Source organism: Gymnogyps californianus, chromosome 5, assembly GCF_018139145.2.
Source record: "Gymnogyps californianus isolate 813 chromosome 5, ASM1813914v2, whole genome shotgun sequence".
NCBI classification, from domain to species: Eukaryota; Metazoa; Chordata; class Aves; order Accipitriformes; family Cathartidae; genus Gymnogyps; species Gymnogyps californianus.
This window is the reverse complement of record NC_059475.1, coordinates 43,369,448-43,441,536: the sequence shown is the minus strand read 5'-3', so window position 1 is coordinate 43,441,536 and position 72,089 is coordinate 43,369,448. Positions and strand designations below refer to the sequence as shown.

General features: G+C 39.9%; 1 long non-coding RNA gene across 1 annotated transcript; it reads right to left on the bottom strand.

Moving 5' to 3' along the window:
- Positions 1 to 20,467: 20,467 nt before the first annotated feature.
- LOC127017220 (uncharacterized) lies at positions 20,468 to 70,670 on the bottom strand. The gene is made up of 5 exons (XR_007766551.1): positions 70,553 to 70,670; positions 27,444 to 27,516; positions 24,656 to 24,753; positions 23,956 to 24,055; positions 20,468 to 20,640 (listed from the first exon to the last, which is right to left on the bottom strand). It is a non-coding gene; the product is annotated as an uncharacterized LOC127017220 (long non-coding RNA).
- Positions 70,671 to 72,089: the final 1,419 nt, after the last annotated feature.

Sequence of the window (72,089 nt, the reverse complement as noted above, 5' to 3'; positions counted from 1 at the left end):
AGGCAGTTTTGGCTAAGGCACGGGGTAGTATGGAAAGGACTGGCCGCATGACTCCAGCATGCCATTGTTAGATAAACACAAAGAAATGGCCAGCGTTTTGTGCCCACTGCTGTTTTCAAATTGCTAAAACACCTCCTGGCTATCCCCAAATACCTCACCATTTAAAAACAGCAGCTTCCCTCCTCCATCCCCTTCCCTAAAATGTATAAATTATTCTCAACAGTAGGAATCACAGACACATTTTTTAGTAATAGCAGCGAAAATTCCCTTCCCTCTTTCCTATAAAGAAAATACCAGAACTTCTAACATACAATTGGGAGCTTATAATAGGAGGCTATTAGCGCAACACTAAATTTGGGATATTTCAAAGAAGTACATTGTTATGTCTGTTGCTTGATTTGTGGCACATGTACAGTTGCAGTTCAAGTTTCCCTGGAGCTGGAAGAGAGGACTGCACAAAATGCTGTGATAAATTTTACAGCGGATACTAATATGCAGAAGGAATTGGTTTAAAAACAACAAGCCATTACTTTTAGTCAATACTTGACACATGTCCAGTTTTCTGAAATTAAAGTGAAAGGTGAGGTCGGTTATTCATTGCACAATCCAGTCATATTTATTTGCATCCGCGCATTTGAAAATCTGAGTTTACATTTTTAAAGCTAAATAAAGTTGCCTTGTGACACTCATATTGTATCTATTACATATTTCACTTCAAAACCTCATCTCTCCTAAAGCCTCTTCAGTGTGCTTGAAGTAGCACAGCAAAAGAAAAGGAATTTTCAATTTAACTAGAGCACTGACATTCTGTTACACAATTCGATCTTGTCTATTTACCTGCTCTTAAAAAACAGAAGACACTAAACAAAAAAAAAAAAAAAAAAAAAAAATGCTGAATGCACCCAGCCGGCAGTGCCATAGGTGTCTGAATGCATCTGTAGCTTCCCTCTCACTCATCAGTGTAATTGTTGTCATGTTATTCCAATTTTTGATTAGGCTGGTCCGCCAAGCTCCCAGCTTTTTCTGGCCAAACGTTCTTCTGCTGGTTGTCATGGTGACTGCATTGTTAGCGGGGAGAAAGGCTCTGTTGTCTGGCATTGTTCTGTTGTGCTTTAGGTAATGCACGAGGCATCACAAGTGAAGTGGATGGACCTTTTTTGCTCGGCATCATTGCCGAGTATTGAAAATCTCACATAAAAAAGGAGCAAATAGGCCCTGACCAAAGAAATAACCACGTTTTTTGTTGTTTTTTTTTTTTTTTAAAAGAAAGCGCGCATTATTATAAAGAGGTAAAACAGTGCTGGCGATTAACTGAATAATCTAAGGAAATGCTATAGAAATTTATTTATTACAAGAACAATTGCTGTGATTTGAATGTTCCTATACAATGCTAACCATTTGGCAATTTAGCTTGAATATACTTTTTAACTATTCATTGATTTCTCTCCAGCTTGCAATGTCATTTAACCCTGGATTCTATTTAGCTTAAAACACTACACTTTAGGAGGTGAACGCAATAATTTGGTTTTTAAGATTCAATCTATGAATGTCTGCCTTTTTAAGTAAGCTACCACAGTTACTTCATTACTTTTTATATCACTGTCAGAGTGTGTAATCACTGATTTTCCTTTTTTTTTCTCCCAAGAAATGAGCTTTTACTCCAATATTAATTAAACTATCTGAAAAAATGTTAAAACATCAGGCCCTATTCACAGGTTTGACTTTGACATTCAGACAATTTCTTTAAGAGACATCTCAGGAAAATTAGGGGAGAAGCCCTGAGAAAGTTCTTCAAAGAGCCTTAGCTTATTTAAATGGATTGCCAGACAAGATATTGGCTTTAAATTGTGACTAATTTACACCTTTGCAACAGCAATTTACACGTTAAAGATTGAAAGTAAACCCAATGTAAATCCCAACTGCCTTAAAACAATCAATAGTATATGATTTGAGAGTCTCTGATTTTCAACCTGTGTTCAAATTCATCTGCTGATCCCATTAGGGGAAACCAGCAGGGTACCAGCATTTCTCTCCTGCCATTCCAGGGGGAAAAAATACCTTTCAGCAGAACCTGTCACTGGATGTCACCAAAGTTCCATGGATTTGCAGGCAAAACAACACTAATTTATCAATAACACTCAAGAGTCTTAAAGAAAGCAAGCAAAAATGAGTATTGCAGGTAACCCAGCTTACCAGTAAAGCAGGTAGGGCCAGAACCTGCACTCAAACAGCTATGGATGCGCTCACCCTCTTTAGTGGAGCCGCTGAAGTTCACATGCTGCGGCTTTCAGCTGCCCAATATCCCACACGTGGAGAGAGGCGAGATTTCATCTGCTGGCACAGGTAGTTGAAAAACTGCACAGAGTGGCTTAAATTGGCTTGTAATATCTGTTGACATAAATTTCCTCCCTTCACATCTGTAAAATGAGAATGACATTTTCCCTTTTCCTCCTTATTTAGCGAGATTTTTTTGTCTGGACTGTTTATTGAGCCCAGCAGGGCTGGGACCATCCCGTACCCCACGTGCCTCCTGCACTGGGGACTGCTGGTGAAAGAACTAGGGGGACTAGCACCTAAAAGAAGTTTTTGCCACGCAGGTGCTCAGCTCCTCCATGTGTCAGATTGGGAATCTAAAAAGAAATAGTAGGAGACTCTGATTTCCTTGCAGGGGAACCAATACAAACACGTAATCCAAGGAGTAGCTCTTTGACTAATGCCAAAATAATTTAGGCGAAGATGGAAAAAATAAAAATTTGCCACGAATATGAAACTTTTCAATAACTGTCACGTGTAACAGAAAAATGGTTTGTCCTTGTAACAGAAAAATGTTTTGTCCTTTGGGGAAAAAAGATTGTCCTATCATGGAGTTCATGTGCTTTTAAAGCTTAAGAGCGGGGATTTCAAAATAACGAAATTACTTGGGCATCTGTGCCACAATGACTTCCCGAGGGTATTACATCCCCAAATCCCTTGTCATTTCTAGCTTTCTCAGAAATTTCTGATTTTCTCAGAAATTACTTTTAAAAACTAGAGAAATTGGTAGTCTTCATACAATTTGCCAAGCAACATTGAAGTACAGTGACTCTCTTACTTAGAGATCACCTTGGACTCCAGCTGGCCCCGCATTTCACAAGCGCTCGCAAGATCAGGGTCTGGCTGCAGCAGCAATCCTGCCTTTCTGCGCTCCTCTGCTGCGAGGTGCTCCGGACACGTGCCTGGCCCCTCCGGCAGAGAATGTGCACACAAACACCTCTGAGACTGGGTAGTAAATCAGGATTTATCATGCTCGCATACATGCACACAGATTATTTACTCACACGGCAGAGGCAGGTCGGCACACAGCCTCGCATCAGCTAATGACAGCCTCATCTACGGCAGAGGTATAATTCCTGCTAAATTCCTAATTCTCTTTTAATTCTATGAAATTACTATATAGCCCTGTTCATTTTACCCTTATTAAATTCAGGAGAGCTTTCCCATAAGGGATAGCTTCAGAAACATTAAAATAGGACAATTGCTGTTTTTTGGAGAGCTCTATTGCAAGTGTATTGCCTTCTCAGCTGGAAAGGATGATTACTGATGTCTGAAAAAGGTACTTACAGCTTAGTACACAGTAAACATGTATTCTGTTTTTCTTTTGCTCTGTCAAACAATATAATACATAGCAAAAATCTACAGAAATAGCAATCAAAACAGACACACTTTAAGAAGAATCCCAATGCTTCTTAATTTGTACTTCATTCCTCCCGTCAGCACTTCCACCCGCATTCATCACTGAATATTCATTCCTGCTTCTGCCTTTGGGTTGAGTGTGGCAGCAGCCCAGCAGAGTCACACAGGTATTTCGGTGAAGGAGGTGACAAGACATCCCTCCTCCATTCCTGCTGCAGCGCAGGAGGGTCCCCAGCCCCTCTCTGGTTTGGGAGAGCTAAGCTCCCCACCAGCCCCCTTTCCCCTGCCTGATGCGCTGAGAGCTCCCCCTCCTGTTACAGTCAACCTTAACCGCAGTCGACAGATTAATATTATTACCTCATTTTAATTAATTCCTCTCCTCAATTCAAAAAAGCACATCTGGTGCTTTTCAGAGCCAGACAAAGCTTCTTTCCTCCCATCCTCTCCTGAACATCAATTAATAACTTGGCAACAAAAAGAAAATAAGAGTTTGTTCTGCATACCTAACAGTCACAAATGACAGAAAGAGAGAAAAGGGACTTGCTCCAGAGAGGGATCAAGGAAAATAACAGAACTGCCAAATCTTCTGTGTTTCTGCTCCTCAGCAGAACTTGTTAGGTCAAGCCACAGTGACACAGCTACTGTGGGGATGTAGTTTCCGGACCAGGGTTGTCTCAAATCTCTTTAACCTGAAGTGCATGAAAAGTGATGTGGAACTCTTCATACCCATCCAAGTAGGCAGTGAAGAGTTGGCTCCCATGCAACTGCTCAAGCCCAAAAGGTGATTTCAGACCTTACTGCCAACATTTCAACTCTCAAACCCACAGTTCAACTTCTATATAAGAGTGACTGCCCTTCCAGAATTTCTAAAATCTCTCCTAATACAAACAGAAAACACACAGCATCCTGAGCCCATAGTCCTACATGGCTCCATGCCCTGAAAACATAACACAGTGACCAGTGGGGCTGAAGATGATGAGGATGAAGACCACTTGCCAGTTCTCCAGAGCAGATGGAGCTCTCTTTGACTAGAGAGATGAAAATAAAGTTCAAAGGAGACTTTATTATAAAAAAACCCGAGGATAGAATTTGGCATACAAAAGGACAAGAGTTTGTTACAACAATTTGTGCAACATTAAGAGATGCAGGACTAAACTCTGGCTCTCTAGGTATGTCCTCACTGGCCCAGGGTCTCCCATAAGGCCAGATCTGCAGGCCAAGGGGACAGCAAGCCCATAGGAATGGGCACAGTTGAGCCCAGGAGGTGCCCAGCCAGCTGGCAGGACGGGTTGGCCGGCACAGGCCATGCACTGAGCGGGGAGCCACTGGTGCTCTGCAGACAGGAGGTCTGGTGGCCATCAGAGCCTGCTCACCTCAAAGCCACCCCCTTGGATGCCCATTCAAACAAGGCTCGACATTCGCCATTGAATTCTGTGCGTGAGTGGTTCCCGTTTTCCGACCTGAACTCAAGAAAGTTACTGATGCCAGAAAAAAAACATGAAACTTTTCAGGATGATAAACATACATGATAAGTAAGGAGTAATGTCACTGAAGCCCACTGAGTCAAAAACAAATGTGAGCTAAAACTTAGAGGAATAATTTATTAGTTTTTGAAAAGGGAACTGGTGCCATATTGTTCTGTTGTTGTCGACAAGTAACTCCAGGACCTTAGTTCTTCAGTTCTCAGTGGAGAGATAGTCTTTGAAGTTACTGTCCAAACTGGCTTTCTTCTTTTAAACTCAACATTATTGCAAACTCAGTAATTCAGTTTCGTGACTTGCTTGGGAGCTTGGCTTTCCCTTAGAATTTCCCTCTGATGGTGCCTTTGTCCCAGCTTTGTAGCAGCTACTTTCTTCCTTTCTGTCTCCGTTTTATTTTATCTCCTTTTCTCCCCCCCCCCCCCCCCCCCCCCCCCCCAAGAAATTCAGAGTGTGGATCACTCTCATGTGATTTCAGTTACAATTACAAACTGAAGTTCTTCTTGGGAACCTGTTTTTTTAATGCCCAAATACCTTGTGGCTATTCTTGATGGTGCTAGGTACACGAACAGCTATATATTTTAAAAATCAAAACAGACATGAGAACGAGATGAAAAATGTATTTATGCACATTTTATGTCGAACACAAACATATATTTTACATCAGATGGGAAAATGTCTTCTCAGAGGATGGAATTTTACTAGACATGAGGTGAATTTCATTACAACTAAACCAGATCCAGAAACAAACGGGAAAAAATAGCTAGCTGCTGATAACCACAGATTAAAAGAATGCAAAAATTAATTCAGCTGTACCAAAACATGAGATTCAGCAAATTAGAAGTACGCCCACTCTTAAAACTTGCTTTAAAATTGCTGTTTTATTTTTATTATAGAACTGACTGTCACACAGAACAATATAGGGAAGGGAGCTGTGTTAGCTAATCTGCTGTAATCCTTTCAACTCTTTGAAAGAACAACAAGCGGTTGATAAGCAGGGTCAGGCTGGGTCAGGATTTCGATAGGAGACATCTAAGGAATGCCTAGGTGCTTCAGGAAGGGGATGTGGGTGATTTAGCAAGCTGGCTAAATCAGCAAGCTTGTTCTCCCCTCCACTTTGGTAACGAGCAAACGGAGCAGACCATGTGCTGCGGAAGGGGTAACCTTTTGGGGGAGATAGGTGTAATAACAGAAATCCCGTATGAGGCATTATTTTACCCTTTTATCAGGCAGTGGCTTTAACTAACACCAGCTCAGGTAAGTACATTTTGCCTTGGTGACTGATGGATAAACTTTCCCACATCCAGTCCTAAAATTTGCAGGGTGTTGTCAGGCGCTGTTAAGCCACACCATAAACCATGTTGTCAACCCATTGTCTCGAGTCACTTCTCTCCTACATGCTTTGGACACATTAAAAATATATTTCTGCAAAGTGCTTATAAATTGCAGGAATACCAGCTGCACCCATTATAGCTATCACCCATATCAATTCTAGTGTTGGTTTTAATAGCTGATTATATACATAATCACCAAAAAATGGATGATATGCAATATCAGTAAATATTTTTAATTCATCCACCATGTTCTCATCTGAACCAGAAAAATAAATGAGATGATAAAATGATTTTAGAAGTACGTACCTTGCACTTCTGAAATATAATACAGGCTGTGCTGGCAAAAACAACTGCCCTTCAAGAAAATGTTTCATTGAAAAGTCAGTATCTGTGGGTTACTGAAAGAAATGTAGCAGTTTCAATGAAAAGAGTAAAAGCCTCTCTCTCAGACCTCGTTTCATGCTTTTTTGTTTCCACTGAGCATATTTTAAGAACTAATCAGCCTTATAAAAGGTACCACTGTTAATCTACTGTTTGTCTTCGTCTTCACTGCAGCTGCTTAGTAGATAGAGAGCAAACAAAACCAGAATTAAGGTCATTCCATTTAAATCCTTCAGAGTGGAAGACAAGGACTAAATTATTGCTGAGAATTACATGAAGGAAAAGCCCAGGATAAGATAACTATTGTTTATTATTTGCCAGACCCGTAGTGGCACTGCATTTACATATTTGTGAAGGGATTACATTAACATTTTATGAGATTAATTGGTAGCATGGGGAGATTCTCTGATATACTGTCCACACAACTTAAAAGTATGCTCCTGCGCTTTCACAGACCGTATGGGGTACATATGGCTAGTGAGAAATAACCCAAACCTACCAGCTACCAATCAGTTGTCATGCATGAAATGTAATGACTTTTTTTCACACAAATAAAATATAAAGGACATTATTACATTTCGTCATACAGCACAGGTCTGAATCGCACAGGATCATAGTAAAGACCTTAATGGATGATTTTGCTTTCCTTCACGAGACACCTTAAACCTGTATTTTCACGTCTTTAAGGCAGAAGGAGCAATAGCACAAAAGATCTCTTTTATGCTAATAACAGGAAATCATTTCACAGTAGTCAAATATGAGTAGAAAATGAGTGGTCAAATGAGTAGAAAATCTTTTGGCCATCAAAAATCCACAAGCCTTTCCTTCAAATTAGGAAATATTCCCCGGGAGCTACTCTATAAATAATACATGGTGGGGTTTAGTGTAATCTTTAGTATGAGAACATGCTTTCTTTAGAGCCAACAGTAATACCACTTCAAGAAGGAAATGCTGTGTGAAGAGAGGATCTTGCAGCTCTCTCCCACTTTAAAATCAAGTACATTGGCTCCACAGCATCTCCAGCCCCCAGGAGCCTGATGGCTACAAGGTATGAGTCAGCTCCACCACTCCGACCTCTCAAGTGGCAGAGAGGTATGTCCCGGTTTAGTACCCCGTGCTGGCTCAGGCTTCCTGCACTCAGCCTCCGTGAGGCTCACTCGACACCGAAGCTGGTCAGAAATTAAATATTGGCACTAGGTATCTGCAAAGAAAACAAAAGGAAGGGGGGCATTTCAGGGGGTTGAAGAAGGACCCCCACCTACGCGTGATGCAGGTGCGGGACAAGATGCTCACGACGTTGTCATCCAAGCTGGGGAAAGCTGTGTGCTCTAGCGAGAGGGGTAACTGCTCACACCAACACAAAGTTTGTATCCTTCTTTTTTCAAGCAACGATTTTGATAGGAGATAAGTCTCAAACACCAAATCACTGCGGATTTACAGACAGCCCGGAAATAATCCTCCTTTCCCCCATCCCTTCCTCCCTCCTTCCTTTCCCCTTACTATACACATGAGATTTTTTTGCTTATCCTGTTTCGTTTGGTCTCCCAAACCTCCTTCACTCAGCCTGATTTCACCCATCCAAGCTGAGTTCAGAGCAAAGGGCATTTAATCGCAGCCATGTATTGCCTGCTGCGGCTGGGCTCTGAGAGGTGACAGCAGGCTGGTGGGGGGGACCCAGAGCAGAGACGTGACCCCGCAGGGGACCAGGATATAACCAAGCCATTAGGACTCACTGTGTTTGCAGGCCACGCGAGTGATCCCTTCAGCTTGCTAGGAACCACCAAAGCTTTGTGAGGGAGGTTTGCATTGGCCCCTCAGATAGCTTAGGAGCACACTGAGTCAATTGGACCATGCTCTTTCAGTCATATCCCTTCTTCTAACAATTCACCTGCATAAGTTTAGTTTTATATGGATCTCCTAGGCTGCAATATCAGTAAGCGATGAATTGCAACAGAAGATGGAAAGTAGGTGGGTCATATACCTTTCAAGTGTCAATAAATCACTGGCATCAGTGGAACTTCTAGCAATACCCACAAATAGAAGATTCAAGGTGGAGCAAGAATAAAACTATTTTTTTCTCCCTCTTTTAAGGAGTACAAAATGGAAAATACTGCTTTATGTTCTACTCTTCTCTGTAGAATATGCCTGCCTGCATTGGAAAACCTAACCTATATCTGCATTCCCCATACAAAATGCTCTTTGTTTATCCATTTAGGACATACACAGCTTTAGTGTCATACTGCTAAGGACTTTCACTAAGGAAATAATGGCTATATACAATCAACTATTGGGTATAATAATGCTGAAGATAACAGTTGTTACTAGCCACTGAAGAAACACATAAACATTCTAAAACTGTCAGAGGTGACATCTGCAAATAATGTCACTTGCATTCTGACATCTCTGAAACATATTTTGAAACACTTAAACAAAAATGCCACTAACATAATTCACCACAGAAATGTCACAAGGATGATAGGACTATACAAAAACCAGCTAGAAATACATAATAGCAAGAAAATATTTTTCTTTATGTGCATATACAAATGAAAAAAAAAAAGATTCTGAGCCACATGCTGAAAGAAGTCTGAATGTATCATCTTAATACAAAAAAACCCCAAAGTCCCAAACCCACACTATTTTTTAGAATATTGGAAACCTAACTTGAGCTCAGGATTTAACACCCTCTGTATCTGAAAACTCATGAACACACGTCTGTATTTTCTTGTATGTACATAAGGCCAGAAATCCTTTCCCCCTCATTCCCTGTTCTTTCCGAGAGATGCTGCTACTGTCTTGTTTATTGTTATAATCATCTGCAATCATGACATTCTTGTGCCATTTCAAGTACTAAAATAATAAGAAGACACAGAGCTCTGAGCTCTTCTTTTGCCTGTAGCTGACTTGACGGGCCAGAATAGAGTTGGGCTGGAGATCAACAAAAAGTCCTAACAGAGAGAGAGGCATAAATGGAGAAAGGCACTGTTGCTTCTAGCCCTAATTTGCTGGAAAGCATTAATCAAGAATCAAGTCATCAACAGATGTATGTCATCTAATGCACTATGTGCATTTCTGACAGCAAGACACGTGCTGGTGATGCTAGCAGCTGCCAGGTCCTGTAGGCTTGAACTTTAATTCTCAGATGATGGTGTACTAAGTCTATAGCATAAAACAGTAACAGCAAACTTGGAAAATAGGTGTAACACAACACAAAAGCTAGTTGCCCAGTTTGATGACATTTTCAAAAAAATACATTATATGGCAACAAATCATAAATGGCTTTATGTATCAATCGTAAAACACTCCTTAATGTTTTATCAAAGCTGAGTAAGTAGTTGGGATAAAAAAGAAAAGGAAGAAAAGGATCGTATTCAGGCTGTGATTATAGTTAAGGAACTAAAAAGTTATTTATTTGTAAATGTTAGTCTCTTGAAAGGAAGTTTCATAGAGGTTGAATTAAATAATTTATCTAACATAAAGAAGGCATTATACTTGCAATATGTAAATATTGACTAACTTAGCTAATGAGTGACTGTGTATAAACAGCCTCCTTTTTTATTTCAACTGGAGTGTAGAGCAGAGAGCTTTGTATATTTTACAGTCTCTTGTACCTGAGCCAACAATTGATAGTGCAGGAGATCAAAGCCTTGATACAGAGATGCCAAGCAATTTGTGTATAAATGTGCTCCTTAAAAAGCGATAAGAGCACAAAAGAAGTTTTAAGATACTTTCACCACGATTTAAATGGTAAATAGCTAATTACTCTGATGAGCTGTGTTAAAGTTGTACCCGATGCTAAAAGTGTACCAACAGGACAGAAGTTCAAAAAATGGTTTCTATTTTTTTTCCACAAGATTTCTAAATGAGAAGATATTTTACATTAAAAGCAGCCACGACTCTTTCTGTTCTCCACAGGAATATTTCATTTAACTCCTTAATTATTTCTTCACATTTTATGCAATGGGCTAGGATGTAATTTTGTCTGCATAATTTAACTGAGATATTTAAGGAGATGAGTAAGAAAAATGCCTTCAATGGCCATAAGATGCTCACTAGTAATGACTGCTCAATTAAAGTCATTATTAACACATTAAAGTCATTATTGACACATAGAGTGATAACACTCAGTCCAAGACTCAAGCCTCTTCATGGTTTCTATTATAGTTATACTGCCTAATTTACGAGCAGGCTGAGCATGCTATGCCTCTGTAAATTGTTGTGTAAAGAAAAGTCAGTTAAAAGTCTAAAAGCAGTAGGATATATTTTACAATCAGCTTGCTGGAACTGCAGAACTATAGGAAGTGTTGCACTACAATGCCTTCAATAATTTGAAAAACTCTATGGATTATGTTTTGATTCCTATATATTGCTTGAAGGGTTAAATTGTGGGCACAAGTATTTCCTACTCATATAACAAAGTACTTGGCTTGCTTCACTTTTTATTATGCAATAAAAGACAACAAGTCAGAAGTACAAATGTAACACTCACTATGGCTCTTAGAAAGGAACATTATAACCCTCTCTCTTGACTTGTTTTCTCACACTGTATCAACAAAATTGGCTAGAACAAAAGGGAAAGGTGAATAACATCTGAGCAACAGACACTTACTTACTGCTGTGTAGTACCAGGAGGCACATAGGCTGGAGAGGAACTGAGAGAGAAAGGCACCTCTCCATGCAGATGTATATTTTAAAAAACAGAAAAAGTAGCATCTTGCACTAATTCTGCTCAGTTACAAACGATGCAAGGCAACAGTCTACCAAACCCACAGCGGAGTTCAGGGGAGACGTGTCTGAATGAGTTCTGTGATGATTTTTAATATGGGGGTGCTTTTTAACAATACACTCCATATTGTGTAGCTAACTGTTGCATCATAAGATCAGCCTGGGTATAAGAGGCAGCCGGGGTATGACACTCGGCCTGTATGTGCAATGCTGTTAGCAAAAGCAAAGAGCACTGGCTGCACCAACGAAGGAGAGGACCAGGCAGGGGTGGGTGATTCCGAACTCTGTCTATGTGTGTGTGCATGCATGTGTGTGTGTGTGGGCGCGCACGTGTGTGTGTGTCTGTCTGCAGAGCAGTGTGAAGGGAGTGTTGTAGTGTCTGGAAATACACCCACTCCAGCTTTAATCCAACTAGCTCTGGCAATGAAAGCAGTGCAAGTATGCAATCCGGTAACCAGAGTACATCCCAGACCCCAGTGGTCTGAGCAGCAACCCCTGCAGAAGTCTGTGTTCGATCTCCTGCTGCCATCGCACCTTCAGCTCCAGCGCAGAAGTATCTTCTGCAGTGGCAGTTTCCCAAGAGTAGGCAGAAAGCTACAACACCGCACCCGCTGCTTCTCACTTGGCTCACACCTCTTCACTTTCTCTGTGCTTTGGGGGAAATCTGAACATAGACTTTTCTCCCCAGCCATGGCTTATTTTACCTAGATGTAATGACACAGGCCTAGAAAACTCATTTTAATATTTTTTCCCCATTTACTCTAGTTCAAAATGTTGCAGTAATAAATACCGAGTGGGTACAAATCCCTTTACTGCTATATCTATAAATAGCTGTGCTCATACTTATTGTACTGCAATACAATTCCAGGCCAGTGATAGATGAGAAATTCAATAAACATCATCACTCATAAAACTAACAGTAAGGCAGAACTGGGGTTTTGCTGCCAGTTAAATCTAGGTTTGACCCGGAAGGGTGATCCTGGTAAGGCACCCTGAGATTTCCAGGCAGAAAGCACTATAACAGAGCCAGGCACGGCCCCGTACTGTTGCTGCTACAGGGCTATTTTCCATCTCTCACCAAGGGAAGACAAAGCCCTAATGCAAAAGGGGGAATGGGATGGGGACCTCATACAACCGCACAGGTACCATGACAGGGGTGCGGGATGCTTTCCACAGCCAGGGGATGTATCCCCGCTGCGAGGACAGGTTTCACACAGCAGCCTGAGCTCAAAGCAGCATGCAGTCTCCGGCTCTGACACAACAAAAGCAAACCTGACACTGAGTGCAGATCCGAGGCAGTGGTTTTGTTCTTCCCTGCCACAGCCGCAGGGAGAGGCTTTACCCCTCCTCTGCCACCAGCTCCTATCCCCCGTTCTTCTGCCTCCGCACGGCTCTGGGAACATGAGTGGTGCCGGCGCTGCCACAGGAGCGATGCACACAATTCATGAGGGCACAACCCCACACACAAACACACTGAGTCTCTCCCGCTGCTGCAAGGTGAGGATTTTTTAGTTTACATGGCCTATCTCTTTGTTTCCTTTGGAAGCAGCCCATTTCTTGGGGAGAGTTGGAATATCCTTTGTTCCTCTTGAAGAGGAAAGGAGACCCAATGGGTTTAAAGTAATGACAGTTATAAAAAAAAAAAAAAAATCAATCTATAAGCGTCTCAGATTCAGGGTTTGTTCAGTCCTTGGCCTCCGCAGTGCCTGCACACTCAGATGCACTTAGAAAATCCCCCAATAAAATAAAAGTGAATAATAGATGCAGGTCTATCATTTCTTATTGGATTTTCTAGTCAAACTGAAAAGGAGTGGACACAAGACCTGGGACTTAAATAAAAGATTTGCATTCACCTGATTCAAGGGTAGATGCATGGCAATAAGGAAAGGATGGTAAATATGTCCTAGAGCAAAAGACTAAATATGTTATATTTATTTAGCTAACTACAGGAGGTAGATACTAAGGGGTAACTTCATCACAGTCTACAAGTGTCTGTGTAGGAATCAAAAATGTAATAAAGGCCTCTGCGGTCTGCCGAGAGAAGGTACAACAAGCTCCAGCTGCTGCAAGTTGGACCAAGGCAAATTCAAGCTTGAAATGAGGTATGGCACTTTCGTAATGATGCTAATTAGTCACTGAAACACTTTGCTGAGGATAGTGGTGGCTCTCTGGGAACTAAAAAAGCAGGTTTAACTGTGATTTCTTGGGAACATGCTCAGTTTCCAACTAGCTGTCATTCAGAGGAGCCCTACAGCAGCTCTGTGCTATGCAGGCAGGATTTCATGTTGTAGGTCCTGCTACAACAACCTGGCCCATCCTTGTCACAGACCTTCTTTTCACTTGGCACATTATAGGAGGACACAAGGGCATGATGCAGCTGCACACACATTATAACCGCTTCACTCCATGTCTCCTAGATTCACGGACTATAACGCAGAAGGAACCATGTCTCCAGTTGAGAGTTCCTTCTACATGGGAAAGAAAACGTAAAAGAAGCTGCCTCTCTAAAAGCTTTTCTGTAGTACTGTGCCATGTGGCGAATACAGTCATGCAAACAATTTGCAAACAAGCATAAATGGTCACATACCGTGCTGAATACTGTCAACATGAATCTGATCATCTCCATACTACATGTTTTTGGAGGGCACTTGGAAAAATGCTGGAGCTTGGGTACTGAATTTTATAGTATTTGTAGAAAGCACCCAAACCCCAGTTTTCCTGGCATTATTTTCCCATTGTCAATATTTGATCACTTTCTTTTACCCCTTTCCATGAACTATTGCTACCTAGAAGAAGCAACAATTTTCATTCATCATTGCAATGTCCTCTGAGACCCCTGACATCAAGTACCTTTCCCATTTACATTAATGATGTGCAGGATCTTTCCTGGCTATTTATGGTCCAGGGCTGACATTTGTAACACACAGATTCATGCTTTATCAGATTTTAAACCAGCTCACGAAGTGCTATTACCTCCATAACCCAGTGAATGTCCCATGGAAATACGTGGAAATGCCAGGCACTACAAGAGTTCCCCACTTTCCTATATTTAGGGCTTGCCAATCTAGAGAAATAAAATGTCTTCTTGCAGCAGATCACCCAGAGCTGGATTTATCACCAACTATGATTTAGCAATCAAATAATGTATTTTTTTAACACAGAATGGCAAAACCACAATAAATTTGCAAAAACTAAACCAACTATACTTTCAGAAAATTCTCATAAGTTTATGATCTTTTTTCTTACCTGCTCTAGCAACTTAGAAGCTCCTGATACTGGCTAATTATTCTTCAAAGTTTGGCAGGCAAGCCTGGGAAATCTCTCAGAGTTGTATATTTCCTGTTTCTTACTGTTTAAGAAGATTGCCACAGCTATTTCAAGCGGGTTCCCAAGAAAATGCTCCTTCCATCCTCTGTCTTCCTGTTCATCAATATCTCATTTTCTGTGGTTGGTCCTGGGAAATCATATGGCCATGCAGAGGCTTAAGTCATTTTAAATCATTTCTCCACCCTCAAGGTACCTGACTTCACATTTCTTAGCTGCGTAGATCTCTATTAGTAGATTCCTAGCTTTGGAATGTAAAACCACTTTTTTAGCTTGTTCCACAGCCTGAAAGACAGAGTGGCCAAACTTAGAATTATAGAGCAGTTGTTAATCACATATATGTTCAACACTACAGACCGTAAAAAATATTTAAAACATCTGTAGATGATGAAGGCAAGTGCGGTACTTGGTTTGGGGTCTTTCCTTTTCCTTTCCTGTTCGTTGAAGGGATGTGAACAATGTGTCTGTACTGTGAGTGTGACCCACTCCCTGTGTCCCTCCTGTGCCCCCAGCTAACCACCCTGCAGCCACCCTCGCTTGCTCGTGGACCCCTCTGCAGCAAACCTCCCAGGTCCTTCCAAGAAGAAATCCAAGCAGTGCTCATGGCACAGGTAGCTCCGTGGTCTGCGCCCCCACAGACTAAGCCTGGGGGTGCTCCCAGTGGGAGGCAGAGGAGGGAGCGTGGGTGCAAGCATCTCTGCACCTGTGGCTGAAGGGCCAGGGGCTGCCCCTGTCATTGAACGGTCCTTCACATCCAAAGAAGAAAAGTCTGTAATACTTGAAAATCTGCTCTTTCACTGTTAAAAAGACAGAAATGATTTATTGCTTGGCAGACAATTACAGTTTACGCATATTGAATGCCAGAAGGTGTTTCTGCTAGGATTTCACCGTTATCTGACATTTTCCAATGTCTGTAGATTTGATGATGTGGTCGAGTTACATTAACTGTGAAGTTATTGACCTGTTCATTACACAGGTAGTAATTTACATCCCCTGCTAATTCACAGGGGCCAAGCTTTCTCCCACTTTCAATTTCTCAATAATATGGAATCAAGCCACAGCTAACTTTGCCCTCTGATCCTGATCCCACATCTTACTAGTTCTAGAAAGAGTTATTCCTGAAACTATCATGCATTTATTTTGGAGGCTAATATCCCATTTTTCTTTAACAATTTTTCTGTTGAAAAGCCTATTCATACTTTTGGACACTGCACATTCAAACAATAGGATATAGGTGCATCTGTACTAGATATTGGGTGATAATGTTATTTTTTTCTGAGCACCTGAACAGCTGATCTGTTTCTGCATGTATATCTATACGTGTCACTGCATGAGAGACAAAGTGGGTAACTACAAAATTACCATAATCATGTCATAATATATACCTTAAGGATCTTGTGCACATCACCACTATCAAGGGGAATCTCCCATTCCTTTCAGTGGAGTTGGATAAGACTTAAAGTAGCCTTTGGTTTTTTGGGTAGCAAATTGATGTTTTTTTAAATTACTCGTTCACATACAGATATTCTTACATCCTAACTCAAAAAAACCCAACGCAAGCCGTAGCATCTCATTTAGTAATAATAATAATGATTTCTAATATAGTGATATGTAATGCCTAGATTTGGGTAGATTCCATTGGAGTGGACATGCTTACTTCTTTTGTTATAGCCGCCTGCTATTTCTTGCCAGAGTGCCCTAATAATTTTTTATGTATCCTTCACAGTCTTAATAATTTTACTTTAAATATTGTATTGGATTTGCATGGCAAGGTTTTGGTAGCGGGGGGGGCTACAGGGGTGGCTTCTGTGAGAAGCTGCTAGAAGCTTCCCCTATGCCTGATAAAGTTAATGCCAGCGGGTTCCGAGACGGACCCACCACTAGCCAAGGCCGAGCCAATCTGCAACAGTGGTAGCACCTCTGGGATAACATATTTAAGAAAGGGAAAAGAAGTTATAGGGGAGTAGCAGTTGCAGCGAGAGAGAGGAGTCAGAATATGTGAGAGAAACAACTCTGCAGACACCAAGGTCAGCGAAGAAGGAGGGGGAGGAGGTGCTCCAGGCACCGGAGCAGAGATTCCCCTGCAGCCCGTGGTGAAGACCATGGTGAGGCAGGCTGTCCCCCTGCAGCCCATGGAGGTCCACGGTGGAGCAGATAGCCACCTGCAGCCCATGGAGGACCCCACGCCAGAGCAGGTGGATGCCCGAAGGAGGCTGTGACCCCGTGGGAAGCCCACGCTGGAGCAGGCTCCTGGCAGGACCTGTGGACCCATGGAGAGAGGAGCCTACACTGCAGCAGGTTTGCTGGCAGGACTTGTGACCCCACGGGGGACCCACGCTGGAGCAGTCTGTGCCTGAAGGACTGCACCCCGTGGCAGGGACCCATGCTGGAGCAGTTGGTGAAGAACTGCAGCCCGTAGGAAGGACTCATGTTGGAGAAGTTTGTGGAGGACTGTCTCCTGTGGGAGGGACCCCACGCTGGAGCAGGGGAAGAGTGTGAGGAGTCCTCCCCCTGAGGAGGAAGGAGCGGCAGAAACAACGTGTGGTGAACTGACCGAAACCCCCATTCCCCATTCCCCTGCGCCGCTCGGGGCAGGGGGGGGAGGAGGTAGAAAGTTTTGGGAGTAAAGTTAAGCCCGGGAAGAAGGGAGGGGTGAGGGGAAGGTGTTTTAAGATTTGGTTTTATTTCTCATTATCCTGCTCTGATTTGACTAGTAATAAATTAAACTAATTTTTCCGCAAGTCGAGTCTGTTTTGCCCGTGATGGTAATTGGTGGGTGATCTCCCTGTCCTTATCTCAACCCACGAGCCTTTCGTTTTATTTTCTCTCCCCTGTCCAGTTGAGGAGGGGGAGTGATAGAGTGACTTTGGTGGGCACCTGGCATCCAGCCAGGGTCAACCCACCACAAATATCTATGTATGTTGTTCCCACAGAAATGATGAAATGTCATATTAGGCCACTTTAGATCCCACACTATTCTGTAAAACCAGATCCACAACTCCTAATTCTTTAGTTAATTTAATATTTACACATTACTGCAAGAAATCTCCCCAAATGCTAAAGCAATAGTAAGAGCAAAACTCTATTCAGTGGCAGACAAATAGATCAGATGTTGAGGTCAGGTATTGTAAGCACACTATTGTAAGCACTTTCCAACTAGGGAGACAGAAACTGCCCAGGTGACACGAAGGGCGAGTGGAAATGAAATCAATAGTCAGCTCCTCTACCCTGACATAACCAACCAGTTGGCTGTAAATCACCAGCTAACTAGACCCTCCAAAGAGTTACTTTAAAAAAGAGCTTGAAGATTTTTTTTTTCATACCATTACTCTCGCTACCTGTAAATTAGGTATTTGAAGTCTACATGTTCTTCCAGCATATTCAAGCATTAGTTATCCTTTCAATTATACTTCAGTCAAAGGAGAGAAGTAAAATCTGTCTTTCATCATCCAACCTGAGACTGCAGATATCAAGAGTCAGAAGAAAAAAAAATAGACAGTTCATACTATAACACCTTCAGTTACCGCATCTACTAAGAATTATTACTCCAGCACCAAATAGGGGATAAGAAAATGAGATTAAAAAGCACCCTTTAAAATTTAAGAACACTAAATTAACCCTGAAGATTTGCAAAAGGTGAATTTCCATATTATTATGGCACTCTACGAGTTGCCTGTAGTCCTAGCAATCGGAATACTTACATAATTGCCTGGGAAATAAATGTCTCTTTTCTAATTTTCCTGCAAAATTAAAGGAAGAAATAATCAAAGATCATTAGAAAATTCAGACTAAACACTGATATTAATTTTAAAATTTCTAACCACAGTGAAAGATGCTCTGCTTTTATTGTGTAAAGCGTAGAAGCAACATACAATGGTTTGACATTTTTAAATAAATATTTTCAAAGAAAAATGCTAAAAATATCTCTTTTCTGTATTTACATGTCCAATTCAACCCTAGATAACCACTAAAACATAAATTCCGATTGCAATCCAGTTACAATGCACACCAAGCACAAAAGCCTTCTAATGATCTTTGATTAGTTCTTTATTAAATTCATCAAGGGAGCAAAGAAAATTTAATAATCTTCACCATTTGTCATCTTTCTGATTACAGTTTTGATTAGAACTTTCAGCTTTTATTTTCTTCTTTTCTAGTCGTTGCTATTACTGTGATAGTGCTTCTTTCCTCTAGTTTAAGAAGAACGAGATAGGGCAAATGAAACAAATTTGTAATTCTGGATATGTATTTAGCTAGGTGTGCTCATGCCCTGAAAAAGGCTAGCTGAGAATATGAGATCTTAAAAATGCAAAATAGCCCTTAATGGAACATCTCTACATTCATACCATAAAAATTTTCAGAGTCCCAGGTAAATAATATCTTGCTTAACTAATCAGATACCTTAAAAATACCCTACACACAGATTTCTGTAGAAGAAAAAAAAATACCAACATTTGAAGAGGAATTTTCAGTTTTTAGAAACATTCGTAAATTTATTCTACTATTTTAGTATTCAGTGTTATGATTCACTTATTTAATACAAACAATTAAAAAGATGCTTTACTGTGCATTACTAATATCCTTATCATAAAAAACTGGAAAGAAACAAATTGAAATAGTCTAAATAGATGAAACAATTTTCACAATACCATACACTGTGTCAGTCAAAAATGTGTGCATTTCAGTCTCTGTTACAAATGTCTAATTTTTTATATTCCCAATGCAAATCCTGCCCTGTCACCATGCCGCATGAGGCAGGCCCTGATTCACTGGGAAGAGCTAAGGGAGTTGTAGCTTTCTTATTTGCAAGGATTACCGCAAAAAACCTGCAGCAGCAAGTGCTGTTTTACCAGCATGCAAAGGACACATTAAATAGTCACTGGGTAAAATCCTGAAACAATCCTGAACCAAGGGATGAAATCGGGAAGCTCATCTTTAGCAGGTGGACATCCCAAGCACTGGACTGAAGAGCTGTCCTTTCTCTCCGTTCTTCCCTCCCTGGACCAGGGAACCTTTAGATCTTCCTACAGAACTGAATATCTCAGAAGAAATGGAAAGTTTGTGCTGTCCCCCACCCCTTGTATGGACTAATAACTCTACATGTCAGAAACCTGTGCTTGAATTCCTCTGCTGGCAGGGGACAGACCTGAGTCCAGGCTGTGGCTTGTGACGCCTGTGTGCAGGAGGCTTTTTCCGATAATTGTGAGAAACGAGGGAGGAAAAAGGACACCAGCCTTGTTCCAAGGTTATTGCACACAGAGCCTGTGTTGTTGTGTGGACTTTACAATAAAGCATGGCATAGAATCAGAATTTCACACCAGGGGATGTTGGAGTGGTAGTTTCTTGAATGCAAGGTAGACAAAAAAATCTTTGTTGGTACTGCAAAATCTTTATTACTACTGCAAAAGAGAAATTCAGCAACACCCCTCTTACCCAGACTAAGGCAAAGCTGAAATCATTACAGAGGAACATCTCAAGTGCCCGAGGTTTACACATGCACATCACGACCTCTCTCAGCCAGGACACCTTCTCCTGGCTCTTCATGGTCACCAGAAGTTTGTTGCTTCACAGCTACCCCTGTAGTACTACTGCTGACTTGTAGCTTAGGGAAAGTGTCTTCAATTATCTTGTACATTGCTTGGAGCAATGTGCTTCAGAGTTGCCTCAGGACCACAATCTTAAGGCTCACCACGACCAGAAATGGGGCACCAGTCACCTTGAAACCACTGTTAATACAAGCAAATACAATTATTTATTTATCAACTCAAAAATAGACAACACAAAGATTTGTAAAAGGGCAGGGGGTAGCAAGGAAGTTAGAAATGCACTTATTCCACTTTTCCCATCCCCATTACCCCACCAAAAAGATACTTCTCTCTCTCTAGTTGGCTGATAAGTGGTGTGGACTTACTTAACCACTCTGGTCCAAAGGCACATTCCCTATCATTACACTGCACATACGAGAAAAGGTCCTTCTCTGCAAGAGGGGCATCTTTTATAGCTACACCTTTGAATTGTGCTTGGGCGTTCTTCAAAATTCAGATCTCCCCTTTCCCCACTTGTTCCCCCCACATACTCAATGGGCAGTTGCAATACTGTCATCCCAACTGCTCTCCGATTGACTACTGTCCCTTCGGAAGGCAAGGTAAAAACGTCTTCTGTGCTTGGGGAAAATGTTAGAAAAACAATAAATAACCCACTAAGGGATGAAACTCTCATTCCTACCAGGAGAAGGGCTCTGCACAAGTACCTGAAGCCTTCGCGTGTATGGAGCCTCATATTCGAGGTAGACTGAACTTTCCTAGCCTGACCGGCCATTCACCTCTTTACCAACCTTTGTCTCGATACGTGGGCAGACACTTCACTCGTGAGCAGGGAGCATTGCTTAACTGGAATATCCACAGGAGGTTTTTCAAGGGTTCACAACTACTGTCAGCTAAAGGACCCCTCTTTTAGTGTGGGCAAAGGGACTCCACCCGAAAGCTAAAGGAAGAACATCTCCACTTCCCAACTCCCAGGGACATACTTGATTTATATAATTTTATCAGTTATGTACAATATACGGATTTCAATCTTTCTGATTGTTACTAATGTACCTTTTTCTCTCTGAGATGCTACTTATTAATTTTGTCTGGTTTTATCTCCTCTAAATTATTAAGCTAACAGCTTCTCAGTACAAAATAGCCTTGCCCTAAAAAGCAATTTGTATTTAAACGTGTGTGAAATCCTGGACTTATATTATAAAAAATATAGGCTCGTCTTTTTGTTTGGTTTTTTTCCCCTGGGTTTCAGGATGGTTTTTAATGCTATGTCATTATAAGAACAGCTCTACGAAAACAAAATGCTTATTGTGATGTTTATAATTTGCCTTATTGCAATTCCACTGAATGTTAAGCTCTGTATTTTTCAAATCTTTGCATTTCCGAGTACATAAATGAGCGCTTTCCCTAGCTAATTGGAGCCCTTTTTCTTCCTCACAGGCTGTCTACAATCTCTTAAACGGTCCGAACAATTATGTGATGTTGCAAATGCAAGACATTATATTGGAGCTTTCCCTTGTGCATAGTGATGTATTTGTCATGTGGCCCTAGAGGCAGCATTCATTTGTTTGTATCATGTTCAGCTTAATAGTAGTAGCAAGGGGAAAAATGAGGAGAAGGAATAGAAATAACGGAGACATTTAACATTGGTGTTTACAGTAAAGTCTGTATGTGTCTTCACTGCAGAAGATTCATGATGTGACGTTGTCACTAGGATAGTAAAGGCTGCATTTTTAAAATAAAACTTTTCAGTCAGCGTGAAAAAAATTATCTTCGGCACAGAGAACTTGCAGAGAGCCAGAAATGGTAAAATCTGCAGAGGAGCTGATAGCATCATTGAGAAGAAGTCAAAGTTTTACACCTCCTAACTGCTCTTTATTAGAAAATGATGTATTCAATATAAAATAGGTTTTCAAAATGATGATGGGATTAATCAACTTGTTAGCAGAGAAAGTATTGAAATAACTTCACGGTTGGCATAGCTAGTTGTCGGATCAGCTCTCCCTTTCATAGGCACTTGTTATAACAGGCAGGGGGCTAACCCTCTCAGACATGGAGCTAATCAGTCCTTGAAAGTCACTTCATCCAGTGGAGTGGAATAATGTACTCTAGCGTCGTTTGTCCACCTCTACCAATTGGAACGATGTTATTTAGATTGTCCATTTTTGCCTCATCAGCTTCCATTTCAAAGAATTATAATTTTTTCGATGGTATCTTTTATCAGAATGTCAGGTTAAATGTATTGTCTCATACTATCTGCTTTATAGCTGGCATTATTAAGACCAGTCCGTGAATATATAGTAAGATAAAGGAAAAGCAGCTGCATAGTTGGAAAGGCTATTCTTTAAGCTTGATTAAGTTCTCACAAAAAAAAAGTCAGGAGAAGAAAGATCACAATTAATGACCAAGAACAATATTTCCAGCAAAGAGTTAACTTAATCAACCTGATGAACTGCAGGGTCCATCTACAATTGCCGTGCAGATGCTGGTAGCTTTCTGGGCACATGTGCCTGCCCACCCTCTGCAGATGTTCTTTGTCTCATTTTGCAATAATTGTTGCTGCCCTCCCCACCATGACTAGCCACTTTCCCCGCCTGCAAGAATTGGTTCTTTTCCTGAGTCTGGGCTGAGCCTAATTGAACATGAATAGATTCCCTGGCCCCAAACGAGATCACTGAACTTGGAGAAGACAAAAGCTGATGGACAAGGACAACATAATAAACTTGTCTTCACTACTGGCTTTTCCTTGCTGTCACTCAGTGATACAGCAAATAAAATTATCACAAGGAAAGGTGTTTTATAAAAGAGGTACCTCTTTCTCCTAGCCCTTGGATATTCCCTCTTTGGAAATTCCCCAAATTTCTATTTCTTTTATAACTTATAAAACCAATCTTATTGGCGCTTTGGGGCTTTGGTACTGGGTGTTACCGAGCCCTTTAAAGTAGCTTCACAATTTAAGCACCCCTCAGGCAAAAATACCAGTTTTCTAATAGTCTTTCAGACTTTTTACTAATGTATTGAATCTAGTGAACTGTGTATTAACAAGAACAAGTGGAAATTGTCTCCAGCAAATTGTTCTTCTAGCTGAACTTTCATGGATGTTTCATTACTCAATTAACCATGATTTAAATCAATCAGAAAATCCAGGAAATGAATAAAAGTAGGACTAGACTAAACAATGTTGACAATTTGATTATTCTATACACAGAATTCATCTATTCACTGAAATCCTCTTCGTGTGATAACTCCACTCTTCTGATTACAATTATTTCATTTATGTGGCGAATGTGTTTTACTCTTGTTCTAATACCGGCTGTTATTTTAAGCAAATTTTTTCTCCTGTCTGGCGGCGGCTGGTATCAACAAGAGAATAGACATCTTTTGAAATTTGTTCATCCAAATGCATTAATAAAACAAGCACCCAGATGTATTCCTCTTTGTAATGCAGTAACAGCATGCAAGTGGCTACTTTTAAACATTTTCTCCTAGCCATGGGCGCACCCTTTGTGTCCGTGCAGCTATGATGTGTCTGCTCAATGGCCACCGTAGGGCTTCCAGTGTCTCTAGCTGTCTCCCTGTCTCTTCCAGTGATTCCTGTTATCTACAAAAGATCATGAAAATAAATTTTATTTTGCATAAATTATTGTCATTGAAATATCAATAGCACAAAAAATGGTGCACGGGTTTAAGAGAGAACTTAACCTTCCTTGAGCTGGGAAGAGTGTGGGTCTTGCTGCCATGCAGAGGGAAATATTGATGCCAGCAGGATGTTTTCAAGGTGGCGGCTGTTTGCACTGCTTAGGCCATAGGGTAAAAAAATCCTTGCTCAATTAGCTTTATCTTTTGTCAGTATCACTGCTCTTGTTTGTAGTCACAGTGTATAATATACTAATTTCCTGACCAAACAGTTGAAGCAGAAAGCAAGTTAATCTGAAAGCAATGGCAATTCATTATGTACATTTTTCTCTTTTGACTAAAGAAGAGTATCTTCTTTATCTCAAAACGTTTGGTCTTGTATTAAAAAACAGGGAGGTTTACTTCAAGAAAATAAGTAAAATTTTAAAAAATCCCCCCCATGAACATTTCCTGTAAAAGCTGAAACTTTCCCCAGACTTTTTATAACTGAAACTAATTTGTTTAGTTTTATGACATTTAATTCATTTAGTTTCATGATATTCATCACCACGTACATAACACATACCCAACAGCAGCTACACCACAAGGTCTGATGGAGCTTCCTACAGGGCTTGGTCTTCTGCTCTCCCAGCCAGGTAAGCGTAAGAAGTCATTATGCTACAGCTAAGAGCAAATGGGGAGGAGGGAGGGAGAGAAAGAAAGGTAACTATCCCAGGTCACATTTGCTGCTTCCCTCCAGGAATGGTTCCTGCTACCATTGGTCTGAATAGAGAAATGAGTTGTATTTCTTTGTAACCTTCTCCATCTAGTTACAAATGGTGTTACCTGAAAGGCTAACTCAAGTCTTTCGCACTATAATGAGAGTAATAATGAATAATAGTGCTTATGTGTAGTAAATTAGGCCCTTGTCAATAAACATCCTTTTTACCCAGATGCTTACTTCCTTGAATTTCATAATAAATCAGAAATAATCTACATGGAACAGGATGCAAAATTACCTTAAGCAAAAGAGTAACTGCAGTGTTCAGCAGAAGTTATTGGGTAATTTAAACATACCTTAATAAATCAGAATTATGAAAATAGAGTAAATTAATTTAAATAGTATCTCAGTCTTCACACCACAAATCACAATGATGAAAAAGACAGCTGCAGATAATGAAATGTGTTGCTCTCAAATATGCCACATGATCACAGATTTATTTAGATACAGTTTATGTTCTTTGTTTACGCTTTTGTTATGATCTTGCCAGATTTTCTTTTTGCATCGTGACTCTTGACTGCTACTGTTCTTCGTTATTATATGTATTTCCCCCACAAGAGTAATCCTGCTAAAATCATTAGTACTTCTGCATATGAGTCTGTAAGCAACTGCTCACCGAATCACCTATTTTACACTTACATGAAAGAACAAATTGATGCTTAATTGTTTTATGGGAATAATTGGTGCTTCAAAGGAGAGCAGGGGACCCTTCTGCAACTCTCCTGTAAAACTTGTTTAAAAGCATTTTAAATTCAATATCTTGACAATTTCTGCCTGAATACGTCAGGTGAGATCTTACTCAATAAAAGTCAGTGGAAGTTGTTAACTGAAGTAAATCCCAACATTAGCTGAAAACAAAATTGAATGCATTACATATAACATATTAATAGTTGAAATCAATTTAACATTGCTTACAGAAAAGCATAGTTATCTTTTTCAAAATCCATATAGGCATCCTGAAACTTTGCTCTCGAAGGAGGAACACAGGCCAGGGCCCACTGACCACTATGCTTCAGTGCTCTTCCACAATGCTTTCAGTATCCCAGGTGAACAGACACTATTCCCTTGCCATCTTTGCTTAGGACTATCAAATCTCTCCAGCGTCCTCTCCTATGACTCCCCATCCTAAATTTAAGAGCACCGTATTTCAAATCCTAGTACAATTATGGGTAGCTACATGTCACCTTACAAGATATGTGCTCAGTGCTGAAGTTGGGGACATCTGGCTGTTAATATTTCTCTGCTGTCTAACATTACAGTGCAATTGGAGCAATGTTTCTGAAAGACCAGTTCAGTACATTAGCTCTCAAATATGAAAAAATACACTTTCATCATTGAAATTATTCACTTAAAACAGCACTTCAGCAAAACATTGTCCACGCTGACCTTGCAATTATATCACATCTAGTGTGTACTGATTTCCATACTGTATGCTTTTCCACCTGTAATTGAGGCTATTAAGCAGAATGCAGAGGCTGAGCTCCACTCTCTATATCTACCAGAGTACACAGAAGGTGTAAATTCAACAAAACACATGTTGGGGATGCTGCTGCTGAAGTTACACTACGAGGGCTCATTGCCGATCAGAGTAACGCTCCTCCTGCCTGGAAGGTGCAGCTCAGCATCTTTTGTTCAGTAGAGACACTGCCATTTCCAGTGTAAATCACAAACACTGCTTAGTAAAAATCATCCTGGGATAAACCAATCTGGAAAATAGAGAGACACTGTGATGACACAATTGTCATTTTTAGAATTAGATTAGAATTAGAATTGTAGATTAGATTAGAATTTTTTTTTCAATAATTTTAATACTGTTTGAATTACTCCTTAGAAGAGATGGTATTTCTCTGACTGAATGAGGAACTTATAAAAATGCTGAATGTTAAATAACTAAATCCCTTTCAGATTTAAATAATCATTTGCCCACAAACTTTTCAGGATTTGGGAATTAATGTGTTAGGTTTCTCTGGCTACTAAAAATACCAACAAATCAAAATCGCCACTTTCATTCATTAAAAAATATCTTAAAATTTTTTTTTTTTTACAATACTGTGTGTTTTGTACACTGTTTGTCTCTGGTTATTAATGTACTATGAGCTGAGAATGCTGATGATCTAATTTGCTTCTGAAAACGTGGAAAATGTCTAAATCGGAAATGTTCCTAGAGGCCCGGGGGAAGAGTAATAAAAGTAAAGCCATCTTGAGATCCTAATCTGGGATAGTATTTTACATTGTTCTTGCCATATAAAGTAATTATGGAATCAACTATTAGAAGATGCTGAATTAGAGTCTGGATGGCACCAAAAATCACTGTCATGAAGGACGGGATAGGACATTTGCATGTGAAAGGATTGTGAACAGTATCTAAAAAGAATTGTGAAATTACTACCATATTTATTATTATAATTTTGTATCATCACAGTCTCATTTCAGCATGACCTATAAGAATAGATTAAATTAACGTCATTTTCTCTTCTTGTTAACATCTTTATCACAAGAGCAAGCTGTCACAATTTTAGTGTCTAAAATAGTCTGCGAATTACAGAGGGCAGGAGCTGGACCATTTCCCCATTCTGTGCCTTGGTTGGCTCACCTCTCCCGGTTCGCTCTTCCTTCCCCACCACACGGGGTGACAATCAGCATAAAAGCTCTTTGTATCCTGCTCTCTGGTAAAAAAAGAAGACAGCCTTCACTGTTTTGAACCTCAAGGTGAGTTAAAAATGTAGAAAAACAGAGCCAGATGAAAAGAGAGCGGAGGAAGCGTAGGTTTGAATGGAGGCAAGGATTAGAAAGGATCATACAAGAAAATTAAAGCAAGTATATACACACTTGTTTTAATGTACATACATACAGATGGTTAGAATACACACTGTCAAAATAATTGCTTTTATACCTGCAACCACCCAGTCCCCCAAAATGATTTGATGATAAGAGAAAGATCTGTCTCTAGGACTTCATTGGCAGTTTTCAATAACAAGTATTTTGGACCTTAAAAAGACCAAGACTGTTACATGAAAATAATTAGGCCTTCAGAAATGTTGTCTTTTTATATAACTGGACTGTGAAGAAATAGAGGTTATGGTTGGTAAGTTTTGTCTTGTTTTTCCCTTCCATCTCCCTTTTTTCTTTTTCTTCATCAATTTCAAATAAAAGGACAGGAAAGAAAAGACCAAAACATCACCAAGGAATTTCCCAAGTGAAATTTTGAGACATTTTCTTACGTATTTTAAAAAAAAATGCACAAATCTTTCATTTAGATACCCGTTGAACAAAGGTTTCAGGACTTTGAAACTAGTCAATCCCTCCTTTCCCATACATTTTGTTTGCTTGGTTTAAAGGTACTATTCAATAAGTGAATATTCTGTGATATGTTGCTCTTCCTGATTCAACATTGTTAATTATTGTCTGAGCTGCTAAAGTCCATTTGTACCTATAGAAATGAGAAGTATGTCCCAGGTACAAGTTACACGAGATATCTTACATTTTTTAGGAAAGTAGGAAGTGGTTGAAGGAAGTGAAACGATAGGGTTTGGATATCAGGTGAAAGAATCCTGCAGCCTCGCCCTACTTAGTTATGAATAAATATTACATCCATTTAAAGGTCTCTCAGATCACATTGTTCACTGGGTATTTAAAAAAAAAACATTGATAAACACAGACAGTAGCTATGTACTGTTCTCTGAATAACATCAATTCACTTTTGTATCTTTTAGTAGAGAAAAAAAAAGAGATTTTTAGTTTGGAGGGTTTTTTAATAACTTAGACTCATAACTTGCCATGGTATTTACAACATCAGGCACAAGCACTTTCCTTCAGAGTGAAAGACCCATTTGTGATGCCTTCAGGCTCCTGGCATGAAGGTGCAATGTGACGTCTTTCCTCCATCCCTCAGTTACCCATGGAGCAAACAGGACCTCCAGTCATGGAGGGAAGCCCTGTTTTTTTCAGGCTAAATGTTAGCTAGCCAACATGAGGGACTGGATGTGTGGGTATTTCACTAAATACCTCAGCTTCAAATTCGCTCTACAAACCCTTGGGATTGTCTGTAATGGCTCTATGCCATATGATCTTGCAAAATGTACTGTTGCACCACTGAACGGATATCAGTACTGCTGCTGTTGTGTTATCATTATCTTATAGAGTGTGATATAAAAATCCAGAGCCATATAAACAGCATTTGGAACAATGATGGTTTCCCGATTAGAGCTGGCTATTCTTGACATTTAGAGAAAATACAGATAACGTCCCCTCTTTTCCCTCCACCCAGCTGAGCTCTGCTGCTCCAGGACATACTCCTTTGGGCTCAGCGAAAGGGCTACGTGCTCAGCTGAGTCCCAAACAAGCAAAGGGATGTAGCAGGTTTTCCAGAGAAAACCATAATTCCAGCAACAATTATAATTCCAGCACTGCCTGGAAAAGGCACAAAATGTATATATTCCATGGAAAATGTTGTCAAAGAAGAAAAAAACTGGTACCCCAGGAGTACTTTATTTGACCCCACAATACTTGTGCATGGACATAACTTTGTTGAAAGCCTTGGCCAAACTGGTGTCAGGATGCCTCTGTCAGTGAACACCTGTGCTGAAATGCTCGTGGACCCGGAGGATGCATGGAAGAAGTAGCAGCACGAGCTACGCCACGCTATTTAAATCTGCTCAACATGGAAGGCTTTTGGAAGACCCCATGTCTATCCCTTTAGTTCTACTCTGCTTGATAATCAGCAGTAAGGTGAAACCAATGGTTTAAACAAGCAGACAAATTGTTCTAATTGCTAATGAACAGATTTGGGGGGTTTGGTGTCTTCTTCACCTAAACGTGGTTTTCAGTGCTGGCAATCCAGAGGCTCTGCCTGTCTGACCATTCATCTGACCATTCCTTAACCTCTATCTGCCAAGCTATCTGGGTTAAAAAGAACACCGCAACCTAATACCAAGGCAGCAGCTGAACAACAAAGCTGACAGAACTGGGGGTACAGTGAAGAATTAGGTTTTGGCAACCTGCTGTTCCAGCTCAGCAGCAAATAAAGCAGTTTGCAGCATTATTTACATGCATAATTCACGAGAGTGCTTCTTAGAGAAAAGTAAAACCAAACCCTTGTGGAGTTCCAAAATAATCTCTACTTTCTCTTTGATATGTTGAATATGTTGACAGCTCATTAGTATTGGGGTTTTTTGGTCTAAGACTATCCAAGGGGTATAACTGCGTACCAGTTTCCAGAAGGATTAGGAGAATAAGGCATAATTTGATGTGGGTCATGTTGTTGTCAAATGATGGCTTTTCAACATGGTATATTTATATGCTACTAATTCCAGTTTCCATTGTATGTAAAGGATGATTACTTATTTAATGAAGAGACTTCACTGGAACAGAGTTTTGTCACAAGATAATGGTCTCATGCTGTTAACTAAATGGGAAAGCATTTACTGTAAAATATATACACTCTGATTTATGAGATTAGCTTGTACAAAGGGAAGATCCAGCAATGGGATGTGGGCAAACATAAGAAAATATATTACGAGAAAAAGAATATTTGCTTGTCTATAACAAAAAAAATGGTAACACACAAAAAAAGACTACTTTGTTGTATCTTTATCTTCACAATACATGTACATGTCAATAACTGGTTATATCAGTGCAAGTCATACGCATCTGTGGGAAAAAACCAAATCACTTAACGGTGATTGCTACAGAACTGCACGATTCAACCCTTCTGCCATTGGAGACTGGGTAAATAAAACAAAAGGGTATTTTCTATGAGTTTCTCTGCCTCTTGGCTTAGGTATCCTCCACCCCTAAGTACATGTTACGTGCTGCATTCAGCACGTGTTCAGGGAGTGCTCCTAACTCCTCTTTAAGTTCCTCTATTTCTATTACCAATATAAATTAACTTGCATATAGGAGCTTCCTAGTATTCCTGAATGTGGTGTTAATATACAGCTATAAACCCAAAGTGTTAATCAGGACTAGTGAGACAAAGGATCTCCCTAAAGGGAAATTGTCAGTTACATAATCAGAATACATTAAAATCTAGTAGATTGCATGTTTTTAATAAAAAAGAACAAAATGAAGGGCTGAATTTATAGCCAGCAGACAAAGCTCCCTTAAAAATAAGCCTATTAATGCTTCCTGCAAGGTCAGATCAAGGGTGATGAAATGAGAATTGACCAAACACGAGAGCAATTCCCAGCTAAATAAAAAGCCAGATATTCTTTTCTTCACTGACAACGGAAAATGAACATAGAGACAAGAAGGGTTGATCACTGATGCCAAAAATGTACTTTCCATTCTCCGAGCTTTCTAAAGTCTTTTCTTTTATCCATTTTCTATTTTTCATCATATTGCCATTCTCCCTTTTTTGTCAATGACCTTTCTTCAGTCCAACTCAGCTTCTGTCTAATGACCTGAAGAGGCCTTCTTCACAGGCTGGAAAGCTTTAGATTTAAGATCCCCCTCCTTCATTAGAGTGAAAAGTGAACAGCCTCTATGTGCTGGGTGTTAATGAATGTGAAGAAAGATTTTTTTTGTATGTGTTTTACACATTATGTTCTTGACTCCTTGAGGTGCTACAATAAATTGCTGCGCTTCATTTACAAGGAGTGATAACAGAAGCAAAATGAGGATCTGGCGGCAAATTACTTCTCAGTTCACCCTGGGTCAGGCTGCTGGGGCTAATGAGAAGAGGTGCTCTAATTTTAAACTCCTCCTCGACCAAGCTATTCTTGCATTAATGTTCACTGCTATAAATTGTAAAGTCAAATGAAGGAGCACTGTTGAAAATTAACCAGTATTTTTATCCTTTGAGTACCCAATAGAACATATTTTGGCTTCTAAGCCTGGTGGTTATCAAAGGCAGCACAGCTACACCAGCCACTCCTGCCTCACCGCGGCAGGATGCTCCCCGCACGCACACACCACTGTTTCTGCCTTTTCTTTACATGAGAGGAGGAAATGGTGCGGGTTTCCAACAAGATTATAATTTAACCCAAAGAAGAAGGTGTTTAAAGCCAGCCTTTTTGTGTCCCTTTAACAGGACACTGCACACAGACATTAAAAGTCATGCAGAATTACTCCATCCATTTAATGCTGCCGCATGTTTAATGAATTGTAATTGTGTATATGGAAAGACCCTGTAAATCACTGACCCATTTAGGTCTATGAGCACTTTGTTGCTCTAAGCCCAAAGCAGGATTTGAGTAGTTAATGAGAAACTAATGCAGCACCTGCTTCTCTCATGAAATATCTTCCTAAGCCTATATTTTGCCAATTTAACAAAATCAAATACAATACAAATAATGAAAAAAAAGAAAGAAAGAAAGAAAAAAAACCCAAACAAACAAATACAACCCCAAAACAAAACCACACCACAGGGTTCATACTAAGGGAGTTATGCATCTTTGAAGAACACAGTTCCAGATTCTCATCACTGGATTTTTTATCGATAGCTTGGCACTGACTGCAACGATGTTAATATATCTAAAACATGTATCAATGACATGGCATTCATTTGTTATGTGATGTGTCTGTCCTGGTACATTCTTCCATGAAATTGCTACATAACATACAAATTAACCACACTACCCTACTCTAATCATTGTAATCAGTTATGTTTTCATGTGTACATTACTAATATATAAGGTTGTTGTAGTTCTTGTGTGTGGTTTAATTGCTTGTTTTTGCATATCTTGTGTGATTGATGATGTTCTAGAAATCTTTTCCCCGAAAGGAGACTTTCTAAATTACTTTGTTTAGATGCTAATGATTGTATTTCATTAGTGGCCCTCTCATCCAGAATCATCTTTAAATGAATGAATATGCCATAATTAAAAATCTGAATTATGAATTACTTTGAAAGGAGACAACATTGTCCCGATTTCCCACTGCGACTCAGTGTTATTTCAATTATGTAAATATGTTTAATCATTCCCCTTTTGTTTTTCTAATTATTTAATATTAATGTTGCTTTACCCCTTTATTGCTACAAGAAGGGATATGGCATCTTAAATGAGAGTACTTAGACAAGTGATACACAGATGACTAGATTCAAGCAGACATTTACCAGAATGCATAACCCATTTCAAAAACAAACATGCTATTAACATTCATACTAATATAGCAACACTAGCAGTAATTGCACTTCATGCATGTTTTGTCTTTATAAACCTAATGTATTCACAATGTACAATCTCCAATCAATTTTCTTATCAAACTTAAAATCCATTTGTACAACTTCAAATTCTCTTGAAGTGCAGATTTTAAGTAATGAGATTTCTCTGCCCACAGGCTGCACTTTTTCAATAGTTTAAAAAACAGATATAAATTATAAAGCATCTGGACATGAGATCTTGTTTTCTCACTGATACAGCCAGTTCTGTTTTATAGGACCGGCAAGCAAATTCTTTCCTGTGAGTCTGAGCAACATGAAAAAATTAATGCTCCTGAAAATTCTTGCAGAATACAGCACTTTTGCTGAGATTCACAAAACCAAAGGACTGTGAAATCAATATCTGTAAAATTATCAACATCATAAATCCACATAAGGAGTTACACATGCTACATAACTCATAATGGGAATTAATTATAAAATATTTATACATCATGGAAATGTTGTGTGAGTTTCTAACTAAATGTAATTATAGTCCAAAACGTAATAATTTGGCAATTGCTTTGAAACATCCTGGAGCAGAATTCCTAGAACTACAGTATCTCACTCCTGAGTAAGAGCAGCAACACAAGTTCAAAACATTATTTTAAATATCTTTGTTTGTAAATAATCTGAAACACAACCATAGGAGAGAGAAAGAAATGTGAGTTTTATTCCCATACTCTTTAAAGACCACTGCAGCCCTGTGAAAAAGTGGGAACCTGTTAGTGGAAGCTAATGCATCTGTTTCAGTTCTTATCAGCAACAGCCATAAAATTTTTTTAATATAAAAACCCCTATATTTTTAATTATAGGTTTTACATTTTGCCAACCACCAGAGTCAAAAAGGATAATGAAATGTGCATGAGTATTATCAGTGAAAACATCCTGCCACTTCCAGTTTGAGTTTATTACTCTCTGCTTTGCAGTTTTTGCAGAGAGAATACTTCCAATTAACATTGCTGCTCTTTCAGCCTCTGAATAGCACTTGGATGATTAAATACAAATGAAAAAAAAAATGCTAATAGCATGTTCTTGTTTGGATTTTTTTTTAAATAAAACTTTTCATAGGCAAAAGGAGGGTGGTCATTTTCCATGGACTTCTCTGTATTGATGCAAGCACAGTGGTGGGCTTTATTCAGCACATCACTTTTGCTATCAGAACGAAGGTCCTGCCTGCAAGCAGATTTGTGCATTTTGTCAAACACACTCACAATTCTGGCCAGTTCAGCAAGTTCTGTTACAGCATGTATTTTTGTGTAGATTTATTTTTTGTCACTAACTTCTTTCACAGTCTTCTTTAGTGGCACTGACATATTCAATCAAAAAATGACACAAGGTAGCAGCTGCAATTTCCATTCTATTACAATTTTGTGTGTATGTGTGAGACACTTAATTTCTATAACTAATTTAGAAAAACTAATGGAAGCAACACCTTAGTATTTCTGCATATCAGTTCCAGTGAACTACCATTTCTACGGAGACCACATTTTTTGAGAGCAGATACTTTCCAAAACAACTTTGAACAAAAGTCAGAGGAGGAGAGAAGAGAGAAATGGATATCCAAACTTTTATGAGCTGGTATGTTAAAAATGAGAAAGCAAACAGCAAGGAAGCTTAGCGTGGCAGCCTCCATTTTATATGTTAAATCTTTCACAAGACAGTTTAATTACAAAAATTAGGAATGGTAATTGCTACATATAAATGTAAAGTGTCTCTCTTGGCCCAGCACAGGGGATAAAAACCCCCAACCAAATCCCAAACTATAATGCCACTCTCTGTTCTCAGGATTCTTAAGTATGCAAATAGTTTTTCCACTTAAGATCTCACAGACACAGATCTGGTCAAAGCAAATTACCCAAACAGTTTGCATTCATCAGAGAGGAAAAGATGATAAGGCAGATAAAACCAATGAATGTAGACATTTTGAACAAAAGCCTGCCATTTTACAGAGGAGATTATCTTGTACTCTAATTCTCTAGTTATATAGGTAGCAGAAACTTATTTTCATATTATAAGATAATGTGAGGTGAAATGGCAGATAAAACCTGGCTTCACTGAGGTGAATGACAAGATTTTCATTGACATGAATGGAGTCATTTTGTTCTAGAAGGTTTATGCCGTGTGTCATTTTTTCAGTGTTTTTTGCAAAAATACTAGCCTTTTTAACAGAGTTCTTCAACGTTCAGTATTATTTGTACAGCCTATGTTCAGCCTGGTCACATGGAATTAATCATCTCAAAAAAAAGATCAGCTAGAGTATCAGTTGTAATTAAATTTTCTCATATTCATTTTGTGAATAAAATATTCCCCTTTTTTTACATTTTAATTAAGATGGGCATAATGCATGGAATTGTCACATGGAATGTTGCTCTGTGAAATGTTAAATACGACTGATCCTCTAATAAAATACAAAGGTACATAAAATCTTACTCTTCGTGTAAATGCTTATAACCTTGTCACATAGATGTCCCCAAAAGCATCATCTGTGATTTTATTACAGCCTTTTCCTTATCAAATCTCTCATTGCACAACATTTAGGACCAGGCTTATGACAGAACCCAGACCCTGATACAAAACTCAGGCAAGCTTCAGGTGCCAAACTCCAAAACTGCAGTTAAAAATTATCCCTGGTCAGCAGCTGATACTGAGAGCACCTCGCCGATTTGGGGGCTCCCTGCATAACCAAAAACCTTGCTGAATGTCACGCTTCCTCTGTACATCTTGAACACCCCTACTCTGCACAGTGGGGTGTCGAGCACCCACCTCAGCCCTCTGAGTCCAAGGAGTAGGAACGATGGTGCCACGATGCTCTGGTTCAGGTGGTACGAACCACCACCTACCGCACAGTAGTAGGGGCCATTTTTAGTAGCTCCATGAGTGCCACCCTAAAATGAGAATGATGGCACAGTTGTCAGTTATCTGGGTGAGTCTAAGCAAACTTTCCACCATGTCTTGGGTGAGGACAAATATTCATATTATGAATAACAACACAAATTAATGAAATTATGAATAGAACTGGTTGTTACAAAAGTAAGGAAGATTAAACAGTAAGACTATGAAGTAACATGATTAACACAATACACAGAAGCAGGTAAATCAATTGCAATTAGTGTTCTGGTTATGCTTCAGCCTTCTGGGTTTATGCAGACACTATCACTGACCCATTTGAAGAAAACCCATTAAAATCCTTATCCTCCCTGTAGCGGACGTAAAGAATAACTGATCGTCATCCTCTTCATAACTGTCTGTGACATACTGAAAGAACTGTGTCTTGTTCACTTTTGTGTTTCCCTTCATTTAGCATAAACTGATCCAGACACATCATGTTTTCCCCAGTTTAGCAAATATGACTTCTTTATCATTCCTGTGGCCTCTCTCTCCAGTGACCTGCTTTTTTCTGGAAGTACCATGTCCAAAGCTGGACACAGTACTCAACACGAGTAACCACCTCTTACGTCCATGATCTGACGCTCCCATTAACACCTCTCAGAATGAAGTCTGTCTCTTTTTCTGCAAGGATTGCTCCAAATCATTTCCAGTTCTACTGCTGTTTACAATCTTTCCCAAATTATCACCTCTGGGATCTCCTCTGATGTAATGGAAAAAGCTAGTCTGACTCTTACTTGTAAATGGATTTTTCTCAGATCAAAGTCTTAGGTTAACCATTAGGAAAAAATGAGATATTTGTAATCTCTAGTTCATTTTAGAACAAACAAATCACTTCAGACCATAAGGAGTGACTGGCAGTGTCATTAGTAAAAAGTATCACCACTAGCAAAGCCCACTTTACAGCAAACAGCATAAAAACTGAACTTCATCACAAAGTTCTTTTCACCTCGATCTGAGATAGGAACTTAACACTAACAGGCACACAAGAGGTTTTAATAGAATCAGTTTTTAATTGCTTACAGCTTTTTTATCAGCTGCTGAGAATATTAAAACCATCAAAACAACAAAATCTTTAACCTGAACGACACAAAAGATCTAATTTAACTCCACCTGCCTCCCCAGAGCAAGTGCTTACACTACATTACTGAGATTGTTCTGGAGATGTCCTTGTAGTAGCTGGAAACACTTAAAGAAGCAGCATCAGAAACAGCTTCAGCTTTATTTTAAAGAAAGGAGCTGGAAGAATCACTTCATTAACCAAAGCCATCGGTCAGGGGAAATTAAAGGGTCCCAGGCCACAGCAGAAGGCAGGTGCTAGGGCAAGGAAGGGCACCCTGGCCCAGGCCTGGGGTAGTTCCTCTGGGCTCAGTGATCTGGGCACAGCGGTGCCCACCTGGGCACTGGGGAGCGGGGAAAATGAGACCTTACCTACGTCAGCTAAGCTCCTGCCGGTCTGGTGAAGAAGGCAGAGGCCGAGTGCCATGTACATACAGCCTTGCTATTGAGTTTAGAGGGATGAATGTCAGAATAATTATTATACATCTAAAATTGTTAGACTCACCATTTCAGACCATAAGAAATGCCTGCTAAGGTTGCCTGCCACTTTCAGGGACAGGAGAACTGGACTCGGACCACCAAAATGAATTCTGTTTTCCCAGTTCAATGGCTGAACTGAAAAATGGGGGGGGAAATAGTTCCATCTTGGTTCTTAAAAACGTACCTTTTCTAGCTTATTTTTAAAAACCACTTCCAGGTTCAGCATCTTGACTCTGAAATCAGTTTCAAAATGAGACATCAAATGATTTACTTTTGAAAATATTGAAAGAATTTCAACTTCTTTCCAACTTCTTTTTGTCCAAACTCATCACCAAATTTGACCTAATTTTATAGAAAGTTTTGGTTCCTATCCTAACGTTCCATTTTCAGCAAATGTAATGTTCATTGAAAAAAATTCTGTCTGGCTGCAATTCCCAGAAGAAAGGTGAGATGTGTTTGAGACAGACTTGGGCAGACAGGATTTTGTGGGAACGAGGATTGCTTAAAATTCTTCTGGATCTGAAGAAGAAACAAGTCTCAATACACATTACATATTTTTGACAAAGAGCAAAGAAGTTATAAAATAAGATATCCAAAGATGCAACATATGAAAAAGTAATTTTATTTCAATCTTTTGGACCATTCAATGCCTTTTAATGAATTTCTAGAAATGTGCCAATTTCAAAATACAAAAGCCATTTCAAAATGGTAAGTCACATTCTTTCTTGGAAAATACCGGAGTATTTCAGCTTCTCCCCCTCAGTTTTTTTGGGGTCCAAAATCTTCACCATATTTGATTTGATTTACTTATTTTTTTTAGCACTGTGGTTCTTCCTGCTCCACAAAAAATGCCTTCTTGAACAATTTTAATGATCTAGTAAATGCTAATACAAAAGATGACTGTATGCAGGATAGGGGAAAAGAGAGTTTCCCATAACTGTGATTTTCCTTATGCCATTGCAGTGTTATTTTAGTTTAAATGAACAGCAGCCTCATCTAAACAGACAGACTGGCTAGAGGTCAAAAATCCAGCACAGACAATTTTGCACAGTAGCAATTTACACCAAACTGGTACTGGTAAGAGCTGGCCACTTCCCTGCTTCCCTCACTGTTTGCCCATCAAGCTTCTGGCTGCTGCTTTCTCAGATGCCAAGAATCCTGCATTTATTTTGGCACAGTGGACCAGCTTCCAACAAAAGGAAAAGGAGAGCCCTACGTTTCTCAGTGGTTAGGTCACTGTCCTAGGAGATGGGAGCTGAGCATTTTCATCCTCAGCCTCAGGGGCATCTACATAATGCTCTGAACCATCAGCAGATTTTAAGACAACTCAGCTGTGAATTCATTTTTAGGTATTTCCATCAGGACTTGAAACTCTGTTGTTAATAGTACTATAGGCAACTGTTCCTGCCATCTGGAATGAGTGTCAGTGTCTATGTGTGAAGAAGAAAAGCCCTCCGCTTCCCTGGTATTCAGCTTTTGTTAATGCTGGATAACACTGATGGACTCCCTTTTCAACCTTCTACATCAGCTTTAAACTTACAGATGTCTCCTTCCAACATGGTTAAAAGAGAAGTCAAATGACAAAAAATGCCTGAGGAAAAGGGGGAGAAGGTAGGAAAGAGATGACTAATGGCACTGTTCTTACTGCCACTGTTGTTGTTGGAGCTTTAATGGTGCCTCAGAAGATGCTAAAGAAAAATTATCCTTCCTTCCCCGAAGGGTTTACAGACAAACCAGCAAAGAATATACAAGATGCATTGGAAAGACCAGAGGTGGGGATCATTAGGATTTAAGTACTTTGATTGCAACTTGAAATGTCCATCCTGAAGGAAGAGACAGATTTTGTCCAAACTCAGGACAACCCATATTGAATGATTTTTTTTTTTCCTCCAAAGTTGAAACTCTAAAAAATATCTGATTTGAAATGCCAAAATTTTTGAAATTTCTAATTGAAGGAAGACATTTCCACTGTCTTGCAAATCCATTACAAATGCCTAAAAAGCACTTCCTAGTGCATCAGCTCAACCTAAGTTGCTTTGAACACACTGTTCTCTGGGAAAGAGACTTTTTTCTCATGGGGCTCAGGGAGGGAGCAGGAAGAATGTGTTCACCTAAAGTCATGCAACTCACAGGGAGACAGACTGAGGAGAGATGTAGTCCTCCATCAAGCTGATGCAATAGAGAGCTAGTGGGGACTTGAACATTTACTCCTAAAGGCAATTCACTGCCACGGAAATTTAGGTTTATATTTTATCAAACCAACATGAAACAGAACATTCTACTAGAGTCAAACCAACCCTAGTTAAAACATTTAGTTAAATTAAAAACATCCACAAAGAAGGGATTTCTAATGAAAATCATTCACGTTGTAGAAACAGTGTTTTCCAGCAGTAGACCATTCCAATGGAAAAGCCATACCTACCTACATCTATTTCTTTTATTGTTTCCCCTTCTAGTCGTAATAAGCCAATGTTTGGGATTTGCTGAATTGTTTCTATTAGGTGGCGAAGCTTGTGATTTGAGTCAGATATTTCTTTGCTACAACTCTTTTCCTACACAAAGAACGTACATATCATTCTGCTTCCCTGAGCACAATAGGAACAGACAAGAAAGAGTGCATCTGGGCACACTTCCAAGCTTGCCTTTTCAAACACCAATCTGCTCAAAAGAAGCTCAGTCTTGGCTTCTTCTCAGGGCCAATGCTGCTCCGAGTGCTCCTGCCTCTCCTGCTGCAGCTCTTGCCTTTCTGCTTCCAGAGCAAACATCCGCAGCTGTGTTCCACCCACTGCCCCTGCTCTGTGTTACCAAACAATGGTAATCCCCCCTCCTCCAAAAAAAATCACCACCGTAGTCTTTCAAAGACAGTTTTTCTGCAATATTTCTAACTGTTTTCTGCTTTGGGTACAGATATCTCTTATTTCATTGTTTGCTTTCATAAAGGATCTTGACTGCATTTTCTGTTCAGTTAAAATTAAGAGAACCAGTGTGCCAAATAGCTTGGCTACGATTGCCAAAGATAAGCTTGCTGGAAACTATCCCCTTCAGTGCCACAGACCTGTTCATTGTCCAAGTGCAATACGGAATAGACATCTCTTGTAGAACACATCTCTGATTCATCCCCACTTAATTAACAGTGCATAGTTGTTTCTTAGCCCAAATATCCTCTTATCCATGGCGCTGTGCCTTCAATCATGTTTCGTCTTCTAATGATGCCTATACCAAAGTGAATAAGTCTAAAAAAAAAATATTTTTCAAATTACACAATTCAGGAAATTTTACCATTGCTTGCAGGAAATTATAACAAGAAAAGCCAGCCGGGCAAGGAAAGACATACAAATTAAGCAGCACAATAGCAGCTTTCTTTCAGAAAGCTTGAGGAAGAGAAAAGGTCGATCCACCACAATAACTGGTGATGTTGCCCAGTTACTATGAGTGGTTTTGGAAGTCAGATATTCCAGTGCAGGGAAGGTGAAAAGATGCCCTGGCAGAGTGAAAATAGGAACAGGAAAGATGTAGCCCCAGGAATGCCTAGCACCCCTCTGGGGTAGGATGGAGAAGCTAAAAGCCAGTCTTTCAAGCTAGCTGAGATGCTGAGGCAGCAAAAAAAGGAGTTCATTTAATAAACATTCTAAAATTGTGTTCTCTTGTCTTTTGTATTTGTTCCCATGATTGCAGATCCCATATTATTTACTCCTTATCTTAATAGAATGAAGTAAAATTACTTTTTTAACTTAAATGTTGTGATAAAGCACAGGGTGCCTCATTCACTTGGAGAGTGCATACATTTCCAAGAACGTGTGCAATGCTCCTGCAAGAACTGAATCCTAGGTTTGCAGAGAAAAAACTTTGTTGTCCAAGTTTGCCAAAGACCTGCTGGCAAGCGTCAGAAAAATGAGGGAGGGGCAATATTTTAGTGACTATGATGTTTCCAGATTCTTTGAGAAACTCTGCCTTGGATTGTAGCAGTATGGAGCTTTCTCTCAACAGCTTCTCACCTAAAAAAGGGACAAGGAACAGGAAAGAGATCTCCTTTCTCCCCCCTTCATCATGAATGTCACTCCTACACAGTGGTTAAAACTACAACCAATACGCAGGGTTTTTTATTCTGGAAATTGGTCTAGTCTGCAGAGAAGGAAAAAATGTGTGGGAGGTGCGGAGGCAGATTAATGGGTCTGCCAGGGGGAGGCACTGCCCCACTATTCTTCTGAGTAACAGGGACCAGTGAACCAAATTTAAAGAAAATCAACATTTCCAGCAAACCCCCAAACCACCATATGAAATAGGAAATGCAAACATCATATACCAGCTATCACAGAGCAAACAGTAGATGTGATCTCATTAATCCCTGATTTGATATTATGCAAATTAAGAAGCATATTTGTCTTTTCTGCGTTTCCATCTAGACTTTGCTAACAAATCCTGTGTTAGCTCCAAATGAGAGGCCCAACCAGGCCTCAGAATATTTTGACAAGGACAATGTTTTCTCGTGGGCAGTAGTGCTAAGAATGACACCTCCATCAGAAGAGGGCAGCTCGAAGGCCACAGCAATCTCATTGCAACCAGCGTTTTTCATAGGAGTCCTTGTTCCAGCCCTTCAGATAAGATGGCATGGCCACTCATCCTGTGCCAGGGTGTTGGCAACTACCTACAGACCACATACAGATTTGCTGCAGAGAGAGCGCAAAGAGCCCTGTAGCTGCCTGTGCATGCTCCGCTGCTCTGGTGGCTGGGCACCTAGGCAGTTTTCAGGTTCAAACTCAAATTGCAATAATTAAACCTGTTGCTTTTCTGCCTGAGACAATGTCTCTTCTGTGTTGTCTTGGCAATAACAGAATCTGGTTTGCTATCCAGCGGTCATGTAGACGTCAGGCCAAGGCATAGAGCGGTAACATTGCCATCACTGTTAAATCAATACAGTCAAACCTGCTTTTGTCTTGGCAATGTGCCATGTATATCTTTGCCATTTCATGAGACTTTGTCATTTACAGTACTGGCATTATTCTGCTCATCTTGTAAGTCTTTTTTTCTTTCAACTGCTGCAGAGGGATGTCACACACATGAATAATTTTCAAGTTTGACCACCAGCCTGAGATCTGGCACGTTTGTGCGCTCTTTTCACCAGTGTTAGCAACAGTATGGGCTAACTAAACTTTTGGGATAACGACATACTCAGCTTGTTATAATAAAGTTCATGCTATACAGAATCAGCTGGTTAAACTATACCAAAAGCAATTAAATAAATCTGTGCATTCCAGCATCTGCAAGATATTCTTTGTGGAAATCTACACTGTAGGTTACTTAAAGAGCTTTCATAAGGACAGTGACTGTCATGAGGGGCAGCCTTGTTATGGTCTAATGTGCAACGTCCTTCAACCAAAGAGAGCCTTTTTAAATGGTTGGGAAAATTTTATTAGCTGCAAGAGAGAATATTACATTCTAGTTAAAAGAGAGAGAGAAAGATTCAAAACTATAAAAAACTAAATATTGTTTCTTCCTTATGAAGAGGTATAGCACTACTGTGATAAGAATACATGGGAAAACTCCTACAAAGTATTTGGGTAAAACATTTGCATGAAATGCCGGCAATGTTATGTAAATACTGATGATGATTAAATGCCTAATTAATTATTATTATTATTTGTATTACATCCATATTTGAACACTCTAATTAAGAACACAGTTCCACTGAGTTCAGTGCTGTACAAATATGTCAGGGAAGAAGCTCCATTTCCCTGGTGAGTCTGCAATCCAAACAGCAAATGCAAAGTAGAAAGGGAAAGAAATTCGGAAAGTGACTTACCCAAGGGCACACAGTAAGTCACTGTCAGAACTGCGGGGGAAAAAAAAACCAAAACAAAAAACCCCAAAACCAGTCTTAGTGCTATCAGACCACACTGTCTCTATTCAAATCATGAAACATGTAAGCCTGTACGGCTCTGTTTACCCACAAACACTTCTTCCTTATCCTTCTCCTTTTGGATGTCCCTGTCACTACTTAGTTTATAAGTCAACTGAACCATCTGAACATAATCAGATATTCTGAAAGGCACAGATATTCTTTCCATATATCACAACATAAACTGGAAGTTTAGCCCTTCCCATGCTACATATATTTTATCTGGGATAATACAGTGTGTACACACACAAACCAAAATCAAACAAAACCCAAGAGGTCAAGTCAAGGACCCAAGAAGTCACTGAAAAATATCAAGCGATGAGATGGCCAAAGATACCTCAAGCAGAAGAGAGTACCCTTGCACTGATGTTTGGAGGAGGACAAAAAGGTGCTCTCGCAAAAGGAGGTTCCCAGATCCAAGGAGGCACTGATCCTGCCACAAAGTTGGGCTAGTGTTCAGAACAAAGAGCAAGACCAGCCAGCCTCAAAAACAGGCTGAGCAACAAACAGTAAGGAGAAAGAGGCACCTCACAACTTTGGTAATGGAGTAACACAATAATATAAGTTGAATTCTCCAAAATTTCTCTATGCTTCTATGTCATTTTTAACTGTGTTACCAGAGAGCTGCTCTCAGGTTGTGGAACCTTGCATTGGGTCAGTGGTACCTGCTGGTCCCAGCTGCAGCATCCCGCTGACCCAGGAGGACTTGCTGGTCCCACAGCTCCCAGGTAATCGGCACATAGCAGCAGCAGTGTGCAGCCAGAGCAGAGCACACCACAGCCATTTGGCAGCATTTCCACATGTTTCTCTCCTTTTTAATGGAAGAGGACAGACACTTTAGCTGCAAGGAATACAGAAATCCTTGATAGAGACTGGGAGGGGGGAAGATCCACTGGAATACTGGGATGAAAAAAAGCAACTTGTGTAACTGCACTTTCCCTAGAACACTTTTTCAATTTCAATGGAAGAGTAAAAGAAATTTTAGTTAAATACTTTTGGCCAAATACAGAAAATTCAGATTTGGGAATGTTGCCACTGTGACTCATGTTGCCACTCACCACTGGGGATGAGGCTTCCCAGGCTCAGTACAAGGTGGTTTCCCTTCCAGCTGAAACGTCCATCACTCCCAGCCTTGATAACGTGTGCCCTAGAAAAGTTAGCCAGATAGGGGAGTCCAGCTCAGAGAGAAAAGTAGAGAAACAAGCCACAATTTCCAGGTGTGAATTCCTGCATGCATAATTTTGGTAGTGAGCTAAGATTTTGGTTCAATGAAAACTACAATTCTCTAGTTATTCTGAAGTTTTGTTCAACTCCAGCCTCAACGATTTCAGTCACCAAAAAGGCACCACTTCAAATCCCTGGTTGGGTTTTGACATGTTCAGGTGTCCTGGTTTCAGCTAGGATAGAGTTAATTTTCTTCCTAGTAGCTGGTATAGTGTTATGTTTTGGATTTAGTATGAGAATAATGTTGATAACACACTGATGTTTTTAGTTGTTGCTAAGTAGTGTTTATACTAAGTCAAGGACTTTTCAGCTTCTCATGCCCAGCCAGCAAGAAGGCTGAAGGGGCACAAGAAGCTGGGAGGGGACACCGCCAGGACAGCTGACCCAAACTGGCCAAAGGAATATTCCATACCATATGACATCATGCCCAGTATATAAACTGGGGGGAGTTGGCCGGGAGGGTTGGATCACTGCTCGGGAACTAACTGGGCATCGGTCGGCAAGTGGTGAGCAATTACATCGTGCATCACTTGTTTTGTATATTCTAATTAATTTATTATTATTTTTGTCATTCTATTATTATTATTTTCTTCCTTTCTGTCCTATTAAACTGTCTTTATCTCAACCCACAAGTTTTACTTTTTTTTTCAATTCTTTCCCCCGTCCCACTGGGTAGGAGTGAGTGAGTGAGTGGCTGCGTGGTGCTTAGTTGCTGGTTGGGGTTAAACCACGACATCAGGTTTTCCAAGAAATCTCAACATTTGTAAGGAAAGCACATACTACGAAAAGGGGAAAAAAAAAATCATAATTTTATCATTGACTATGTTATTTGACATTGAAGAATTGTTTCAGTTAAAAATTTTCAACCAGCCTTGTAAAGAATATTTATTTCCACTCACTCTGTTATTCACACTGGTTTATATTCGTACCTGATTGCAGAATTCATGGATCAGCCTCTGCAACTGTATTTAGAGATACTTTAAATATAAAAAAGAACCCCCCAAGAAACAGCACCTCTTTCTTCCATTCCCTCCCTTCCTGCTGAAACACACCTGGCTCACCTCAGAAATCTTTTTACAGAAAGATCATGTAATAACTTGCAATCAATCCCAAGGCCAGTTTTATTGCACAGTTACAGCCAAGCTGTACTCAGGACCAGATCAAGGGATAAGAAAAAGGTAATTTTCTGTCACCCTTGTTATCCATCCACATCTCTCACACAGTAAAAAGCAAGGAGCTAATTCAGTTGTCAGGACAATTTAGAGAAGTTTTTCTGAATTACTTATCTGCAACGAGCCTCAGAAGACTGTCCCATCAACGGCAAGCAACTGAAGCAAAGCAGCGATCTGAGCTTACCTCTCCCCACTGCAGCATGCCAAACGCAGAAGGAAGCAGGGAAGAACAAGACCTGTGCAAGGTAATCACAGCTGGGACCAGAAATGTTATAAAATCCTGCAGAAAGTGTCAAAGGTGTGCCTGAAACATCAGAGAAGATCGAACTCCTGTTTTTCTCTGTAATGGGCTATCTGTTATGACTTCTGATCCTCAGATCACTACAATGGTATCTTGAGGATAAACAGCAGGACTTAGCTATTCCTGCAGGGAAACAGGTATCTGCAGGTCCAGATACTACTGAAATTTTCTATGCAACCAGAGATGCCCCCAAGCCCTCTCATGATGTTACTGTGAGTGTTGCCATGATTCCCAGCCTGTGCTGGGATCTCTTGAGTTTCCTCCTTGCTGTCCCTGGTAACGACACATTCTCCTGCTTATTTGTGACCCCAGCTAACAGTGGAAGCTTCCTACAAGATCCCAGAAAACATGAGAGGATGACACCAGAAAGATGAAGCAGCCACTAGCACTTGCAAAAGAGCTCTAAAGAGCCCAGCAGCGCTGCAGATCACAGCGCACCAGAGAGCTGTCAAAACTCAGCAATGTGGAGGTAGGGCTGATTGCCTCCACAGCCAGAAGGAGGGCTCAAAGCTGAAGAAAGCCACAATTCAAACACCTTGCAAACATTCTGGTGGTCCCACGGACTTTATGCCTATTAATGACACCAAAAGCAGGGAAGCTCTCCACTGAATCTATGGTGGTCTATTCAAGTCCTGAGATAAATACATTAGCTGTGGTCAACGTGACAATTTGGATAGAAGCAGCTGAGCAGTCAGCAGCCAAGATACAGATCCCTCCCTGACCGGCTTCATCGGATACGTACACAACTCTGCAAAGATAAATACATTAGCAGCTTTTCTGGTAAAGGACGAGTACGGATTCAGCAGCACCAACTGGCTAATGAGGAACTGAATTAACAAAGCTGACAAGAGTTCAGTTCCCCCACACTACCTGGATTATATTGACTGTGAAAAGAGAGGGGCACATATCCTATTCATGAAGGTGTGCATTAGACCCGCTTAGCCTTGCTACCCAATTTCCATCCCCTCAAACACCACCATCCCCCTGGAGATATTGTACCTGTAACAGATGGAATTGCTTCTAACATATGCATGATTTAAATAATTTAAATTCCAAGAAAATGTATTATCCAGTTCATCATCTAAATTTCAATGCTGTATAGTAACCAAACCTTAATTCATTAGAAATACTCCACAAAAGAGCCAAGTAGCAGAGACAGGCACTTTAGGTATGGTTTTAGGCTATCAGCCTCCTTTATCACAACCTGGGATTTTGCAAGCATTATTTCATCTTCATTGTGCCTGAAGCTTTCGTTCTCCATGATGGTTTGATCCTTTTTGCCAAGCCTCTTCAGCTGCAGAAAGCTTTGGTTTGCTTTCCAGTTCAGGTTCCTGTCTGCCAGTTCTAATCCTCATTTTCATTCTTGCCAGTTAGTCATCTGATCTCTTTGATCTTTTGTAGCAAGCCTTGAACTCTGTTTTTATTCAGATTAGAATCCAGTGTCAAGAAGTAATGTTTTCTTTTCCCTGTGGTTTTGCAGCCTTTATCTTGTTTAAGCTTGTTTTCTTCTTCCCAAGTTTTTCTATCGCTTCACCTGCATTTTTCTATGGTTTCAGGCCATGTTTCTGACCTACACACAGCATTTGTGACAACAGTTATCAGCCTCTGCTGGCACAATTGCACCTAATGAACACCTTCCATTTCTTCTCTCCTTTTCAGTTCCTAAATGTTGGTTAGGCAGTACAGAGGCAGCTGGTGTAAAGCACTGGGAGAGCAGTAAGTCACCCAGCTGTAACAGGCACTCCTTGGACTCTCACAGCCTGGTGTGCCGGTTTTGGCTGGGATAGAGGTAGATGTGTAGGATAATGGGTCTTTCCAGGGCTTATGTTCACTGGGGTGAGTGATGCACCCTGAGGGTCTCCGTTGTCACATGGGAAGTTCCTGAAAACCCTTCAAAACTTATGGTGGTGTGTGTGGGTGTCCAGGCTGGCTGCAGCATCTCAAAGCACCACCACGGGATAAATGATTACTCCATGTGCATGCCAGAGTAGATCCCACTGCAGATGACTGACAAACACAATTCATCCGGCTCACACAAAGGAGGATGGTGCTTGGCTTTCGCATAGATCATCTGGCTGAAGATGCTGGTAGACAGTAGGATCACTTCCTTGGTGCGCAATAATGGTTATGATCCTTGGTAGCCAGAATGGTCATCTGCGGTATCACTCCAGTGCGATCCAACAGAATTTTCCTCAAGGTTCCCTTCCACAAAGAGGGAGGAAGATTTTTCAGTTGAAATCAATGAAAACAATTAGTTGAGTGGGGTTGATGAGGCATGGGCTTATGAAGTGACACAACTGCCACAAACATCAGTGTTAACTGCTAATTCCCTGTAGAGGACACTTTTGGACAAGGTGTTAAATCCTCTATTTGGATGCACCACTATTCCTTAATTGGTTTATCAGTATGGACAGTGATGTTGGGATTAGTACCACGGTTCCCTTCGCATCCATCACCTAGCAGTGTATTCTATATCTCCATGCAAGGGGGGAAGGGAGGACATTGAGTCTTTAGCTTCAGAGCAATATAATGTTCTTAGTCCTCTTTTTGAAGAATCCCACAAAGATTTTTGGAACTATGTTTTTTTTCCATCAGAGGCTCCCTCATGGAGACTTCAATGTCATGAGCTTGGGCATTGGTCTGACATTACCAGCACAGCAGTTGTTAGAATTACATTTAAAAAATACTGAGATGACTAGCGCTAAGGATGTTAAGCCAAGAATACCCAAATTTTTTGCATTCTCAGACAGAAGACAAACATGCTGAAAACTTCTCTGGGGTGTGACTTTCTCCAAGGAGAACAGACCATGCCTATACATGAATCCCAAAGGTTCAGAATTTGGTGTAGAAGCCGTCATGGATGCAAAACACCAGATCCTATTGGACAGGGCTGCCAGATACAGCCTTTTTAAAAAATAACCATTTCAAATAAGGAAAGAAAAAAAGCTCTGCACACCTTTGTAAAAAGGTTTTACAGGTTTTAAAGTTCTCGAAAAGGATGAGCTGAGCAGTCATTGGGTCACATCTTAAAAGTGCTGGGGAAGAGCCATGAGTTTTGTGTTCTTTATAGCCTCACATGGAGGCATGAAAGTCAGGGATTATCTACATGTTCTCGAAAGACCCTGCTATTCAGAAGTCTGATTTCTCATACACGAAGCATACATGTGCCTCTGGATCGACACTGATAAGTACTCAAAGAAGACAATGCACTCCTCAAAACAGAAAATAGAGTCCAAAAACAATTCACACCAGACAACCTGAAATCCGTGCCATGAAGCCGTGAATATTCTGATTTAAAACATTGTTGACAAATTTTAAGGACTGTCGAGCTACAAAGTTCCCTTAAGCACAGCTAACAAAGAAGTTAAAGGTCAAGGGATCATTGTAGGATCCTTCAGAATGGACATTTTCTCCAGGAGGATGCATTACCTGTTTGTCCAATAAACCCCAGTATAACTTCTCCTCCAGACTCTCCTTGTTCCATAGATCTGGGAAAGGCTGGAGCATTGGTTCTGACTCCATAGCCTCTTTGCTCTGATGTTCTGACCAGCAATGTAAGTAAGCACCGATTCATCACAGCTTTCACAATACACCCAAGACACTGCAGATATAAACCCTGATTGGGAAGGAGATGGTGTGTGAAGTTTTCTTAGGAAATACCCTAAGGGGAAGTGGTCTTTTTTCTCTTGGTCTTATCCGTCAGGCATTAACTGCTTCCCTGGTTCCCTATGGCTGCAGAGTTTTCCTTTCCTAAGCCTCTTTCTCTTATGAATACATTTCATGCATTTCTTACCTGTACAGAGCTGCTGAGCCATTTGTTGCCATGGTTTCCTTAAATGTTTCCATGTCTGTCCTCTCCTGTTTTCCACAATATACAATTCAAAACTTTTGTCAGCCAGGATTTTAATTACTGACATAAGTCCACCTAAGTTAACCAGAGACCTTTAACACCACGATATTTGTATTTTATGTTTTGACTTAGCCATTTTCTAAGATTTAACAGAAAACAATTTCCTGTCTCCTAAAGCATTACTTCATTGCAACTCATAAACAGCGTGAACTGACAGACACATACAAAGAGTAAAGCTTACAAACGTAAAAGCCAGCTTCACCTAATTCTTAAAATTCAGTTTTTCGAACAGCTTGTCTAACTATGGTCTTCCAGGTCCCTATGCTATCTTCACCTCCTCTGAGATCTCCACACTGCTTAACCAAGAAGGTAAAGTGCTTTATCCAGATGACAATTTGTGTCTAAAAGCGTATGAAATTTAAAGACAGTCAAAGATGAGGCTAAATAGAAAAAAAGGGAAAAACTTCATGTTGCTTTTCTTCCATCTACTCACACTACATTCAAGTTTCAATGCTGATGGCTACAGGACCAGCAGGAATAGCCACATTTGCTTGAGTTTCTCTATCATTTCACTGCACAGATATTTATGTGTACATATAAGCCATTCTACTAGCCCCTTTTTTCACTCTAATAACCCAATAGTTATTCATTCTTAAAAAAAAAATAAAAAAAGCCCACATGCGGATTTATTTGGCTCATATTATAACCAGAAGTTACTTCTGATGAGTTAAAAAGGGAAAGAATATAAACCACTAGCAATTCAGCAGTAACATTCTGGGCAGGAAATCGCAATAACAGATAATAACATCTTCTTTAACAGTGGCTATGAGAAATATATATTTTTTTAATTAAACTTAATAAACCGACAAGTACCACATGAGAAATGTGACAGAGGGTGTGTGTGCAGAGGTGCCACCCTGGTGACTACATCGCATACCTCTGGCGTGGTTTGCCCCTCCTTTTCCTCCCTACATTTCTCATTTATGAACCACCAGGGCTCTTTGCTTAATTTAGACGCACGTCCTCATTTTCAGCCTCATCCCTCCCACTGTCAAATAGCTCCTCCTCCACATTGGTTAAGTACCCCCTAATTTTGTAAGGAAAAAAACGGGTGCAAAGCGCGGGGGGGCCGTATGAAAGCCGAGCTCTGCAAAGCCCGCCGCGCGGAGCCTCGCGCAGCCCGGACAGGCGGGGCCGGAGCAAAGTGCGGAGGCGCAGACTTTGGGCGATGCTAAAGCCGCGTAAGAGAAACGGCGGATGCTTACGCCGCCGCTAGCTCGGAGCGGCACGGCCGCCGCACCCGGCAGCGGCAGGGAAGCCCCGCTCCGCGCCGCCCCGTGCCCCGCTCCGCGCCCCCCGGCTCCGCGCCCCCGGGCCCCGCCCGGCGCGGTGGTGTCGCTTGTGCAAGGGCGCCATCTGCCGGGCGCCGCGGGCGGCGCCGCCGCCGCCGGCGCTTCCCGCCCTTCCCCGCCGGGCGCCCCGGGAGCCGGGGAGCCCCGCGGCCCCGGCTCCGCTGGGAGCACCGCCGCCGCCTCCTGCCCGCGGAAGAGCGGTGCCCAGCAACCTGCGGGCAAAACGAATAGCAAGGGCACCGAAGGTGAGGAGCTAATTCGGCAGAGCCTCGTCGGAAATGCAAGGGCAAAGGCAGGAGAAAAATCCTTTTTTTTTTTTTTTTCCTTCTCTCCTTTTTGCCAGGGGAAAATGTAATTCCGGGAGGGAGTTTATCACAAGATACTGGTTTATCATAACAGACCGGTTATCCCACCGTCAGGGCAAATACCTTCGCTGAAGGTCGTGCCCGGGAAGCAGAGCTCTGCGTGAGTCCCAGGCGAGCTCCGGGAGACGCCCGGTCTTCCTAGGAACAAAATACAGAGAGGTCAAGAAGAGAAAGGCAAGCAGGAGCCAGTTTCTGTGCTGTGAGCAAGGGGGTTCACAGCTTCCAATCCTCAAATAGCTACTGAAATAACTACTTCAGGGGCAAGTTTGAATGCCCGTGTAATCATTGATGCTCACGAAAAACATTCGGGGAAAGGTTCTTATCAGAGGCCAGCTCTGAAGTGAAGGATTTGGGGGGCTGACCGCTCAATCACTTTCATCATAGGGATGCTGAATTCCAGTTCCTCTAAGGAATTTGTTTGGAAAGCTCCTCAAAGCTTTTATGCCTGAACGTTCATGTTTTTCTGTAGTAAAGAGATGATATTCCCTGTATCCAACAGACCACAGTTACGACACTATTTTATACATATGTAGTTTTCACCTCTTTTTCTTCTGCTCACTAGTTTCCCCCTTAAATAAAGCAACCTACACCCAAAGAAACCCCACAAAAAATTACCATATGTTTTTGGCAAGTCAGAATCTGTGGTAATTTGCAGCTCTCTCCTTCAGAACTGCTGCCTCTGAATTTTAAAACTACTTATCTCAACAGAAATTGGTATGCTGGTAGAAAAATAAATCTCAATAGCTGTATAAGAAGAAATTGTATTCATTCAACCTCATGTTGAGGACTTTGCTTTGTAAGACGGTATTTTGTAATATGTCAGGTTTTGCATTTCTAGTCTTCGTTGTTTAAAGTGACGAGCAATAAACTACCTTTTCTTTTTATCCTCCATCACTAAAAAGTTAACAATTTCCTACAACATCAAATGGAGCACAACAAAAAGAGTAAAAACTCCAAGTGAAAAATACTTGAAAAAAAATCTTGAAAAATCATACCTACTCTTGTTTGTAATGTGTGAAATTATTGCAAGTATGTTCACTATGAGGACTATTGATAGATGACTCACAATTTAGCTAAATTCAATAAACCACATACTGTGCCTATCCCAGTAGGTGACTCATGCATTTTGTATTTCAAGTATCAAATGTTTGCCAAAAACAGTATTTAAAAAAGTAGGAAAATTGTTCAAAAGGGCTTGTGAATAGGTTGGGACTACCCACAGGCAGCTCTTACTTGTGTTCTGACCACTTACATAGGATTTCATGGCACCACTGTAGTATTCTGCTAGAAGGAGTGCTTAGCCACAGCAGCCCCACCTTACACACTTCATATGCTTTTTTTCTTGCATATATTGTACCTTTTTAAATACACACACATTAGAATTTAATGTGATACTTTAAAGCAGTTGTGTTTTAAAGAAAAAAGCCTGCAGAGTAAACATTTTCCCTACAGAGTCACTGCTCTGTAATTTTATACACATTTCCTAATTTTCCTAGCACCATGCTTTGCCCTTCTAAAATTAAATGTAAAAAAATAAAATAAAACAGCAATCTCAAAAGAACTATTCAGCCAGTCCCTGAACACTGTATAATAGTATTTTAAATCAAATAACTCAATGTAAAAGTGGCAGAATTGGGCCCACAAGAAGGAATAAGTTTCAGTCCTGCTGTCGATGCCTTTTCACTGTTTCAACAGCCTGCAGGGTGGCAAAGGAGGCTACTACATGCTGGTGACTCAATAGGTTAGCTTAGATTTTAGGCAGTTTTCCAAACTCATTCGTACAGACCTCAGAATGCATCTGGATCTTGTTTTCAACTTTGAGTGGGGGTTACCTGATGCCAGAATATTGTGCATTGCATATGCACAGCATCCACCTATCATAAACTCTTTTGTGAAGGCAAAGAATCGTGTGCCTTCATGGCACACGATAAGAAAGGACAATTTTTTCACCAGAGCCTGTGAATTGTACATATTTCTAGCGAGTGTGAATTAAGGTGTCTATCTTCTGGGTGACTCAGAACAGGTGAAATATTTGGTGACATATTTTTACATGTCCGGTCACTCCTTTAATTGGTATCAAACAGTGCAATTTCATTACTGATCTCTCCCAGTGTTCCTTTGGCACTTTCCCTGCTGAGCTGGCTCTTACTCTAACTTTACCAAGTCCCTTCTGATCCCTGGAAGAAGCCAGTACAGTGTCATCTAAAAAGAAATGAACTCAAAGTTCATGTTGACTAGGGATGTATTAAGTTGATGGAGTCACAACTTTCATATATGCAGAAGTGGTAAAACTAAGCATAATACTAAGCTCTGAACTTTAGTTTTATTCATTAAAAACCTGTCACGAAGCCTGTTATAATCCATTGTTTTGTCAACCACTTCACATTTGCACCCTGTTTTTCTTGCAAAAACTATCAAAAGAACTCGTGGAAAAGTATTGCAGAAAAACATTTGATCTATTTTAGTTTCATTTAATGAAATTCAGCATCTAGAGAACAAGTAGGAGAAACAGCATCAATGTGCCCAGACAATTCTCCAAAGGCCTTTAGCAATTGCTGTGTAAGAGGATCATTAGCTTCCTGCCTATGAAATTACCAAAATTGGTCTCTTCATATTGACATGGGTGCAAGTTATGCTACTTGAAGGAAATATTAAGTTTTAAGCAGAAAAAGTATACATACTTTGCTGATAATACAAACTTGTCCAATTTTTCTACATTGGGAGTGAATGCATACACAGTATAGAAAATCTTAAACAGCATATGGAGAGTATTTTTTAATACTCCAAGGCTAAGGCATTTATGCACATGGGAAATCATATTAGTCGTCAAATGATGACAGCTGTAATATTAACATCATTAACAAGGGGCCAGAATATTGTTTTACTATCCATGCGTCATACTAGAAATGCTTTTTAACATCAGAGACTCAATATTTATCAAGAGCATTTGATTTAATAATATCCAGTATAACAGTACTCCACAGTTTCCATTAGTTTGATTGAATGTTATATCTGTCTAAGCAAACCAAGCATTAGGCGCTTCAGTGAAAGTCACTTGTAATAGAGAAAAATATAATGCATGAATATTTCATTAGTAGATGAATACCCATCATAACTTTACTTGAAATGCTTGGAAGTACCTACTGAATGTTTGCCAGTTATTTCATAAAACAGAGATGGTTGTAATGCTGCTGTTGAAACAGGAAAAAAATCTATTAGATCATTTAACGTACTAAAACAATTATGGTATAATTATAAGGAACATAATTATACGTTCTTGATGTCTTTAATTGTGCAAGCCTCACTAATTAACATTAGAAATTCAATCAAAACAAATTATGGTTTAAAATTTAAGGATGAACTTAAAGAGAAAGATCACATTTCCCAAGTCAGACAATTATACCTTTGAATTCCACCTGATAGTAGGCAAACTCTTCATATGCATGTTTGCAGTTTCTCTCTTTCCATCTCTTAAATTTTATTCAGTATATTTAGAGATATATATAGATATACACTCAAGTGACTTACCTGTATTTAAAGTTATAATGTCAGTTTTGCCTGAGCCAAAAAACAATAGAGATTCTTGTGGCCTTGGGATTAAGCTTTAGAGGAAGAGATTCATACTGTGCCCACTGTATTTGGATGTTTTCTACATGGCCCTGCACTGTGCATAAACTTACGATAAGATTCGGGTTTCCAGCTCTGTCCTTGCTTTGTATTTTGTTTCCCTCCGTTGCTTCTCACCTCTCAGGACCATGGATTATTTATAGAGCAAACGAAACAGTTTGGGGAGGAAATGTTCCATTCTTTTGTAAAGGTTAGACATGTCATGTCATGAAGCCAATCAAAGAAGAGCTGGTCAAACACTTTCCTGTACATAGTATTCTTTCTGAAAACATCTTTTTTGCAGAACTGGAATTAGCCTAATTACTTCAATCCTGTTGTCATTTTCAGTTTTCCACTGAAAAGGATTTCTCTGAGGCTCAAGCTAGTTCCAGTCAAAACATATAGGGTTGTTTTTTTTTTTGCAAACAAAGATTGTGTTTCATATTAAATATGCATCTATGCATCTATTTAAGTTACCGTTGTGCTTTGCAGGAAGTACGGATCTTTTGCTTGTAGCCCCGGCGTCCCTATGCGAAGGGGACTCCCAACCGTTAGGTCACATTTCACAAGATACTCAGAGAAGCACAGCTCTGTGAGTAGACCACCCAGTTGAAGTGGACAGGAGCATTTGAAAATCTCAGAAAAATATAGGGTAATATTTAATCCAAAAGAAACAAACATCAGTTTTGGAGTATTACTGTTGGGTATTTTCATAAACAAAAACAAATTTCAAAGTATCAGAATTTCTTATGGAGTGGAAATTCCCCATTTTTGGCTAGCTCCTTTCCTAGACCTAGTCTGATAAGGTTTTGCATTTGTTGTTTTCATCTCATAGACTCAACAGAATACTTACAGAAAATCATACTGTGGAGATTAAAAAGAGGTTCAGTTATTGACATTGCATTAGAGAGATGAATGTAAGAAACCTCACCAAAAGAAGAAAGGAAGCTTCTCTTTAAAACATGTAGCATTCAAATATTATTCAAAACCTTTGTGTTACGTTTTCTTTCTACTGGGACTGGACCCTAACAAAAATACTTTAACATTCCTCTCTCTGGCACTGAAAAATTTCAGAATGGTGTCATCATTCATAAGGACAGCAAAATGGAAACCTGTGAGAACTTGGTTTCTCTCTTTTAAAAACAAAGCAACATATAGAGAGTAAGCACTGCACATACTCCACTTTCTATATTTTTGCTTTCTGCTCATTTTCTCCAATTAACCAAAGCAGAACTGCTGTCAAATGAAGATTTTGGCCATCTCTCACTGCTCTTTTCTTTTAAGCGGGTACACACATTCAAAGGTCTGACCACGTATCTTTCTGAGCACTGAGGGCACCAGCCAGTTCCCTAAACACAGGAGCCCATCAGATAGTCCAGGCATCCCAGGGCAGGCAGATGGGACTGTAGGAGTTGCCTGCACCTTCTAGTATGACCAGACCCTCAGCACCTCCTCTAGGACTGCATGACTCTTCAGTCAACTGACCCTCACCATCTCTCTCCAGGTCTGCCAAGCTCTAGCCAAAGGTAGCACCACTTTGGTTGGCTCAACTCCATGTTTCTGGCTGGCTTAGCACTTTGGAGTGCAAACTGCAAAACAATGAAAGACATAAAAAATACCAGAAGAGCTAACATGATTATAGCTTAAGTTATTTTAGGTTCATCTTCAAAATAATCTTGGTATTAGGACTATGAGCTTCCAAGTCTCCATCGATCATTAAAAAAAAGATCTTTCTTTAGACCCAACTACATTCCTAGAAACACTGGGCTTTACCAGAGCACATCAACCACAGCAGTGATCAGTGCTAGTGAAAACATGTATATTTTTCACACAATAATTGCACCAGAGTATTTGAATTGTAAAGAAAATTCAGACAACTCCTTGTATAATTTTATTAACCAACACCTCCTCAGTGAATAAAGAGTCTCTCATGCTATCAGAGGTTGAATGGATACAAGAGGTATGCTGGAGAATGACAGAAAATTGACTGACTACCACAGAAACAAACTTGTCAAGTCCCCCTCATACAAGATTGCTTTCTGTGTCAGGTGCTGGTCTGTTGTTCCATGGAACCAAAGGTGATCGGATGTCTTGATCCTCCATGTAAGCTCTTGAAACATAGCAGTGTCATGCCTTTGGTGTTATGTGATAAAAATATCCCTGGTGTGGTAGGGCTGCCTGGTCTGGTTTCACCCCTTCAATACACCATGTTTTCTGGTGCAGCTGGAGTACAGAGAAACATTTGTTCCTGTATAGTTCTTCCCTGATAATTTCTACACTACACTTCCTTCTGTAGGCTTAAGTTTTTTAAACAATTTTATACATATTTTATTTTTATATGGTCAGCTGTGCAATAAAGTAGGTTTCTGTTATTTGTTTTAGGTTGTAAATGTATTAATGAAAAATGTCAAAAGAAGAAAGTTTGGGTTCTTTTTTTTTTCTCCTTTAGTGAGGCTTATAACAACATATTTTCTAAAGCCTAGCATCTTCTTTCCTCCTTTAAAGAACCACCAAAATGGCTCTGTGGCCCTGGCATGCATTTTGCTGGTGTTTGGAATGGTAGCACACAGAGACAAATAAATAAATAAATAGTAATAAAAAAGAAAAAAAAATGCTACATCCATTTCACTTTGAAACAAATGATTACAGAGCAGCTGATTACAATTGGAGAGAAGATGTAGAAAGGCAAAATGCTAGTAGTAGCAATTGGAGTGAATTAACTGGGATGCTCAGGCATGCTCTCAAGAAATGGATTGACTCGCAGAAGGAGTTTTAGTGGTGTGAAAACTTGCATTGTGTTTCTTCAGCACACAGAAAAGCAATCTACCTGATTTTCCCAAAAGTAGCAAAGCAATCAGATGTTTTAGCAGTCTACTGCCTGCTAAGAGAAATGGGGAACCATAGAAAGCACAGAAACAGGAGGAAAAAACACAGAAAATCTTCGATGTAAACCAGTACATTATCATGAAATATACTTATTTCTCACAAATTTTGTCTTAAAAATGAATTTTCCAAAACACTTTTGGAAGAAAATGTAGCCCTAATTGTTAATTAGTTTACTTGACAAAGAAAGGGAAAAGTAGTAGAAAAGCCATTTTGGACGCTGCAGGGGACTCAGATTGAGTTTCTTTTAGAGTGGCTTTTTTTCCCCTCAACTTTATCCAAATATTTCAGCCATTTAAAAGCCGTTACTAAACAGAAACTCAAACTTCATCTCAGGAAATTCCAACACATGCACTAGTAATTTCAAAATTTTTTTTCTCTTTTACCCACAACCTGTTGCTGTATTATTTGCAGTTGCTTCCACACTTTCCCTTAACATCTTCAGTCCGTAGGTCACCAAGTTAAGTATGCCTAGTCTTGACCAGGTCTAGCGGTCTTTGACTGCACAACAATCAATGGAGGGATTCCTGTGGGGATGTGTGGGAGATTTCCAAACCCACTGGTCTGAAAGAGCCCAACTTAATTTTCAGCCTTGAAGACATTAAGCTAAATTTAATTTTTTTTCAGAGTTATTATTAATGAGCCGAGTGTGACCTGGGGTGCGTGTGCATTGCACATTTGTTCAATGTTTTAAATCTGTAATTAAAGATGTTGAGCAGAGAGAATATGACTCTAGAAGGTGAATAACCTGGCCTTAAGACCTAATACGCTGAGCACATGTTCATTTTTTCTTCACTCATGCAAATCTAGCTGTACCTTTGTCTTAGATGCAAGGCTTTCAACGTCTTGTCAAAGTACTGCATCACAGCAGAAGTAATCTTCTTTAACATATTTTATCCAATGATGAGGGGGAAAAAAAAAGTAGATTCCCTCCAGAATAAGCTTATTGCATTCACAGATTAAGTCTTATTTGCTGAGTATCTTTTCATCAATACTATCCATTCACAAAAATTAGCAATGTGACAAATAACAAGAGCATAATTTGCCATACTGGGACAGAGACAAAACAGAGTACTTACCCTGTAATTGTCATTCAGATCAGACAACAAAAGGGGAGACACACTAAACTAATCAAGACACCATGGCATCCTGACCTTATGACCAAGATTACCAACTTGGAAAATCGGTTGTTAAATATTCACAGCTGTTAATTCTCACAGTTCGAGTGACAGATAATACCATATTGAAATGAGGGCAAAGTCAATACTGGTTGTGCTTAAATAAATGGCATGGAGACCTCCCAGGGTAGATGTAATATTTTCATATGTATTCACTTATGAACTGTAACTGATGGTGCATTGTAAGACTTTGCAAAGGTGGACTAGTAATAGAAGGAGGAAACAGCAGCTGTCCCCAAAGCTTGCTTTCCCAAGAGACAACCAGGAGAACAGAAGGAATAGTAGGGAGGCTGCTTGAGAGGAATTTTGCTCTCAAAGAGGTGGTAAGGAGTGAGCTACAGGTAATATGAGATACAGTATCTGTCATCCTTCAAGGAGTGCTCAAAGAGGCTGGGCTTTAGCATCAGTAGGAAAGTACCAGCCTCCACCAAGGGTAAGTCCCCATCCTCAGTGGTTAAAACTGGCAGCTGCACTTAGTGTTGTGCACCTACATCAGTGCAGGAAGTCTGACATCATTCGTCACCCTGCGGTGTAACAGGCTGTGATTCATGCCTCTCTAGAGTCACTTTACTGCCATGGGGTATGGTACCCTGGCCTTCAAGTGAGAATAACAGCATGAAATCTGCAGGCAATGTACTCCTAATCAAATCAGTGTTTTCTTCAATTCTTCCTCTGAAAACCAAGATTTCTGCTACATTTGGATGTTCAGGGTTTGTTTTCATGGTTCCTTAAACAAAAACAGGTTTCAAAAAAATCGCAGCTAAGTAATTTCTGACTTGCCCACCTGGAGGACATCCCAGTTCCCATCAGTAATGCAGTCCTTACCTATTTTATTAATCAAAACAAAAGATGCTAAAACATCAGCATTCCATTTGCCTTGCTAACAAAAAAACCTAGCACCCAATTTGCCTCACCCTTTTTGGCTCTTGTTTCTTGCATTCGGTCCTTCCATCCTCACTACACCTTCTGCAGTTTTCCTGTATCTTCTGCAGTTTTCCTTTTGCCTTGCGTGTAATCAGTCTAATGCCCTCTCTGAAATAGGGCTTTCTGTTCACAGAAACATGGGTGTACAACAGCCTGGAGAAACCTCAGTGGGCCTCTTGACTCCACAGCTAGTTCCAAACCTCCAGATTCTTACTTGAAGGGAGTGTTGAAGGCTGCTGGATGATTTTTTTTTTTTTTTTGACATGGTACAAAGCAGTGTCTTCCCTATGCCCATTGGCTCCTGTTCACCTTGTTGCTACACAGAGGTTAATATTGTTTGCTTTTTTATTTTGATGAACAGCAAGTTTGCAAACATTTGGGAGAGGTTGGAAGGAAATAATAAGATTAGTGGCATTCATCTGGGGCTGGATCCTAGGAAATGCTGACTTTCTCCGTTCACTTTGACTCCTGAAAGCTGACAGTATTCAGCACATCACATGAGTAAGCCATAAACTGTTATATTCCTCCAAGTCTTTTGATATAAATGTAGTACCTACTTACTCCAGGAATGTAAAGCTGCTTCTGTGAGTGCTTTAAAGATTTAGCAAATTAATTCCTTATAAGGTATAGCCACAGTACAATGACAAAAATAATATTAATGAGAAACTTGATTTTTTTTAAATTGCAATTATCTATCTGGTAATCCAAATAAGTAATCAGTAAATTTTGTCAAAATAGTTCAGACTTGTAATACCAAAAATCTCACCTGAAGAAATTGCAGAACAAAAATTATTAGATGTTCTGTAAATGCTTTAGAAGAACAAGTATATTTGAAAGATTGTTGGCAAACAGTATATGACCAAAAATAGAAGGAAAACAAATATGTTAAATAACTTGTATTGAATTCTGCAGCAAATTCAAATTTGGTTTGGCATGACAATGTTTGAAGTGCTAGCTTGAATTTTCTATTTATACCATTAAACTTTATGCAACTGGAGCCAATACTGGCCCAGTGTTTAGGGGCATTTTGGTATGGGGTTTTGAGTATCTTTCATCTTTCACATAGGCAAGACCTTTTTGAGCTAAAATCCAAAGAAAAACCAATCTCATTTCATCAGTGCCAGGAAACATGAAGTTCATGAACAGCATTAAGTTCAGCTGGTGCAGGATCTAAGGTCTGTCACCAGCTCCAATGGAGCTGACAAGTCTGATGAATAGAGCTGTAAGTGATCAGTCTTATTTATTCCTTATCACTATTGCAAGCAAAAAAAGACCAAATGAAAAGAGAAATTCTAAATAAAAATGAGCAGATGGTACTTCAGGCCTTGTGTCTGGCATTAGTGTTATTTTTAGCCAAAAGGAGAATACACGATAGTTTGCTATTAGATAAAAATGTTTTCAGTTCCTAGACAAAAAGGTCTCACTCTTTGTAGAAAGACAGGTAATCCCCTGAAATGTAGCATATTCCAGTAGTTTTCCCTTTTTTTCCTGTATGTACTTCACATGTCAAATCTTCTTTGCTTAAATGAAAATGGGACAAGCCCTACATTAGAAGCAGCAGCTTTAACAGTCAGTGTCCACGTCATTGTTCACAACTGACCTCCTTCTAAAAAGGAACATCATTTCACAAAATAGTTTCCAAGGAGCTGGGTCTCAAACCTGCATTTTCCATAGAGTGGCTTTTAAACCTTCCCAAATACTGCCTCACTAATGCCATTTGTCTGAACACAGACAAATGTATATCTTTCTTTATTTTTCTGACTTTCCTCCTTGATATTTAAAACTCCTCACAACTCTGAAAAAAATCTCTCTTCTCATTATGACTCACTTGTGCAGATCAACCTTGGCCCCAGAGAGGAACAAAATCTCAAGCAAATGCTTGAGCCTCTCTGCACCAGGGACATTGCAGAAAGGTGAGCACCGAGTTTTGTTCTCTGCTGTTCTGCAGACATAAATCTTTTCTCCTACAATAAAATTCTGCTGATAGATGTCAAGGTCCATCTTCTAACACAATAAAACATAAATATTTTCCTGACAGCAGAAGGTAAAAATTGGCCCTTCAGTAATAGCTTACAGTAATATTCCTGTTTTGCACAGCATAACTATTTTGTGGGTCATTCAGGGCATAGTTAGTTGTTTGTGGTAGTGTTAGCCTGTTTTAATAAAAAAAAAAACACCTCTCAGTTGCTAGTTAGTGTGCAAGATCTTAGCTAGGATGTTCTGAGAGATCTATGCATCAGTGCTTTGCAAAGGCAAAGGAGAAGGATTGGCTTAAACCCTTTTTGAAGGTGGTTTAAGCTGATCCATTCTACTGTACATCACAACACCTATGTATTCAATTACCATTCCCCAACAAATGAGGCAATAACCAGCAACATAACTGAACATGCTAACGTAATTGTCTGAATATGCCCCGTGAATCCCAATGTACTGGTTCAATCTGCTGATGGCAGTGTCCTGATAAGAATTACATTTATTCATTCATTATATCTCGAGCTGCTAGTAAAGCAATTAAAATTCCATTAGAGTCCACAGAACAAGTAGATTTAAAAAAAATTTCATTGTAATGATTAGAAATTTAACAGAGAATAAGTATTGTTGATTCCAGAAGTCTTTTTTTCCCCCTCAGAGAACAAGCCTTAAGGTATTGGAGGTCACATTTTAGAACTAAAATACAGAGATAATGAGACTTGTCTCTTCTGTACAGCGCTTTAAAATCTCCTGATGAAAAGTGCTATATAAGACCTCGATATTATTATGATTAATGCTCCTAATCACCATCTTGTCAGTACTTTTTCCCCTTCTGACCTTGTAGTTTCCATGTAGTAAAAGGCACTTACCTCACTGCTTGATCAAGCTCTTAAGACAGCTCAGGCAGCAGGTTTATGCCTCCTTTCCAGGAGGTGGATTCAAGAATCTACCTAGGTGGCTTAATAAAGGGAATGGGATGCTCTGAGAAAAATAAAAAAATAAAATAAAAAAAAAATCATTGATTCTTATTTATCCGAGAAAGTTTTTCATCTCCCCAACTCTCAGGCTTTTTTCTCCTTGGGTCACTGTCCCTTTAGGTAGGACATCCGTGATTTGAGTGGGGATGCATTAAGGTTAGTGTTTTAGCAATGGGGAGACCTCTCGTTCAGCAGCACTCATTCCACTGCAGCAATTTTAGGCTTGTGGGCAAAGACTGTGGATATCTCTCTGCTGGATTTTGGCCGGTTGGCACAAGCAGGTGAGATGCAGCCCTGTCAGATACAGGATTTGGAAAGCACTGTAGAACAGAAGTCAGACTTTAATGAGTTGTGTAAACTACACTTTGATGCTTTTCTGTTCGTATCGGTGGTAGTGTTTCTCGCAGGCTACGAAACAGCAGCCTGGCAGGCAGCAAGTGACTTTTACAGGAGCTGCATCCTTATGCGAGTCCTCAACTCTGCTCCCCCAGCCGAAAGCAAAATGCAAACTCACTGAATAAAACCCTCATCTCTGTGAAGTTAATGACAAAACCTCCTCTAGTAGTAGATAGAAGATGTCATCTATCCTCTGGCTATGCAAACAAGTATTCTGGAAAGCTTCATTAACAGGTAGAACATTGTCCAGGTTTTTAAAAAATGCACACATTTCAAAAGATGCACTGAAAAAATTAAGAGTCCAGAGCAATGTAAGTGATTTTAATAGATGTCTTTGAAAGCTTAACCACTACACACACTTTCCCCAAGAGACAAAGTCCCATTTACCCATTTAGAGCTCATTCAGTATAAATCCATTTATAGTGAGCTTCACTCATATACTTTTCTGTAAAAGTAAACAAGGATTATTTTTTTTTAAACTGAAGATGTTTGAATGCGAGATAAGAGTGGATATAAAGCTTCTACTTATTTACTGACATACCTATAATTGATCTGTTCCTAAATGAGAACATAAAAATATTCTTTCAAGTAAAGTGTGACAAATTTCCTTCCTACTCAATACTATTTCAGAGCGGACACTGTGGTAGAATATTAAACTCACTGATTTTTAGCAACTTTTAAAGATTTTATTTTATATTCAATTTCACCAAACATGGTGATGATTGACAAGCTGCTTCGATTTGCAGCTTATATAAATAGATATGACTTCATATCATATTCTACTGACATGTAACAATATTAATATAGCTCTACACCAGTGTAGAATCCAGTCTTACAGGAAACTAAGAAATGGATATCCTGAAACAAAAAGATAAAGTAGAGACTGCTCTATAATTGCACATTAACCAAATATTATTTTAAGAACTTGCTTCATTTCTGTTGCAATGTTTGTTTCTGTGTTTCTAGGTACCGTTTCTCCTTACAAAACAGAACAGATCAGAATGTATTAAGAAAACACTTAATGACATTGTAAATAGAATAGTTGAGCAAGGCCAATTTGATAAAAGCAAGTACGGTTCATTTTTTTAACTTTCTGTTAGCTCATGCCTCGCTACTACAAGTAGCATATATTTGCATTCTAGGTAATGTGACTGACTCATGAATGTCAGTTCCCTAAGTTCAGGTAGGAAGAAATTTATTACATATTTAAAATGAGCAGAGATCAGCATTTCCAGGCTAGAATGTGGCACTGTTCTAGCAGGCTCCCCACCCGCGGTACCAATGCACAGCTTGTGGTGTTGTATCCAAAACTGAGGCAAAACAGTAAAAATAAACATTTAGAAACATGGCAGCAAGGGAAGGAAAAACAGATCGTCAGCAGAGAATGAAAAATCTTTTTTGTGTTGTAGTCAAAACTTTCCTTCTGAAAACCTAAAATTAATTTCCTAAGTTAATGGAAGTACATGGTGTTTTTGGCATTAACAAACACATGACCTATATTTTTCACAAAACTGTAGCCAACTACAAGGATTTAAAATAAATACAAATACCTCTGGAAAAACTTACTGAAATAAAATAGATCAAATTGCATTTTAAAGAGGAAAATCCCCTAGATTTAACTGAGACCTAAACCAGGACAGATATTGTTGGAATATCTGTATAGGTATTTATGTTTCTTGTTACTAAAATTCAAGACAAATTGCTGGAAGTACATACATTAAAGTGTTTAATGAAGTCTAAAATAATTCTGGTTACACATATTTATAGCTGTTTTGACCAGCAGGTAAGGTACTTAAAAGTACTTAAATGCAGTACCCAAGGAGCATGTTATTTGTGCCTCAATTTTTCTGTTTTTGTGACAATTTTCCAAAGTCAAGGTTCCTGCAATAACCAGAAACTCTAAATATTACAAGGGATTAGTAGGAAATCCACTTTGATCTTTTTCCTCTGAAATTGCCTGCATACAAGCTGGATTCAAACAGGTTATATATGAAACTGCAGAACAAACCCAGTTGTTTTTGTCTTCCCTTGCAGATAAGGGAAGCTGGTGGTTAGGCTCTCAGTGGGGATGGTGCTACCTAATGTCTGTGCAGCCACCCCTAACGCTGTTAGCAGTTTAAGCAGGGTTAATGCGGGTATTACTGGAATAGATGTGGGGAAACAGGAGAAATGAGTTTGGTGTTACAAGTTATGTTTCTGAAAGAGAAATATCCAAACAGAGGAACAAAAAGCTCTCTAACTAGCAGTAGTTACTTAACTATTGCTCAGGAAAGAGGCAAGGAGTTTATGGAAAATGATAAATGAATAAATATATTGTCATTCTTCAAAATGCCTCCTTCACAGTAAATATTTAAACATATGTATAGGACTTTGTAGAATAACTGTCAGTAGTGCCATCAGAGCTTGGCCTTTGGAAAACTTCAGCATCCGACATATTTCATAAGCCCAAAATTCACATTAAAATGTTTCCCTTTTCTTGGCAGTCACAGGCAGGTGACCAACCCTTTTCCATGCCAGATCAGCCTTTCTCCACACAAACTCAGATGTTTCTTCCAAATAACCTTGGCTTATATTATTTTTACATTTCTTTATGCATTTTTCTCATTGCTTTGCTGAATTAGTTGTGTTTATTTTTACCTCGCTCTGCCAGCTGCACAGATACCACTAGCTGTGAGACAAAAACCTTCACAGCTGGAAACAACCTAAAATAGGCACTGGGATGATGCCACAGATACACAGCATCAATTAGCAGCGGGAGCAGCTGTTGCAGCAAGCAAAGACCTTCCTGTGTTTGGTTTGCTCCCTTGTCATTTAGCATCAGATGACACCACTCCTCATCAGGAGGCAGGCAGTCATTGCACACGTGCTGCACGACAGTCGTTCCAGCACAGAGGGCCAGAATAAGTCTTCGGAGCCACTTACATGCAGCATAAGCTCTATTTTTGAGGCCGGTAAGTAGTGCACAGGGACTTTTTGCTGGCCCTAATGCATGTAAGCATCTTCCCTTATGGGGAGCAAAGCACAGTGAGTGCTTAGTCACTGAGTAACTGCCCTATTTTTAGGTGGCCCAGATTTATGGGAGTTCTCTGTCATCTCAGTGACAGTGTCCCAAGGACAGTGCCTGCCACAGAGGCTTCAAAACTGCTGCTGATGCTACACAGCTCTAAGGGAGTGTTATCTGCACACGCTCATCTTTCAAACTCTAGTGATGATGGTAGCTCAGTCTTCTGCTACTTGTCCGTACTTTCAGGGGGAGACAGAGAGAGGGCAAGGGGATGAGAAAGAGGGATAAAGAGGGAGAGGGAGAAAGATAAAATAAGGGAGCAAGGTAGAGGGAGAGAAAGGAGAGAGAAAAGAGACATAAAAGAGAAAAGGACTCATTAAACTCAGGTTGTAAATTATGGGCCAGATAATAAGCCTGTTTCAATAAATTAGTGTTGTTAAACCAAATAGAATTAGCCTCCCTGTACTGCATGTGTATGCAGGTTCATATCCTAAGGACATTGTTCCATCAGGAATCCGAGATACCGTCACGCATCAATCTATAATAATCCTGCTGCAGATCACGAACAGAATTACTTGAAATATCTTAACTTCACTGGCAAGTCTTTCTAAATGAGAAAACACATAGGAGTACTGTGTACAAGGCATTTGGAGGGAACCATGAAATGAAATGCAATGAAATAAGCTTGTCTAAGACAAGCTGCAGCTTGGAAACATGTAGAGATTTCAGTGGCATCTAGGAAGAATGCTTTATAGGTGGGATTTTGGTGGACAGGTGAATGAGGCACATCACATTAATTCTGTCAAGCTCTTCTGCTTCCCATTTCTCAATATATGCAAAATTAAGCATAAAAATTAATACAAGATTCCAGTAGGTCATTAAGAAGTACAAACAGAACATAGTAAAAATAAGGAAATATTCAGCCATATTTTTGTGTATACTTTGAAACAGCATCATCACCAAATACAACACTGTTGTGACATAAGTTCTTTATCTTTGAATTGTTGCATTTAATTCTAAACACAGTCACTTGTACTGAATTTAGCCTCAAATTAATTGAGGTTTAATAGTTTTAAATGATTCTTTACGGGAAATCAGCAAAGACGACACAAGTCCCTCAGAGTCAAATCACTAGGGAAATACAAAGTGAGGCATTTAATCTCAGATCACTATGAGACAGTTCCCCAAAAGAACCAGTCATCTTGATATTACTCTCTCAAATAACAAGATTTTTTCCCTATATGATCTTGTTGCCCTTAGAAAATATTTCTGCGAGCGCCAGTAAATGCCCATGCCAGACCAGGAGAAGTACATTTTCCATTCCTAAGTGTTTCGTTCCTCCTGTGTTTTAAAGCCCCAGTGAAAACATTAATTACCTCATCATAACTGTTTCACAGACCGTAATTTGGGTAATTTCAAAAATGGTCAAAGAGAAGACAGAACAAAGCCTAAAATGGCAGCATTTCTCCTCTTAACTTCTTAAGAGCAGTCCACGAAACTCAGTCATAATTTGCATCTGTTCTCAATGCTTAAACCTTCAAGATATCTGTAAAAAAAGTGTCCTAGGTACTCAGAGCTGTGCTACTTCTTGCACCTAAGGGTACCATGTCTTTGCTGAACTACCTGCATACTGATTTTCCTGCCTAAGACTGCCTGAGATGCTTGAGTCTCTTCCCCTGCAGAGCCCAGGGTGTTGGGTCCGCTCGGTCCCCCACTGCCTCCCTCACCGATGGTGGTGGCAATGCCTTTGTCCCCCCGTTCCTGGGCATCGCTCCCAGCACTGGGCTGCTCAATGAGCAGCAGGCGTCCTCCTCTCGTTTTAGAGAAAGAGAATGATGTGACCTCCTCAGATCAGGATGGGGCTTCAGTGGGGCAGCCTGTCCAGCTAATGCAAGTGGGCATGTATGTCAAACGCAAAGCTTCAGTGCGTGTGCAGTTCAACTAATCCTGATAGGGCTCCTTGCCTCTAGCATCTTTGCTGGCTTGAATTATAGTCTTTGAATACAATATCGTATGCAGCTTCTGAGGTGCATACTGATTTTAATACAAATTTACCGCTACACTTTGTGTTAGAACTAGTGTTGGTGATGCCTACATAAGTATTTCTATTTTAATTCTAGTATGTAAGGACATTTCCTCCACTGTTTTAATTGTCACATTTCAACTGAGCTAGAGCGCTGGATTATTAAATGAAAGATGTTTCACTCACTGCAAGTTATTGGTACAAATCCAGCTGGTTTCAGTACTACGATAAAAAAAAGAGACTACCTGGTAAAAGCTGTTGTATACCTTGTGAAGAGGAAGGTAACGTGCAAGCATCCACATCACAAAACCTCTCCACAGCTGGAATCAGACTGCAGCCCTGTGACAGTCTCCGGTGAAAATCAAATGACTGAAGAGCATCAGAGAGCAAATCAATCTTTTATCCACCACAGGTGATCATGTTTGGGCTATGAAGAACACATGTGAGTACAGCAGGGCAGGACCACCACTACCACCTCTGTCTGCACTGCGCATGATCTGTGAATGAACTTAAGGCCTCTGTTCCCTGGGCTGTCAGTGCATGGCCTTTCACAAACACTAAATTCACATAAAAGTGCTGTAAAGTTTTATTAGGGAAAAAAACCACCCTTTAAACAGTTGGCTCAGTTCACCGCTGAAGGGAACCTTTCTGCTTGAACAGTCAAAAGTACTTGAGCCAAGACAAAAGTACATTGGGAGAGTTTAGCAGAAACTGGCACCGAGCTAAACAGTAATTTCCACATGCCAAGTATCACTAGCTCCTCGCTTTGATTATAAATCAGGTGTGCCCATGTATTTTCCAAACTAAAAACAACGGTCACTGAGTTATGCCTGAGTTCATGCTTCACTCTCACACAGTCCAAACTAAGCCAAGACATTATATAGCACCATATATTAAGTGAAACTGCTCTCAAGAGCTTAGCAAATTAAACTAAACAATGTTACATTGCTCCAAATGCTCTCAGCATGGTTCTTTTCTTTTTTTCCAGAGAAATAACATGGGATTTTGACTATTATAGCTGGAGACAAAATGAAAAAGCCAGCACTTACTCTTTTCTGTTCTGCATCTTCTGTTACCACAGAACAGATAGTGCAGCAGTAAAATCCTGTAAAAAACATTTCCAAAGACACATAAGTGCCTTTGGAGCCTTGGCCCATTGGGCTTTTATGGCTAATTTCACAAGTGTATTCAGTGCGTAAGCATATACTAAGGCAGATAGATAGATAAGGGTATTGAAGAGCCCAAGAGTCTAATTCTAACTTATTTCTACTGAAAATCCCTGTGTGTTCCAGGCAAGTAGTACCAAAATAAGGTGAATTGCCCATGCACCTTTGACAAATGAAAATAAAGCACTTACATGTACTTTCATGCACTATGTATCTTTAAAAAAAGTTGCCTCCGTGAATTAGATTCAAGAGAAGGCAGGTATCTTAATACCACTTTAGGCACCCAAATCAAAAATTCAGATCCTCAAAACTTCCTCGAGTTTCCACAAGAGAAATCTCCTAGGAGACAAAGTTTCTGCACGAGGAATGAGCAAAGTGCTTCAGTCCTGAAAGCACATGGCGATTGGGTGTCTATCCCTCACCTAAACCCACTGATGTTCCCAGACAAGGCTTTCTACCACCTGCCTTATCTTCAAAAGCTGATGTGTCAGCTTTACCCTGAGGATGTCTAACCTCAGACAAATCACAGCCAGGAGAAGCCATCTGTTCCCTCATTCCAGCCCTTCTCATCCCAGTCATTAGTAGTATTAGTAGTAACAGAAGCGTTTCCTTGGGATGCAGGATCAAATCCCCTTTAAACTTCTTTTCTCCATGTAAGCATCTTAACCATCAAACTGCATCAAGCTGTCCTATTCTGTAGAAGCACATCAGAGGCAAGCCTCACCTTTCATATGCAATTACAGGTTTACAGGGTTACAGAGAAGAGACTCACACTCCTTCTATCCAAGCTGACTTTGGAGAGGTGAAAGAGAGACAATTCAGTAAATGGCAAGGCGTGATACTCACCTGACAGTATGAGATACGTAGTCATGTTCCTAATACTCCTTGGTATTTCTTCCCATGGGTAGTTTTAGTAGCTCTCCACAGCACTCCCTACTTTCTCCGGCCACTTAGAGAACGTGGGATCATAGATGTGAATTCACTGTGTGGCAAGACACCTGGAAGTTGGATACTACTTTGCAAGGCCTCCTTTATCAACCTAAGCCCAACTGTTTATGGAGCTAACACTCTAGTTTTTGAGCACCTAATAGCCATTTACTTAATTTTCAGTTAACTCAATTAATCTTGTTTGTCGCTTTCAATAAATAGGACCCACATGTCCACATACCTTTAGAGACTGAGGCCTCAGCTGATTTTGAAGCTGTGGTTTAGGGTCCTATGTCATTAACAAACCTTAGGAAATTTTATCAAATATGACGTTCCTCAATATTTGCAAAAGACTAAAATAGCTGGAGATAAAAAAACCTAGTCCTCATTAAAATATTGTAAGATCTCACTCTGCTCCTACACCAAAAACTGTAAAATAGATTATGTAATGTAAGAACAAACTATAATTGGATGAAGTGAGACTAAAAAATTGCAGGTTTATGTTCCCCCTAATATTAATTCTCTGCCAAAGCACTTCATTAAATCTCAGTTACAGGTCAGAGTTGCACCGTGAAATAGTAGGATATGTTAAATAATTATGTACTAAGCGTGGGTCTATATTGCCTCACTTCACTTTGTGAAAAAGGTAAATGTGATTTTGTGAGGCAAAAATTCCATATCCACCAGACGTTTATAGATCAGGAGAAGGAAATACATTTGGTTACAGGATCCCCTGGTGTTCTTCCTCCATAAAGTATTTTCTCAGGTTACCTATGAAATCAGTGAAGCAATGGCACAGCTGTTACTAAAACATGCAGCTAAAAATTTTAAAAAGAAGAAAATGTACACCTTGTTTCTTCACAGCCTAGATGAAAAAACATTTGATAATTCTTTTGTGTTTTCAGTAATTTAACTGGGAAAAAAGTCAGCTGAGCAGTGTAAGGTAATAAGGAAGCAGGGAATATCTGAGTCTGTAAGGCCAAGTGCGATGATACTTAATTCTTCCCTAATGCATGGGAAGAGTTAGTGCCGAGGAAGGGCAGTCGTACCGTTCAATAGACTCCTTCAGTTTGTAGGTCTAAGATATTGGGCCTGAATCTGTGCTTTTTATAAAACAAAGCATCCCAGATCAGTGGCATTTTTGGTTTCCACTCTGGCCAGTTTGAGTTGGCTTTGAGTTCCTCCTGCCTTTGCTATGACAGGGCGTGTTCTTCCACAGCAGCTAGAGCAAGAACTGATTTTTTTTTTTAAGTGAAAGGTTTTTTTTTCATTAAACAGTTTTAAAGTTCAAACTACACTATCACCTAGAATTTATAAAAATGTTTTCTCTGATTTAATTTAATAAAATAAAATTGGTTGCATTATTTAGAGGTGGTTTTATTCAGCCTTTCTGCTATTGAACACTTAGACTGGATAATTGGCTACCTTATACATGCATAGTCGTAAATGAAGCTTA